Raw genomic sequence first — 70,226 nt, 5'->3', positions numbered from 1 at the left:
TATCTTTGTCAAAGATACTTCGATTGCAAAGTTTGACCGACATTTGTTCTTCATATAAAGTGTTTCTCAGTTTTTCTGACTTTGAATTATTTCTTCAATACCTTTAGCGAAAGGCTATATTTATTTATAGTCTTTTCGGCGTTTTGTATTGCTTTTTTTGCCATTTTTGTTGCTGTTTGTAACGTTTTTGGCGTCTTTTGACCGCATTTTTGTCATCTTTCGACTTTTCGCTTACTGGTCTTCACTGCTTCGCGATATCTTTTCGCAGGCATTCTACTGTCTATTCGTCGATTATTTGCTGTCGTTTCATCGTTCTTTCATCGTCTTTTCGTCACCTTGCATTGTCTGTTCGTCATATTATCGTTGCTTTTTCGGAACCATTTCGTCGTCTGTTTGTAATCTCTTTACTGCTTTTTCTCCGTATTCGTTATCTCATTGTCACTTCTCTGTTATATTTTTATAGTCTTTTCAAGGTCTTTTTGCCATCTTTCCATCGTATTTTCGTTTTATGACATTTTGCCGCCTTTTCTTTGTTTTCATTGTCATCTTTTTATCACCTTTCGTCCTGTTTGTTACCAATACAATAAAATTGTTGTCTTTTTCTTGTCTTTTCGTTGTTCTTTCGTCATCTTTTTGACGACGTATTTTCGTCATCCTTTCGTAATCTTTTTTGCATGTTTTATCGCCTGTTTTCAAATCAACAGTTTAAATGTCTCTTTCCTATTTTTTGTCTTATTTTTTTGTTTATAATTTTTTCGTCGTCTTTTTATCGTATTTTTGCCATCTTTCTATCACAGTTCCATTGACTTCTAGTCACATATTCGTCAACATTCCTCTGTCTTTCGCCGTCTCTTCGTTGTCTTTTCTATTTATTTTAGTCATCTTTTCATCGCTTTCTGAAGGATTAAATGTCCAAGAGTTTTTATTTGTCGCGTAAAAAGAGAATGTTGAACATTATTGCATACTATAAATATCTGCCGTCAAAGTGAAAAATGCTAGTTCTTATTGACAGCGTAACAGGAATAAAGCAAATTTTCTATTTTTAACATACTTCTCTTTAAAGAAAAGTATTCTATTCGCTTCTTTCTTTTAGAATAAAGTTATGCTTTTCGGGATATTATTAATTGCATGTAGCGTACTCGACCTTTGGTCGCTAAATGAAACTTTCAATCTTTTCCGCAAAGTTTATGAAAATCCGTAGATTTGAGCACTTGATCCGTAGGTCCGTAGAAAATTCCCAAATCCGAAAACCACGGATAAATCCGTAGATCTGGCATCTGCACAGTGACACAGGCCGTCAAGCACTCAAAAGCATCAAGCTTTCCCCTCTCGCTTTTTCTAGAAAGCCAGTGCAGCAAAAAAAATCGGACCCGCTCCGAAAGCCACCCACTTAAGTTCTTACTCCTTCTCCTTCTGTGAAAAGGCAACGGAGTAGAAAACGAAAGATGGGCAGAGCTCAAAAACCACGGAGCTAAATCCATCAACGCGGGTCCTACCGAAAATCTTAACCTAAAGTTTGCTGAGATATACGCATATCTCAACGAGAACCTACCAATTACTCAAGGTGGATTTGCCGATACAAGGTACGGTAATGTCATCGTTTAGTGGTCATTCCACGCCGTGTAGAAGTCTCCCGTTAACTAGCTCAAAGCTTGCTGTTGTTGGAGTTGCTATGCTGTACGAGCATAGCAGACTAGCGATTCATATAGCTGGTTCCAGTTCCATGCATGTAAAATTGTAGCGAAAGCTTTTCGCTTCTATATTCGACAAATAGAGGCGCTGCACAAAACTACCGCTGCCCTCATCATTCAGTGATAAAGATGGCAAATGAACGGTTTTTATCGCAAGTTTCATGTTTACGGTCCATTTAGATGTTTGGATGTTTCCAACTAACAATGGCAATTAGATTAGATTGGATTGCATCGGGTGGTTTTGTAAACTTTGACGCATAAATAAAATTTCTAGATCAATTTTAATCCAATTTTTAACTTCGCTTTTAACCCCTTTGAAGTCTGCAACATTTTTAGTTGTACCGAAAAATTCACTAAAATTGCCGAAACTTCTTTATCTTTCAATATTATTTCACCAAATTTGAGAATTTTCCCAAAAATCTTTTATATTTTCATTATTCCTATAGATCGCGGCAATTTTTTTTTTGTTATGGGGGACTTGAACTACTTTGTCCATTGAATTGAACTTAGTATATCCGTATTTGCTGTACGCGTTAGGCAAACCAAACACCATTATACAAGTGATTGGCCATTTGCCGGTACACGTTCCCAGTCAGGTATGATATGGTTTATGAAACCAATAAACTTCCCGGGATTAGCATACCAAATCTCACCGGGAGATAAACAACCGTTGTCGAGAAATTTTAATCTACTCGTATATAACGTACCACAACTGCATAGCAGATGTTCCGAAGTTTCAGTTTTAAAATTGCAAAAGCGACCGATATCATTACCAACCCGACGAATGTTTATAAAATGATATCTACTCGGACAGTGCCCAGTTCTTAGGACAGTGTATGTACAATTGTACAAAGAGCTCTCTTATTGAGATCTTATTGAGCATTTGGAGTTATAAATCTTCTGGACTGGTTACATCCTCTGACTGCCATCCACTTGGCTGTCACTTTTTGTTCTTCCCAGCGCCTAAGTTCCATTTTTATTGTGCAATTTGATATTCCGCAAAAAGGCTCCGGACCAATAAATTGTGAGTGAGAGCCTTCCTTTGCTAAGTCGTCTGCTATTGCATTGCCTTCAATGCCGCAGTGTCCTGGACCCCAATACAGATTGACTGAGTTCATTTGACATGGACGTCGCAAAGAAAGAATGCAATCCCAAACTATTTTGGAAGTACATTTACAAGCACTTAGTGCCTTCAGCGCAGCTTGACTATCAGAGAAGATGCAAATACTTGCATGTTTATATCTCCTCTTCGAGCAAACATTTACACATTCAACTATTGCAAAAGTCTCCGCCTGAAACACAGTTGACCATAGTCCCGTTGCCACTGATATTTTTCTTCCAGGGCCATAGATTCCAGCACCAGTTTTTGAACCAATTTTTGAGCCATCAGTGAAAAATATCGTTGAGCCTTGACGAAACATATAGGAACTCCCATCTCCCAGTCGTGGTGCGATGTTTCGCACACTTTGTAGAGAGTATCATAGCTATCCTCAGGTTTCTACCTCAGGGCTACCCGGGCCTTAGAGCCTTTTGCATTCTTTCCGAAACTATGTTATCGAATTTTCCTTTCACTATGATGATAAGGTCATCTGCAACAACTTCGAAACCTTCAGCTTCTAGACTCCTAAGTAGATCATCTACAATAAAAGACCACAAAAGTGGTGAAAGAACCCCTCCTTGTGGACATCCCTTCATTGCTTTTATTGTCATCGAGGACCCTCCAAGTTCAGAAGTGATTTCTCTTTTTGCCAGCATAGCCTGAATCCAGTCGATTATGTGCGTGAACCTAATCCTTCATCAGAACTTTTTCTATTGTCTTCAGTATAACCGAAGATAGACTGGTAGGTCTGATGGATTTGGGATTCGCCCGGTCTCTCTTTCCAGCTTTCGGTATGAAGATGATCTCGACTGATCTCCATTTCGATGGAATGTATTTCAATCTTAATGTTGCCTCAAAAATCTGCATGACCGCGTGGCCATAGTCACATGGAGTTATTCCGGTGTTACTTAGTGGACCGCAACATGGCTTTTTCAAATAATAGTGGCTTCTTTCTACCAGAGCTGTGGCACCACCAACGAGCTGGGAACCGGCTTTAGAGTACTGGGAGAGATGCACCAGCGTGTGATTGGTTGGCAACCGATCAACACAAGGATGTGCAAGTTGAGGATTAAGGGCCGTTTCTTCAATCAATGTGCCCTTCCCCCACGAAGGGAGACCCGATGACAAGAAGGAGGAGTTCGGGACGTGAAAATCGTCATCGGTGACATGAACGCGCAGGTGGGACGGGAAGCTATATACAGACCGGTAATCGGGCCAAACAGCCTGCATGCCGCAATGATGCGTAAATTTTGGGCGGTGTGGTAGTCCGAAGTACCTTCTTCCCCCGCAAAGAAATCCACCTGGAGGCCCCCAGACCAATGAATAGAACACCAAATTGACCATATTCTAATCGACGGCAAATTCTTCTCTGATGCTATAAACGTTTGCTCCTACCGCAGTGCGAATATAGATTCGGACCATTTCCTAGTTGCAATCTGCATGCGCTCAAAACTCTCGACGGTGTATAACACGCGTCGAAGCCGTACGCCGCGACCCAACATCGAGCAGCTACCTACGAGACACCGGAGTTGCCCAGGAATACGTGCGGCCGATGAATCCGAACCGAAAAAAACGATTGGTTTGACGGCGAATGCGAGCAATTAGTGCAGGAGAAGAATGCAGCACGTGCGAGAATGCTGCAACCAGGGATGGTTCGATCACTTGGACTCAATTTTGATTCATTTGACACTACCGTCTCAGCCGAGCAAAATTTGACAAAGTTAAGTATGAAACATTTGTAGAACTCGTTATTATTTACCATTTTGCTGAATAAAGTGTTGCTGTAACTTTTGTAGTTACGGCGCTACAATGCTAGTACCTCTTTAGTAACTAAATGAACGTTCATTTAGTTACTTATGAGGTACTAGCATTGTAGCACCGTAACTACAAGAGATACAGCAACACTTTATTCAGCAAAATTGCATATCTAGTTCTTATCTACAAATGTCCCATACAACAATTTGTCAAATTTTGCTCGGTTAGGACGCTACTGTCAAATGAATCAAAATTGAGTCAAAGTGATCGAACCATCCCTGGCTGCAACACCGTACGAGGGCAAATGTGGAGCGATATAAACAAGCACGGAACAGGCAAAACTCGGTCTTCCGGAGGAAAAAGCGCCAACAGGAAGAACGAGATCGCGAGGCGATGGAAGAACTGTACCGTGCTAACGATAAGCGGAAGTTCTACGAGAAGTTAAACCGTTCGCGCAAAGGCTATATGCCGCAGGCCGATACGTGCCTGGACTTAGACGGTAATCTTCTCACGAACGAACGTGAGATGATCGACAGGTGGAAGCAGTATTATGACGAGCACCTTAACAGTGTATGTAGCTGAACATGAAGGTGACGATATGGCAATAGATCTTGGAGCACGTGCAGAAGACGACAGAATGCCAGCCCCCGATCTCCAGAAGGTAGCAGAAGAGATCGGAACAATAAAGCGGCTGGGGCTGATCAGCTACCCGGCAAGCTGCTGAAATACGGTAGTGACGCACTGGCTAGAGCGCTGCACTGGGTCATTGTCAAGATTTGGGAGGAGGAGCTACTACCGGAGGAGTGGACGGAAGGCATCTTGTGTCCAATCTACAAAACGGGCGACAAGTTGGATTATTGTAATTACCGCGCAATCACACTGTTGATCGCCATTTACAAGGTACTCTCCCAACTTTTCGTGGTCGATTATCACCATTTGCAAACGAGTTCGTGGGGCAATATCAAGCGGGACTCATGGGTGCCCGTGCCACCAACGGATCAGATTTTCGCGCTTCGAAGATCAGCTAAGGCAAATTATGCACTACTACGGATTTCCGGATAAACTAACGCGTTTGGTCAAGGCGACGATGGATCGAGTACTTAATGTGTGTTGTTCGAGTATCAGGGGCAGTCTCGAGTCCCCTTGAATCCCCTTGAAAGAGGGTTACGACAAGGTTTCATGTTTGCTGTTCAACATCGCTTTGGAGGGTTCTTATCAGCGGGGATAGACACGAGTGGCACGATATTCACGAAGTTCGTCCAGCTTCTTGGTTTCGCTGGCGACGTTGACATCATTACACGTACCTTTGAGAGGATGGCGGAAACGTGGAGGACCAACGCGCCCTTGTTTTCGAACGAAAGGTGTTGCGCACCATCTACGGCGGAGTGCAGATGGAAGACGGAACGTGGAGGAGGCGAACGAACCATAAATTGCATCAGCTGCTTAGGGAATAACCCATCGCTCACACCGCGGACGTCGAATGTCGGACGATAGCCCGGTTAAAAAAGTTCTCAATAATGATCCGACTGGAACGAGACTGCGGGGCGCGCAGCGAGCAAGATGGATCGATCAAGTGGAAGGCGACCTGCGGACCCTACGCAGACTACGTGGCTGGCGAATTGCGGCCATGGACCGAGTGGAATGGAGACGACCTTCTTCATACAGCAGATGAAACCACGGCCTGGAGCTGATTAAGTAAGTACCTTCTTAACGTGAAGGAGGTCGACATCGCTGTCATCACGCAAACCCATCTCAAGCCGGAGGTTAGCGCCTACCTTTTCGGCTTTCGGGTTTTAGGAACAAAACGAACTAATGCAGGAAGAGTGGGTGAAGTCGTTGTTGTGAGGCGCAAACCCAGGACCCGGGACCGTACTGCCTATCATTTATAATCCGAGTTGACCAAACTGACTCGGTAGCAAGCGAAGTACATCATTGTCGGTGACCTCAATACACGGCATGAAGCGTGGGGCAAACGAAAGAGAAATCAGAATGGAATCATCTTGGCAGAAAATTTCGAAGCACTGGACAGTCTGACTATTATCACCAAATGGGGAGTCCACTCCATTTAGGACTTTATAACCATCTTTATAACGAACGTGGCCATCTCCGCAGTACTAGAGGTCTTCGAAAAACTATCTTCCGACCACTACCCTGTGGGGCTGAAGCTTGCTGCCTCTACCGATACGGTAGACAGTCGGCCCCGACGAAATTGCCATCGTGCCAACTATGTCGAGTTTCAACGACAACATCAATTCGGAACAGTCTCTAGATACACAGACTTGCCTTCGCCCGGGAAAGTGCAGTCCCAGTTCAATATCAGGTGAACATCTCTCTTCAAATATATTCCGATCCATTAGTCTGTTCTCTGCCCTTTTCAAGCTGTTTGAGAAGTCAACGCCGGATTCTTTTGTTCGTTGATCAGAACGGAGACTTTCAGGAGGAGCAGTTTGGGTCCACCATACATCAGCTCTAACGAGTTATCAGCATAATCCAGCGGGGCAAGTCGGTTTATAAAACGACAACAACGGTGCTCTTGGATATCGAAAAGGCATTCGACAATGCACGCACCACGCACGATGACCTGGCGTTCAAGCTATATCGATACAATTTTCCGAAATTTACCGAGATTATCAGAAAGCCTTCTGTCTGACAGTGTTCTCTGCAGAAGTGCCACAAGGAAGTATCCTGGGGCCTATTCCGTATAATATATATACATCTGAAATACCTCCCCTCCCAGGGGTGACTTATTGTCTCAGTTTGCGGGCCTTGCCCTGACTACTGAGACGTCAGGTGCGCCTCAAGTGTAACTTGAGAATTTCAACTATCGGAAATCACACAGACTCATAGAGCAAGCGATAGATCTAGGCGTATGGCGGCGAACTGACGTTTATTGTTTGGAGCTCTCTGGTTAGCGCAATATTCGGACAAGCGATACATTTCACGCCACAACATAGAACTGAATACAATTGAAATTTATTTTTTATTGTTACATTTTTACGTTACGTTATGCTCGTCTATGGCATTAGGAATCAGTACCTATAATGTCCGACTATTTTTCTCCTCTAACAAAAAGCAACTGTAGATCAATGCAATGCAGCTAAACGAATACAATCAATTGAGCCAGGTAGGACATTCCCTAAGATTTAAACGATCCGTATAGCGTGGATTGTAGTTCATAATCGGATCGTCTTCGTCGAGGCTCTCACTATCGTCATCCTGCTCCATTAGCTGTCGCGTTTTAGCGCTCAACATCGGTTTCGGTATGTCGTCTTCCGAGTCGGACGGAACAAATTGCACAGACGAGTTCGGGTGAATCAAGCAGGTGAATTTTTTAAATTTCGCCAAATGTCGCGGCTTTGTGACTTCGGACAGATCTAAATCTTTCACGGTAATACGGACTTTTTCCTCGCGGCTCAGACTAAGATCAATAGTCTGCGGCTTATATACCCATAAAATAAGAGGCTTCTCGACTGAAGTGCCATGTCCATTCGGTGGTTGTGGTCCTGTCCTAATTCCGTTCGATTGTGTTGTGCAGTTGTTAATTTCTGTGGAGTTAACTAATTTTGGATTTTCAGCAGCAAACTGTGCAGTCAAGTTGGTTGTTTGGTCGTTCTGCGAAGTGAAATCTAACGATCTATGCGACGTTTTTTTCTTCGGACTTAAAGCGATAGCCCCGAACGGTTCTACTAATGCTTTCATTTGTGAAGGACTGGCCTTTTTGCTCGGTATTACGCTACTTTCAGCGGAATCGCTATCGGACTGCGTCGCCGGAAGTGCTCGCTTCGCACTGTTTTGAGTGAAAACCTCATCGTTTTCGCTAGTGCTGCTGTTGCTGTCCTCCATCCAGCGAATTCGACACTTCTTTGTTTTACCAGCCGGAATTTTGCTCACACGAACAGCTTTCTGCACCGCTTGTTCATATTCGCGATTACTTGCTGCTTTCGAAGACGGACTTCGCTTTGAATTTTTTGTTTTAGTCTTCTTGAATATTTTACGCCTAGGCTCCAGCGGTTTCACAAATTGAACGACTTCCTGGCTTTGTTTCTCGTCATTCTACAAAAGATAATTCAGATCAAATTTCTTTGCAACTTCTGATCGAAATTTCTATTTATATCAACCTTACCTTGCGGTGATTGGCATCAATTGCCAAGGAATCGGACTTGGAAATGTTACGTCCTAGCTTTAATGCCGACAATGGGTTCGCCTCAATAGCAGGGAAGGCGCTAATCGAGTGTAACTTCACAGGAACACCGTTACTAGGATTCAGCGTATACTGCTCGATAGTAGTCGTGACAACTTTGCTGTAGGTTTTCTTGCCAGCATTTGATAAAACATACTTCGTCGAATCCAGCGAGTACATCGAATCTGAGTCCATTTTGCTCGCAACAGCAAGCTGCTGCTTCCGATGAAAACGCATCTGATCACCGTCCTCGTTGCGCTCACTCATTATAGTCTCCTGCCCTTTAAATATATTTTGCTCCATCCCAGGAAATCGACCCATCAGCCATTCTTGTACTTTTTGATGGCTTAGCAAATTACCCTGCTGCGTTTGGTCTTCGGTTTTTTCCATGAGTTTAGCAAGACCGGATGTTTTCCACTTTTTCTGTCTTTTTGGTACAATAGCGGACAATTGTTTTGATATTTCTGCGCAATTTTCCTGATCCGAGTCAGCACCGGAGATGCTCTCTACGTCACTAACTAAACTTTTGTCACTGGCATTTTCGTCACAAGCTTCGATAATTTTGTCTATGTCAAATGCTTTCTCCTCGCTGTTATTGGAATATTTCTAAAAAAAGAGTAACAATAACAATGAAACTTGGTTGCAAAATCACTAGATAAAACTCATTATCGGATGATATGTGATTTGTCGGTACCATTAAGTAAATAGAAAGGAATTAACTTACATCCATAATATTGCGCCAAACTATGTTGCGCTGTTTAAGACCCGAATCCGTCGGTAGCACCTTGTTCACACTGCATTATTGAAACAATAAAAAAAAATATTCCTAAAAGGTATTACAGAAAGTATTTATAACAAAACTTACTCGACCGGTTTCTTTGGCGACATTTCCAGTGCTCTTGTCAAAGCTTGCAGTACGATGGGTCACAGTTTTCGATTTTAATACAGATTTCACAAAAATCTTATACCTAGGTGAAAAGTTAAAAATATATGCAAAAATTAACTTTTAAAGTTACAATGCGATATGCGAGACGCGAAGGTTTAACTGTCGAGTTCACTGGCGTCGATCGTCGTCGTGTGTCAAAAGCAGTTATGAGATGAGTTCTAAAGATATAGAAAATTCTTTTTAAGTGATTCTTCTGTAGAGTGCAGTGATAGCAAACGTTGCGGGAGAATTGAAATTCATAGCAGAAAAATCAACGTTAAAACATGAAAGAGTGAAGAGTTACATTGTGTTGCATAAAGAAGATCCTTATCCTTACCCTTCAGAATCGTCGTCTTCGATAGTGGCGTACTCCAATGAAGTTTAAAAAGGTGTGGCAGATGAAGACATTTGATGGCATTAGTATACAGTCGATATTTCTATAACGCGGGTAATTGGGACCGCGTTATAAGAAGCGCGTTATACAAGTACACGTAGCATATGGAAAATGAGTTAATTGGGGCTATACCTGAATTTTACGAAATTTTGAATCAACCCGACCATAGTTCCTTTGGGAAAGATGTCAAGTATATATTTTTGCATCTTACAGATGCTTGATGAGACAAAAAAATCTCCTCTTGGTCTTCCGGAACATCCGGTAAATTTTCATTTCTGTGAAGTCTTCTCATAGCTTCCAAATTCTTTTTAAAGTCCCTATGGCTTATTATTTGGCGTAAAATAAATAAAGTAAACAATCCGTGCTATTGAGAAGCCAACATACGATTCTCCGACAAATACGGAACATCCGTAAAAGTTCTTTGAGTTCGGAATTATGTTCATTCAACCTCGAATTGAACAATGTGAAATAGGAATATAAATTCAGCGGTTTATGACTCAACCTGGCCATTATGAAATGCATCAAACGATACGATATTAAATGATTAAATTTGATGATCAAGGGCATCGAACTGCTTATCGCGTTGACGAAAGCAACAAAGTTTTCGTAGCCTGTTCGCTCTTACAAGAAGCCCCATTCTGAATTGTCCAGGAAAAGGTGAAAACAAAAGCAATAACACTTCTCTCTCACTTTTTCTCATGCAAAACCCATAAAAATATTAGATACCGTCAACGCGGATTTCGGAATGGCCATGGCTAACTACGATGGTTAGATTTCTGTTAAAATTTTCCCAGAAGAGTACAATACCTGGTGAAGAGCTTATACAAAAGTTGATATATTTGCCATTAGATTTGTAAGTATAGTAAATGTTACCGGTAGTTCAGTTTACTATACCACATCTATCAAATTACACTAGCATTATTGAATTGAATTATTGTTCACTTTGACGGCAAATCCTAATTTTCCAGTAAACGTTTTGGCGGCCATGTCGAGTCGTGAGCGGCCTATTTAGTTGAGGATTGCTGCTATTCCATTTTATTTTGATCTGTTACAAATTAAAAACATTTGCATTTCCAGTGGCTTGATCTTGACAACATAGCCATAGTAAAATGGGGGATATATCACAATAGATCAAACAAATGGTCGCAGTGATAAAAATACCCAACATGGAAAAAAAGCTTTGAATTTTCTAAACCAACCAATACCATCCAATGGCCAAATTGAATCACAAATAGTTGAAATATACTTCTAGTGTAGTCAAATTACACTCAAAATATTCACGATATGTTCTGAATTTTCCGGAGGACCACCTTATGGCTTTCTAAGGTCGTTTATTTATTACTTTTTTTTAATTCGTATTAATTACCCGACTTTAGTTACTTCAAAAATATTTCACCAATTTTAACCAACTTTACCAATACGAAAATTTCAACGGATATTCCGGCCCAGCAGGCCAACCCGTAACTTTGTGGTTTCCGTATATCACTTAGAGAGTCAACTGTTATGTGCCCTACAACTTCTTAAAAGACAACCACGGTCGTATCTGTTCAAAATCGCTCAAAATTCGACTTTAGCCCCAATTAACTCAATATCCATATGCTACGTGTATTTGTTATACGCGGAAAACCGCGTTATAGAAATATCATGGTACCCGCGCTATAGAAATCCGCGTTCTACAAATCCGCGTTATACAAATCTCTACTGTATAGCGAAAAATCAGAATGTTGGTTGGTTGGTGTTAGTGCAATGAAGAAATTTCATCATGGTGTGGGTGGAATCGTAAATCGACCAATCACGATGAAGCGTGACGTCAAACTCCAAAAACAAACCCCATTGTCCGACGCGGTTTGTTTTTGTAGTTTGACGTCGTTTTCTGATTTTTCGCTACTAATACCATCAAATGTCTTCATCTGCCACACCTTTTTAAACCTCATTGCCTTGAACAGACTTCATTCGCGTTGACGAACGTAAGCTGCTGCTACCTCCAAAAGTTGGGTGCAGGGGTGAAGCGGAATAAGGATTTCTTAGCTGAATTGCAAGAGCAATGGCTGTTTACGGGTTGGTTTAAGGCGATCAAAGCTGCATAAAGTAAGCACTTAAATGCTGTTTAAATAAGCGATGTTTAAGCTACTTTAAGTTTTTTAAACCAGTTATCTTCCAAAAGCTGATAAACAAGCTTAATAGCGGATTTTTCCACTAAAAAATCTGCTTCTAAACAGCCATAAACATCAAACCGTTTTACGGTTGCTTAAAGATGTTAAAGTGTAGAGTGGAAGCTTTCATTTTGCCGGACGACAGTGCGACGAAAACGGTCCTCTTTAACAACCCCACCGGCACCAGGAACAGGGGGGCCCAACGTGCACGATGGCTCGACCAGGTCGAAAGCGATTTGCGACTTCTGAGACGACTAGGAAATTGGCGACGAGTGGCCCAAGACCGAGTTGAATGGAGACGAGTGCTTGAAACAGCACGAGCCACCCCGGCTCTATGCTGCTGAAGAAGAAGAAGGAAGCTTTCATTAGGCTTACAGCTTTCAAAATACTTTAAGGCTGCTTAAAGGTGTTAAAGTGGCTTTACAAACTTCCACCAAGTTTTCTTTCGGCTCACAGCACACTTACTGTCATAGCATAGAATTTCGCAATTCGGCTGACAGCAAAAGTTTGTCAGTTATCGACATTACCGACTGCTTCACGCTAGGCGGGCTAGGCTAGGTGTAAAGATATTCTCACTATCTGTTCTGCAGATGCAAATGGGGCGGATCACACGATGAGTGCTTATGGATCAAAAGATGGCGGGTTCAATTCCCGGAAAAAAAGATTAGCATTTTTTTTTAAGTAGAGCTTAATTATAGTTGAATCAATATATATAGAATGCCAGTGTCGCTGCAGTGCTCGTGGTAAACATCACACATTTGAAAATTACGTATTTACACTGTATGCGCATATGTGTGAGTGATCGATTCGAAACTGGAATCTGATTGTCAAACTAAAAAGGCAACCCAATAAAAAATCCTTCTGCTTTACCGTAAATCACGTAGGATAAATCACCCGATTTGGCCGTTTTGGGGTATTTCGTCGGCAGGAAAATTTTCTATTGGGCAATTTGACAATGTAGTTCCCGTATCCAAGACACGAACCAGCAACATGTTTGCCACCAAAATATCCATGAAACACCAGCGACACTGGCATTCTATATATATTGATTATACTTTAATTATACGAATTAAAGTTATTCGAAATTAAAAATATCGCATTCGAAACATGCTCACAGCAAAATAATTTCTCGTTCTAAAAATAGAATTGACGAGGAGTTCCTGTCAAAATTAACAGTTTGGTACCTATGCGTGGAACATCGAAAATGTATGAATTTGACAGCCACTTCACCTCGTAGGTCTGCAGCTGCACTATGCAGTTTAAATGGGCGGAAAATTCTGGAAACCAGGAAGAAGACAAATGAAGTCATTTTTTCCAAGGGCATGGTGTGTTGTGGTGTGTTGCTATCTCTTTCCCATGTAGGAGTGAAGAGAGCAACTTTCAAATGGTCCTCGGTAAAGGGGAATTCCCAGCAAATTTTTTGGTTCTTGTCAAAATTAACATTTTGGTACCTATGCGTGGGACATCGAAAATGTATGAATTTGACAGCCACTTCACCCCGTAGATTTTTTCTTGATTCGTGAAGACTTTTCAAAAATTCACCTGGTAACCCTGGTTGTAAAACTATATCAAGCGTACGTGAGTGGAGTTGCCAAAAGCCAATAAACATGTTTGAAAAGTGTACCCCTGTACCCACTAGCTGCCATTAAGCGCGCGAAAAGATGAATAAATACAATTATTGAAAATCACTGTTAGGTTTTTGTACGCGAATTCTGGAATTTACAAAGTTTTTTACGTAAATTTGGAATTTGCGCTGAAAACATGACGTCATATATATGTTTATATCGTTCAAATACTTTTAAAGAAATTGGATTCAGTCTTCCGTATATCTGGCATCACTACTGTAGCAAACTTTTCTGTGGCGAAATCAGTCAGTCAGTGTTTTACAAGACGTGGTTTGGATTGTTGAGTTAAATCCGGCGGCATTTGAATCAGCATTTTTTTAACTAACTCGTTACGTACTACAGATTAATCTTTTCATATATTTTGTTGCTTTGTGTGTTGTTTGAAAGTGCATTTAAATATGGTGAGTTTAATTTTTTGTGCACCAAAATTGATTAGTAAATTTACGGAGTCAAGTTGCGTGAGTTTCTCGACATTGAGTGATTTTCAGGCCGCAGCATTAAAAGATAATAGATAATAGTGCAGGCTAGCACCAGCCACGGGCTTTGACGTGGAAGAGTTGCTCAAGGTCAAAACAAAACAATGGCATTTTTTTTCATTTTAGCCGTAAGGAAAGTGCAACAACGTTGTCGATTTGGATAGATTGCTGTTATTTTCCATTCGTCATTTTTTAAATATAAAATTTGATTACTTTCATGGTAATGTAACCGAAATTACATTTGGGTTTAATAGCGATAAGTGATAAGAGTTTTAATTACTCTTTCGACAGCAATGTTTGCCTGTCAGCGCAAGAGATTAGAAACCACCGAAAAATGAAAAATAATCATTTATGTAACATCACTTTGCGTTGACCTTTGCTGTCCTCTCTTCGCTCTCCTTCATTCGCTATTAGTACTTACGGCTCAGCTCGCATAGCTATATGTATATTAATAAATAGTATATTGGTAGACTCACTTCAATCATTCGCGAGAATGTTAATTCCCGCTTGCCGGCAAAAACCGCATTAATTGTGTACAAGCAAATCTCGCGAATAAAATACCGGCACCTAAGTATGTGTCCTTAGGAAACGATGGCAACAATATCTTGGTTTATTTTCGTCCGTTAGATCGTTTTTATATATTTTATTTTGTTTCTATATTTGCAAATTTTACGCCACCCTCACCTACACGGTGACGCTTGCAGTCGGAACCGATTCGTGTTGTGGTGACTGGTGCTGCTGGTCAGATCGCCTACTCCCTGCTGTACATGATCGCCAAAGGTGATGTGTTTGGACCGAACCAGCAATTAATCTTGCATTTACTGGACATTCCACCGATGATGGGTGTGCTGGAGGGTGTTGTTATGGAGTTAGCCGACTGTGCGCTGCCACTGCTGGCCGGTGTTGTTCCAACTGCTGACCCAGCCGTTGGCTTCAAGGACGTCAGTGCTGCTTTCCTAGTAGGCGCCATGCCCCGCAAACAGGGTATGGAACGCAAAGACCTGCTATCGGCTAACGTAAAAATTTTCAAAGTCCAAGGAGAAGCGCTCAACAATCATGCGAAGAAGGTAAGAATGTTTGCAACTTTGTGATTATCGAATAGATTTACAAACCTATTTCAACTTTTTTTTAGAATGTCAAAGTACTAGTAGTCGGTAATCCGGCTAACACTAATGCCTTGGTGTGCTCCCACTATGCTCCCTCAATTCCGAAGGAGAATTTTACCGCTATGACTAGGTTGGATCAAAACCGTGCTCAAGCGCAAATCGCTGCCCGGCTGGCTGTGGGCATTTCCAAGGTAAAGAACGTTATCATTTGGGGAAACCATTCTTCAACACAGTACCCAGATGCGAAAAATGCCACTGTTGAGGTAGATGGAACCAAGAAAAGCGTAGTGGAAGCTATCGCCAATAACGATTACCTTAATGGGGAATTTGTTGAAACTGTTCAGAAGCGTGGAGCCGCCGTCATTAATGCTCGAAAAATGTCCTCCGCTATGTCGGCGGCTAAGGCCGCCAGTGACCATATGCGTGATTGGTTCGCCGGTACCAAAGACGGTGAGTTCGTTTCAATGGGTGTCGTTTCCGATGGCAGCTACGGGACAGCCAAGGATGTTGTGTTCTCTTTCCCAGTGCAAATCCAAAATGGGCAATGGAAGATCGTGCAGGGCTTGTCTGTTGACGAGTTTGCGCGCGGAAAGCTGGACCTGACGGGCAAGGAATTGCTCGAAGAGAAAGAGGAAGCCATGGCCGTATGCGCTGCAGATTGACTAACAAAACTGTAAAATGAAATGTTTGTAGAAACTACACAAATTTCGACCAAGTTTGGCGTGAAAGATAAAAATTTGTTGCTTGTATATCGACCCAATGTTCATCTTTAATGGAGAGTGGTAGAGGTTAATCTTCACATTTATGTTTTATAAAACATTATTTCAACACTATCAAACGCATTTCTCACATTTGCAGCACCATAAATGATTTTTTTTTTCGAGTTCAGTATAGTTTACATTTGCCTGGTACGCCGTTAAGTCAATTTGTATTTGTTTGTTTCTTCAAAAATTTTATTTTACATATTATCATACCGCACCAAAAAATTGCGCTATCGGAAAACGAAAAAAAGAACAAAACACTGTGCACTTGAGATTAACAAACCCCAAACATCGCATAGCGAAAAAACGGTTGAAAATTTAACGATAGTTACACTTGCTTCCTTACTGCATATTAAAGCTTAATAAAACTTCCCAACAAAAGTAAATTTTGTATGAACTTTTATTTTGCAAATTCTTCAACATTATAGGTAGTTTGGAGCTCCTCTGTGATTCTAGTTAGTACACTACTTGAGAACACTAAAACAAGTACTTAAAACAGACATGTTACTGGATCAAATTTTCAAAAAATGATTTTTGTTGGTAGGCGATCCGTCCAAAAAAAGTTGGATTGGATATTTATTGGTCTTTAAGTAGTAGTAATTTTAGTAGCTTTGATTCCACATTCAGGTTTAACCCATTCTAAACAGAGCTTGTATTTCGGAATCTGATTAACCTGAACAATCACATCGATAAAGTTTAAATTCACGTTTCAAGTTCCTGTGAACTGATGGATCAAAGCAAACCTTGTGCGTGGGCAGACGTGAATTTTTTTCCGCTGTCAATTTAGTTTAGTTTTTGCATGGTTCCTTTTTGGAAAACTAGGCAAATGGTATTCGCGTTATGTTTTCTGGTGTAATAACTGTGTACTTCTGGAAATTTACCTGTCAAATGTGAATTTCTTTATATTCTACGAATACGCTGTGGGACTAGGTAATGATAATAAGTGCTGTGCAGTACTAAACTTGCAATACACTCAAGTCGCTTTTTATGCCAAGGGTACGCCGCCGTAAGTCAAAACCGCGTAAATTCCGAAATTCGTGTAAAAAACCCGAATTAATCCACCTAGCGGCGTGACCTAGCCTTTCTACTGCCTCAATAATCATTATTTAATTTCTCAGAAACATCTATAATTAACTTGACTATTTTCTTCAATATCCGTTCCGTATTCCTGAAATTCCTCAAAAATTTGCCAATAAAATTCACAACGTATTGCGTAGAATAATTATATTTTCTTTCCTTCGGTGCGTAAATACTTGTAAGCGTCATTTATGTTACTTAATGAACACCTTATTTAGTTTTATAATATTTACGTGATTGATAGAAAAATAATGTTAACTCAAAAGATAATTTATTCAGACTTGAATGAATATATATAGAAAATTAGAAATTAACCCTCTAACGGGTCTACAGACGGCCTTAACTTTCGGGTTTCAGAGCCACATACGAAACTTTTTTTGAATTGATAAAAAAGAAGTAAAACAAAAAGTTATTTATATCCTTTAATTCTACTACTGTGCTCTATTGATAAATACGTATTTCGGTCTCGACGTGTGACCTTCATCAGTATCTAACTAACTTAGACTGTTTTGTTTTGAATTGACAATATGAAATATGTGTTCATAGCAGATGTTTTGATATTTTGATGTTAATACCATGCGTTCAAAAGTTAGCATCTTTGAAAAACAAGAGTTCAGAATTTTTTATTATACTTCGCTTTTGAAGAAAAAGGATATCTACAACAAAATGATTAATCTGAAAATTTTACTATTAGTTTGCTTGGCTTCAATTTTGCAACATATCTGGATTAGAAAAAATAACTGAATAGAGCATTAGATATGAAAAAGAGAAATTTCTTAGCTAGTGCTCCTTCAGATAATTATTTTTGCATACAAATCTAAACTTGAGCTTCTTTTGAATGTACCTTCATGAAAAGATAGTCATTAGCTTGATTGCATCGTTTTTACAATGTTAGAGGGTTAGGAAAACAAGACGAGGTCGAAGAATAGTGCAAAAGTTGCGCCATAAACATGCTTGAGAATGAAAAATATGATCGACATGATTTTCTGCGCTTGTCATTTTGGATTTATTAAAACATGATACATGACATAAGACATCTGTCCTTTAAAATGTCACTAACGAAAACAAACCTTACAAAATTACTACCGCGCAACGTTTACTTCCTATTTTTCATATAACATTTCTAAGCTCTAATATCTAATGATTGAAAAGAGCATCTATTGATGCGCAAAATTTGTTTGAAATTTCTATACATTTATTTGGTAAAATCAACACACTTTAATCCTATACACCACTTTACCTACATGCTTAAACCAACTGCTTTTTTCGCTTTTTGCTTTTCTTGTACAATTGTGAGTAACAGCAAGAGAAGAAAATGACAATTGAAATCTGAAATCAAAGAAAAGAAAAAACTTTTCGATTGAATCCTACTATTTAATATTTATTTGCGACAGATACGTAGTTCGCCTACGACGTGCAGGCTTCATCAGTGTCTGATTTCAAAGCGTATACGTATCTGTCGCGAACGAATATTAAATAGTGGAATTTAGTCGGTAAAAGTTTTTTCTTTTCTTTAATTTCAGAGTTCGTATTCCACTAAGAGGCTTCAAAAACTTCAGACAATTGACATGTTTCTAACTTTTCTTGAATTTCAATGCAAATTTAAAAATTGCAAATTGTCATCACATACACACTTACATACATACATACATACATACATACATACATACATACATACATACATACATACATACATACATACATACATACATACATACATACATACATACATACATACATACATACATCCATACATACATACATACTTACATACATACATACATACATACATACATACATACATACATCACACACATTGAATACAATCAACATTTGATTGATATGTTTTGATTTCACACGTTTTAACGGTTTTATATACGGTGCTCAAGTGTTAAAGTTTGAATAACTTTTGAATGAACCGTCCGATTTTCAATAACTCGGTTTCGTTTGATAGATCTCAGCAGTAATTTTCAAATAATAATAAAATGTGTGATGTTTTTCATTGAATTAATGTTTATATGTTTCAAAAATATGTATTAAATACTATTTTTTCCCATTTCTTTATGTAACTTTCAAACTACAAGTCCAATCGTCATGAAATTTGGAACTTAAGGGTTTGCAAGACTCCTCTTTCATATGCAATCAATTTTGTTCAAATCGGTTAAGGGATCTATGAGATAATGAAGTCCCATATTTTTCATATTTTTATACATAACTTTTGAACTAAAAGTCCGATCAGTATGAAATTCAATAGCGACCAATGGGACACCTAGACCTTTCATTTGACACTAAGAACATTAAAATCGGTCCAGCCATCTCCGAGAAAAGTGAGTGAGATTGAAAGCGTTACATACACACACACACACACACACACACATACATACACACACACAGAAAATGCTCAGTTTTCGAAACTGAGTCGAGTGGTATATGACATTCGGCCCGCAGGACCTTCTTTCCATTTCCGGTTTTCCAAGTGATTTCTATACCTTTATACTATATATTTATATAGTAGAAAGGCAAAACACGTAAACACCAAACTTCGCACAAAAAAACAGCGTAAATTATTCCAAAATAGACGCGTACAGGATATCCGCGTAAAAAATCCGCAATTCGCGTAAAAAACAAACTGCATCAAAAATTACGTATATTGCTATGATTGATGTGGTGGACCTCTTTGAAATGGATCCAGTCGTAGGCAGTAAAAGCATTGTACTGAAGATTATCGTTTAGTAGCATCTGAACGGATCCTGCAGCATCTGTGGAGAAGTACTATACAATTGGTAAGTGAGTTAGAGCGCTACTGTATCTCCTTTAATCAAGTTCACGAGTAGATAATGTTGAGTAGGTGGTGTAATAATACGCCTTTTTTTCTTGTGGGTTCTAGAGCGTTATATGAATCATGCGACACAGAACTTGAACACGAGAAGCGGCGGATTCCGATTTTTTTGGGGTAAGGAATGTTTCGTTCCAATGAACTAAGGTTTAAAACCACTCTCTAATAAAAATCAATACCAATCAACCAATGTTTCGCCCCTCGTAAGGTCGGAGGACAATTGTATGCAATTGGTAACACATGCACTATCATCATTGACATCACAGGCATGGCAAAATTCCTGCTCCACACCATTTTGTAGAAACCCAGTGTTTCACGAGTAGGAAGTAAGGTACTATCAGACCCTCAGAAGACAACTCAGGGTTTGGGGTTAGGTATCCCGACCCCCCTAATGGGGCGTGAGGATCCAGACCCACTAAAACGCTACTCAAGTCTCCAGCCTCAGTACCCCCTGGCACCACCTTATCGGTATTACTTCAGGGAGGGAGGTGATCCTCGTACTCGCGTTTTTAGACGGTGGGTTCCAAATTGGAATCCGCAAAGCCTTGAGGCAGCGTTACCAGATGAGAGAGAGCCAACAGAATGATCTCTCGAAGACTGCTGGGATAGCTTCAGGGCAGTCATCAACAGTGCAGTGGAAGGTACCATTGGGCACGTGACGACTTGTTTTATGAGAAATGCCAGACGATATTAAACGAGAGCAATTATCCTGAACAGCAGGAGGAAAGGGGAACCTCCATGGAGTCATTGAAACAACGGTGAGAGAGGTGATAGACGACACGGGGAACACAACGTAACAGCTGGTTTAATGCCGAATGCCACAAAATGACAGATGAGAAGAGCCAGGCCAAGAGTCGCATGGACACTGCATCAGAGAAGTATAGAGATTAAAGCTGCGAATAATTAGAACTTCCAACTAGAAATCCTTGCATCCTGATTGGTTGGAAAAGGCGTCATCGAAGTTTGCACGTGTTTTTTTGCACAAAAGTGACAGAAACTCCCCGTCCCAACCAGTCGAAGATTCTTTACGACGTTCAAAAACTTATACCAATTTAACATCTGTGCTTGGGAAGTACGCCAAAGTGTAAAACCACCCCTTTTCTTTAACCGATGTTAAGTTTGGATATTTAACCTAGTGCAATTCGATGTCCTGAAAGTAAACCATTTTGTCAAAATATAAGTTTATGCATGTGACGTGATGGAGCAAAATTAGCGACTCTCTTATCCGAGAATAGTTTTGAATGTTTCTCTTGCTGCTTTGCGTCAGTTAATTCCTTGCAATTCTTTACATAGTTCCAATAGTCAAGTATTATATTTAGTTTAATTTCTTTCGAAAATGATGGACAAGACAAAGCAGGAGGGATCCGTAGTGATGCCAATGTTTATTTGACCGTATAAATAAGGCAGTGGGGTACTTGCAAAAATTTGGATTTCTCAAAAATTGCAACACAACCAAGCAATTTTAAATAACAATTTTTTGATATCATCAAAATACATGTACATATATATATATATATATATATACGCTACCGTGAAACGCATAATAGTCCCATTTTCTTTGGAGTTTCCTTTATAAATAGGACTGTTATGCGATTCACGATGGACAGTCAGTTCACAAACTTGGGTCACATACAAATCTGGCTTTAGCTTTCAGAACGTTGCATAATCCATGCAAAAGGGTTGATTATGTGACGTTCTGAAAACTAATGCCAGAATTATGGGTCATTTTAGCTTAATCTGTTTATGCATACATGAATATTATACTAAATGATTGATCAAATTATTATTCATAATTTGCACTAATAAATTGGTCAATCATTCAGTGATATTTAAACGGAAATTAACAGCTGAAGTTAAAATGACTCACGATTGTGGACTAAATGTAAATAGTGTTTGATGTTGAATTGAGATTTGAGCCTTTATTAACATATGCATTTAGAGAACTCAATTTTTTTCTACCTACAGCCACAGCAAACCCTATATATGCTTCATGTAGCATGTATACATGAAGAATCGAATTATTACATGCATGGATACAAGCTAATATCGCTGCAAAGATGTTTACGTATAGTCCTGCGTCACCTATGCGGGCGTGTCTTGTACACAACCCCTCTGATTTTTTGGCAGTTTTAATACGTTACGTTTGATCGTGATTGGTAAATTTTCGATTTTATCATGATTACCATTTTGATATAAATACATCATAGACTATATAATTCATTGCGCCACTAGAACTTTGCCACAATTACCGCACCGGTATGTATTTCATTGCTCTGCACTTAAGGATTGCCTGCTGATATGTGACTGTGTTGGTATTTTGTTGGTCTCGGGAAGCGGAATTTTTTTCCAGATAAATAATACAAATGCCATATAGGTACGTATATATTATATGCAGCGAAGTGTGTGTAAGATAATGTCAGCAATTTTTATATAATATATATTCACTAAAGAACCACTTTATACAAAAAATCGCTTTGAAAGCCGATATCTATAGATATCGGGTAAACAACAAAGCTTTTACAAAAATCTGGTTATCATTGTTGTTCGACGTCCGATGGATTTTAGTTGAAGTGTGATGTGATTTTCATCCGATTTGACTGGCGCGCAATAAAAAAATGTGGCAAAAACTATACTTATTTGGCATAATGGCAACTATGCCGATAACACAGCGTGTCGATATGTGTGCGTGAAAGAAAGCATTCTTTTCTGTATAGACACACAAATTGTTTACCTACAGAGTAAATAAGCTCATGTTTGATGTTTTTGCTGTAAACTGATCAGTGCATTGAACAGAGTGCAAACAGAGGCAATATTTCACTCTACTAAGCATTCCCGTAAATCATTTGTTTTAACGTGTCCACAAAATTCATAAGCATTCTGTCTCTTTGGTAAGTGATTTTCAAATTATATTTGAAGGGAAAAAAGAACATACTTTTGTTATTTCAGAACTCTTGTGTTACAAATCTAGTGCTACAAAATGGCACCCGTCTATAAAGTCATTCTAGATCAACCAGCTCAAAGCGATTCCGAAAGCGAGTATGAAATGATACGTGATGATGAATCGATAGAGGTTCTGGATGAGCCGGGAGCCAGTACGGATGATTCCCGGGATTCCAGTGTGAGTTTTTTGGCTGAAAGTGATGGACAAGACGATACCGATTCAAGCGATAGTGAGAGTGGGCCCGTAATCAGTGACAGTGACGTTAGAGTAGATCCAGAAGAATCTGATCAAACGGACACAGGTAGCATTGACACAAAAACTGGTCAAGCAACCGGCGATAGTGGTGCTGGAACAGACCCAGAAGAATCAGAGCAAACGGACACAGGCAACACGGAGACGAAAACTGGACAAGCAACCGGTGATAGTGGCGTTGGGACAGACCCTGAAGAATCTGAGCAAACGGACGCAGTTAGCATTCAAACGAAGACTGGAGAAGCAACCGGCAATAGTGGGGTTCTTACAGACCCTGAAGAATCTGAGGAAACGGACGCTTCAACCGGTGAAGAAAGTGAAGATATTACTGGAGAAGTAGTCGAGTTGATTGATGATCAAGAAAAAAATGTTCACGAGAATCAAAAGGAAGCTAACAATGGTATAGAAAACCAAGAACAAGACAACCTAGAGGAAGATAGTGGAACAAACAATGGTGCAGAAGGGTCGTCTCCTAAACCAGCAAATTCTGTCGATTCAGAAGGATATCCTACTAATGAGAACGTTGGTGACATCCCTGCTGAAGTCCAAGGTGCTGTTGAAGAAATTATTTCAGAAGTGATTGACAAACTTGCTGTTGTGAAATTAGCCCAGCAATTGGAAACTGATGATGCTGCTACCCCACGGTTCACAGACACAAAGAGCCAGCACAAGAAAGAGGATGAATTCGAATCGGAAAACGCCATCGTGGAGGCTATTGAACTGGACACGGGGAATAAAATGGAACTAAAATGTCTGGACGAGATTGGAATCATCCGGTCTGATCGGCAGTACATCAAGAAAAAAGCTCCAATGCGCAAGAGAATTGACCAACTGGGGTTTTCAGCAAGACTTATTCACAGCAATTTAGATATTAAACTACACAACGAAGGGTGCCTGATGACGGCGGATGATAATTTTCTAGCTAAAGTGCGAATCCTTGACTCGGACCTCTTGGGTCAAACCAACGATTTCGACAAAGCGAAAAAGGTTCTACTTCAGAAACTTCAGGTTGTTCATGTTATGCAGGATGATCTAATGACTGAAAAAATGACTCAGGAAAAAATAATGCTTAAGGCGATTGAAACTGCCTTGAAGGATTCTATAAGACATGGAAAGTCAGCAGTGGATTTTATTCCGTTGGCCTATATGATGAACACTCACGGCAAATTAGATTTCTGCAAATTGTGTGAAAAGATAAAATATAACCACTGTGTAAGTCAAGAACTACGTCAGACGGCTACATTATTTTTGCAGGCTGAAACACGATGTAATACAAGAGGTACTGCATTAGCACGTTTTGGTTATCGCCAACCAGTAACAAATAAAGCCGATTTGTTGGATCAATTGAAAACAATGTTATCTGAATACGGTACAGCCTACAGGAAACAACTATTGGAAAAAGCCCCGATCTGTTTATATCAAACTCTCAGCAATATCAGTAACGATCGAATCATGTTCGTTCAAAGCAGTGATGTTAAACTATTCTCTGATTTGGCAGGAGTTTTGGATGAAAAAATGTTCCAGAAACCTTTGGCAGATCTTGCCACTCGTTGGACCACCCACGTAGCCAAAATTAAATTTACCAAACTTCTTTTAGTTGAACCCCAAACCAATCCGATCTTTTACTTTTTGGCTAAAAGCTTGGAAGATTTGATAATTGAAATCACCAGCAGAACAGATCATACCATAGAGGATCTACTAATTAGTAATCATACTGGATGGCATCCGATTAAAAAGATCACTTGGAAATCGGAAAACGTTTTAACAAAGTGTCTAGAACGAGAATATTTCTTCATTTTCAAACTCTTGAAACATTTCGATTTGGGTTTCAGTAATGAAAAGAAGCCGTTCGAATATGACGTAAAATTGTTTGAAGGACCGAAGCAACGGTCCACCTGGAGACAACTCGTGAATGACACGAAGAAATTTTTCGGTTACGCGACGGCAAATGGCAATTCACTTAAAATTGCTGATGAGAAGTACGTCTGGTATTGTCTACTCGACGATGTTTTGTATCATATTCTTCCAGCTGACTATAAGTTCGATAGCTTCGAGCAAATCATTCAGAATTATATCAACTTTTTAAATAAGGCTGGTCGCGGTCAATTGGAGACACTTCGTGTTATGACTCACAATACGGCTCGTTTCATTGTACAAACTATGTCCTACGTGATTCAAAAAGACAACGCTTCTATTGACGGGCAAATTCTACAAAAACAACTGGATCTAATCAATGAAAAAACCATTAAACATTCTCTCACATCGAATAGCTTCCGAGATTTAGTGGACGTATTCAACATTTATTGGAAAAACAGAGACGATATTATAGGCAGCATTTCTTTCAAAATTCGTCTTCCACAGATGGAGTCATTGAAGATGACTTTGCTGGAAATTGTTTCAGTTGCATTGGAGAAAAATGTTACCCCGGACGCGACGGTATCGTTCTTCAGAACATACAGCGATCTCTTGGCGGATTTAAACGATGTCCAATTTGATTGGTACGTTAAAGCTTTTCCCGATGTTAGCATGGGCCCAATGGTTGATCTAAAATTGATTAAACTAATGGACAACAAATGGGCTAACACAGATAATCGAACCTACTCTGTCGAAGCAGTGGAAAAGTTTGCTAAAACAGTGCCGGTGCTTTTTGACAATCATCCGTGTCCAAAGCATTATGTCCTTGAAATATTGCTAACCATGCTGTCGCTCATAAAAAATCAGCTGCAGAAAACAAAATGGAGCTCCGAACTGGAGTTGTCCGAAATGGTACAAATTAACACAACCAATGAATTGATCTTTGCCGTACGAAACTCGTTTTTATATCTCAAGGAACAGTCCGAGTATGTGTCATTTGAGATGTTTTTCGACGAACGGGTTAAACCCTTTGTCAGCGCTGTAGACAATAGTAGCTGCCATCGCGACTTTACAAATCGAATCTATCTGATCAAAGAGTCGTTTTGGTACATTCGGAAGCAAAACGAAATGGACATCGATAAAGCTTTGGAGCTGTTCGCTGGCTTGAACGAAGGATTTGAAACGGAAGTGCTGCGTTCGGCTTATCAGAAATATTCCGATGCTTTTCAGAAGTTCATGGAAATGTCTAGTGATGGTGAGGAAGTTTTGGAATTTTTATTGTTGTATTTTAAGTAACTTTGTTTTGTTTTATTAGTTTCAGAAATTACTGCAAAGGCAAATCACATTGTAAACCAAGTAAAAGAAATCACGTTCGTCAAGCCACATCAGACCTGGAATAGTAACGACAAATTAGAAAAAATACCGGAAATTCTGGCAGGATTGGCCGCTGTGTGGTCAATTCTAGTATCCAAAGATGTGTCTAGTACTGGAAAGTATTTGACTCCTCATTGTATTCAGGCCCTATGCATTTTAAGAATGTTGAGCATTGATCGGGCGGCCGATGGCGTAGTTAACCATCTATCTCAGGTACTGACTGGCCAGGGTAAATCGCTGGTGCTGGGTTTAACTGCTGCTTTATTGGCCTTGACCGGTCACAAACCTCGTATAGTATGCTACAACAGATACCTAGTGAAGAGAGATCGACATGACTTCGAACATTTTATTTCCTTGTTTGATCTGAGCGATTCAATCATTTACAGCACATTTGAGGACATGGCGAACGATCTGATCGCTCCTGTCATTAATGGTGAACGCATGGGACTACGGAGTTTAATAGAACAGATGCTATTGGGAAACGATCAACCAAACAAAAATGAATTAGTCGCTGAGGATATGCGTCAATCGGTTCTTCTGATTGATGAAGTGGATGTTTTCTTTACCTCTCAATTCTATGGAAGCCAATATTATCCTGCTGTTCGGCTCATGTTACCAGGATTGGATTTGATACAGCAGAAAATATGGAACATAGTATCTCAACGCAAATGCATGAGTATCGAAGGGATCGTAAAAGATATCTATTCTTATATCAATTCGGAGGAAATGAAAAAACAAAAACAGTTCTACAACTTTATTAACGATGGAAAATACTACCAAACTTTGGCGTGGCGTCAAAAACATGTAAACACCAACAAGCTAACCAACAAACAACTTTTCGACGAACATCTGAAGGAAATGATTGAGTGCGCCTTGGCGGTGTCCACTTTGTCGACTGACACATGGCATGACTACAAACTCAGTGCACGCAGTACCATCCTTTGCAAACAGGACGGCAGATTCGAAAACTATCACTTAAACAGTTATTATCCAGTATTCAATTATTTCCGTCTGCGTGGTTCTAATTTTAATATCAAGGTAGGACAGGAAACCAACTACGGTTACTTTAACTTGAGCTCTGGGTCAATCTCTTACGCGATCCTGCCGAAGAATTATCCTCTGATCCTGGGTGTCTCTGGTACACTTGCTGACCTCAACCAGTATGAAAAACACTCCATTAAAAATCTGTATAATGTCAAGGATATGTCGCTGATGCCGACTTATTTCGGTGGTTCCAATCTTGATTTCCATCAATCAATTGATTTTCGTGTTTTAGGTAGCATTGCGGAGTGGAAGACAGCAATTTTTGCTCGAGTGAATGCCATCCTCGGAGCTCAAAGATCTGTGCTTGTATTTTTCCAATCCGATTTGCTGTTAAATAGTTTCCGCGACGAATATTGCAGCCAGTTCGATAGATTGAATGTGCTGACGGAGAATACAGAACAGCCACTAATGAATCAATATATTGATGAAGCAGGCGTGGCTAAAACCATTACCTTGGCGACATCCGCCATGGGACGTGGCGTCGATTATAAGTCTAGCGTTGCAATCGAAAAGCACGGTGGGCTGCATGTAATTCAGACGTTTTTCTCGCTCGATGTCAAGGAAGAAACACAAATTAAAGGTCGAACTGCCAGGAAGGACAACCACGGCAGCTACGAATTGATAACCTGTAAAGCGCATCTGGATAGCGCCGGTTTCTGGGGGCACAATTTAAATTACCGTAGCCTCCACGAGGCCCGACTGGCACGAGCATCTAAGGACAATGAACGAATTTTGAATACTATCAACGAGTGTCAACAAAATCACGATGCAACTATGAACTATATGAAATCATTCTTCAAACACTAGAGATAAATAATTTCAAAGATATCGAGTACCATTTATCATTATTTTATCAAATAAATTCTTTTGTAACAAAACGTTATATTATTTCACAAAACATTTTTTCACTTAATTTGCCTTTGTTACTGTTTGAGAATTTTTGCATTTTGGCGAATTGCCGTATTGAGTTAGAAAGTCCTGATTTATATTTATAAGAACAAATCTGTCGCTATTCGCGACTCTGACAAGTTATGTAGGACGAACATAGAAATGAACCAGCGGATTAAGTACAGATATGATTTGAAATCATAAAAAAAAACAGAAAGCGCAAAAACAGACTCAGATCATCGTGCAACATCGTGATACATAGACGGGTCGAAAACTGTAGGACAGCTGCATTTTGATGGACGCCAAAAATACACCAATTTGTCACCAAATCCAATTACGGCCAACTAGACGTTTCGAAAAATTTGTGTTTGAATAAGGGCCTTATGCTCGTTAAAACAATCTTGAATCTAATTACAAAAGTATAGAATAGAAACATATATGTATAAAAAAAATCATACAGTTACATAACGTAATAAGATACTATATAATATATATACAATAAACAAAATCACTAATGTAGTTGCTTAATAAGGTATCACCTAAGCCTAAGATCATCCAATTATATCGGACTTTAAGTTAATGGTTATCATTTATTGAACGGCGTTGAAGGCGTTTATGCAGCGTGAAACTAGTTCGTTCTGTGGGTAATTTCTACCCAGGTAACCAATAAGCATTAAAATAAGCAGTAAATCAGTCGTTTATTAGCATCCCTGGCGTTTTATACTGCAGGTTGTTGTTTATCAGCTTTTTGACTGCATAACTGTTGCAAATTGGCATCCAAAATTCTATTTAAATTCTTCTTGTTGGTAACTAGCTGCAAATAAGCATTGGCAGTAAAGTAGCCGCATATTTTGCCAAAATAGCATTTAAGTAGTATTTAAGGCAACTTAAATGCTTATTGGCTTGCTTTTAAATTGCATTGGAAATGCTTATTGGTTACCTGGGTAGTCCGCAGCTGCGGCTCTAAGGTTCGCTTCATCGTCGAAGCATTACTAGCGGTTGGCTGACTGTTCATCTCGAAAGTATGTACTGCGAACATCAAATAACGCTAGTTTAGTTTAGTTTACTATACTAGGGCATGGAATGGAGACTTGGTACCTGGAACTGCAGATCGCTAAATTTCGTTGGTAGCGACAGGGTTCTGCTCGATCAGTTGGAACCCCGAAAGTTTGGCATCGTGGCACTGCAGGAGATCTGGCGCAAAAGCGAGAAGGTTTGGACGATCCGCGGCGGCAAAGCCCAATTTTTTCAGAGTGGTGGAGCGACTAACGAGCTGGGAACGGGCTTCCCAGTGTTGGGCAAAATGTGCGTGTTGAGGGTTAAAGGCCGTTTCTTCAACTATACCATCATAAACGTGCATTGTCCACACGAAAGTAGACCCGACGACGAGAAGGAAGCAGCAGGAGGCAACGTACGACAGCTGCTCACCACGGGACATCAAGGTCGTCATCGGGGATATGAACGCCCAAATCGGCAGGAAGCGGTATAGACCGGTGATCGGGCCCATAGCCTGCACACCGACACGAACGATAACGGCCAGCGATGCATCAACTTTGCGACTTCCCGAGGCTTGGTGATCAAAAGCACCTTCTTTCCCCACAAAGAACGCTCCCTACGGAGTGCGGATATTGACTCGGACCACTACCTAGTAGCAGTACATGTGCGCTCAAAACTATCGACGGTTAGGATGGATAGGCCCGGCCATCAACGAGGCCGCAACCGCGGTGCTAGGTGTGGAAACCTCGAGTGCACGAAATGATTGATTTGACGGGGAAAGCCAAGAAGAGAGGAAAAAAAGAGCTTGGGAAAACTATCTGAGCATATCCACGAGAAAGAATTTGTCCAAGTATCGACGAGCGAGGAATGAGTTGACCACGATCCTGAGGAGGAAAAAGCGCCAGAAGGAGGACAGAGATCGTGAGGAGCTAGAACAACTATTCCGAGCTAATGACACCCGCAAGTTTTACGAGAAGGTGAACCAAACTCGCAAGGCCTACACACCAAAACCTGACATGTGTAGGGACGAGGGAGGGGATCTAATAACAAACGAGCGCGAGGTGGTCGACAGGTGGAAGCAGTTCTTCGATGAGCACCTCAACGGCGGTATAGCAGCAGGAGACGCAATGGAAGTTAGCCTCGGAGTACCTACAAACGACAACAGCGTACTGGTTCCCGATCTCGAAGAGATCCAGCGAGATACCGGTCTGCTGAAGAATAATAGAGCCGCCGGAAAGGACCGACTTCCGACTGAATTTTATAAAAATGGCCAAGAACCGCTAGCAACGGCACTTCACTGGCTGATTTCAAGGATTTGGGAAGAAGAGAAACTACCGGAGATGTGGATGGAAGGCGTAGTCAGGGTGGCAACTCAATCTGTGATTTCAAATTCCTGGTTTTTTCCCGGTTTTCCTGGTCGATTTTTAAAAAATTCCTGGCTTTCGAATATAACACAAAATTAGCATCAAGAATGGAAAAATACAAGTTTTTTTGTATTGAATATTATGCTGGAAAGTTTGCCGGGTTATCTATTCCCTTTTCCTTTTTTTTCTAGAGTAAAAATAAAAATTTATATTTGCAACACTGACTAGGATTGAAACCGGCGGTTAGTCTTCTCTAGCAGAATTTCTTCATGAAAATGCGTCGGCTACTTCAGCTAATGTGTACCTATTATGAGAAAAATCTGTGAACGAAGCAAAATCGGACAAGATACTTTTTGTCGGCCGGGACTGTCTTTTACAGACCTGCGGTTCCAAGTTAGGATGGAAAGCGGTCATTTTGCGGCATCTTGGAAAGATGCGCTTCTCAGAGGCCTGCACAGGGTTCTGTATACCATTCCCCCAAACTCATTCATTGATTGGATTGAGATTTTGGGCGGTATGGTTGAACTCTTTTGCAATTCCGCATGACGGATTAAACGCTTTGCTTGGTCATCCCCTCGGGAGTGCTAAGTTTCCTAACTTAATTAAAAGCTTTATGCTCTTTTCGCAGACGACCAGTATCCTTTCGGGAGTAGAGATGCTTTATCGATTTTACCGGATTATGAGGCTCTTCCAATACCGAATTACCGATTTTTCCCCGATCAAAAACCGGTATTTTCTTGCATGATTAAATAACAACTCAAGAAGCTTAAATCGCTGGTAAAACTTTTAAAGTATTACGCAAACTTAATTTCATGATTGATAGTTCTCCCAGCTGGCCTAATAAGCCGGTCGTCGTATGTTCGAATCCCGACTGGGAGATGCTGTTAGAGTCAATAGGATCGTAGCAACTGGCCTTGCAATTGTCCTGCGCTCCAAAAGCTGGCTGCGAAGTCTGTCGTATAAAAACAGAAGGTCAAGTTTCGATAACGGAATGTAGCATCTAGGCTTTGCTTTACTTTTTTTAGTTCTACAAATAATAACTCAATTGTATTTTTTTTTACAGGGAAACCCCTGAAATACCTCATCGTTGTCAGCATAGAACCGGAGTGCCTCATGCTTTTTAAGCAGTTGTCTCCATTCAACTCAGTCCACTCCATGAGTCACTCACTCATCGCTAATTTCCCAGTAGTCACAAGTCGCTTTTGATCTGGTCGAGCAATCTAGCACGTCGATCCCACCGAGTGCTGGTGGGGTTGTTGAAAAGAACCGCTTTTGTTGCACTGTCATGCGGCATCCTTATGACATGCCAAACCCACCGTAGCCTACTGACTTTAGCCAGATATACGATTGCAATCTTTCTAACAAGTGTATGTAGCTCGTGATTCATAAAACGTTCCCACCACTCTCCGCTTTCAGTTTGTACTCCGCCAAATATCATTCGCAGCATCTTCCGGTCAAACACGACAAGAGCGCGTATTTCCACTGTGAGCGACGTCACAGCTTCAAGTCTGTAAAGAACAACCGGTTAAATAAGGGTTTTGTACATTTTCAGCTTCGTACAGCGGCGTATGCTTCTTGATCGTTGCGTTTTGCGGTCCAATTTCCTACTTGAATGCGCCAATTATACTTAATTAATTGCGCAACAGAAGAAATGTGCGATATACAGTGAAGCTGTTCAGAAAATCTTGTGAAGTGAAAGTTGACGGAGTACTCTAGAGAAATGTCGGAACAAACCACGGAAGAAGGATTCGTTCGGTTGCAAATACAAACTGGAATAGAAATAACTTTCTGATTACTTGGAATAGGTTGTTGACAAGGGCACCAATCATCGCTTCGAACGTCTCTACCTGATCTAAAAAGTAAATATACGCTGTAGTTATGCGATGAGTAATTCATGAAGAATGAAGAAATCGTTGCAGTGCCAGAACCCCAGGCTGCTGTCGAATTGCTGTACCGGAAAAATTTCAACCTCTAGAACTGTTCTCGGAACACCTCTCAGGTATCGCACAACTGCTGTTCGATTTACTGTATTGGTAGAATTTGGTAGTTCGTATATTTAAATTTATTCATTTTATAATTACCCGCACTATTCGTGACTTAAAAACAAATGACTTTGTAATATTCTTCAAGGCATCAAAAAAATTTTGCTAGTAAAATTCTGTAAGGTACTTCCTTTTTCCGAGGACACTGAATGAAGATTCTCTGCCTCCGCAAGTTTTTTCATTAGAATTTATTAAGAGATGACATGATAAATTCTCTTCGCGTACTAAAACTTTTTTTTCAATGGACTAGTCAATTAGTTATTAGTTATGCCGAATGAAATTGAGTGCCACCCGCTTGTTTCTCCTACGTACGACTTTTTACATAAACGAATGGAACAACATAAATATAGCATCAAAGCAAAAACAGTTGGCGGCACAGGTTTAACCCAACACAGCATTGAAACAGGTCATGTTTTTAAATTTGACGAAACCAAAATCGTAGAGAAAATAACTAAGCATAACACTAGACTAATATCAGAACACATTACATTAAAATTAAAGGTGAGGACAATGTTGTGAATAGACAGGTAGATTCCGCAACGTTCAAAGATGCATATGACCCTGTAATTAAAAAACTTGCGAGAAAGAGAAATAGAAAATAAGACATAGTAAAGAGAAAGATAAACCAAGTTGGACCTATTGGACGAAAAAGTTGTCCGCAGATGATGAGCGAAGACCAGCAATAGCTCGAAACGTCCGGACTAACTACTATTTGAAAATCTTCTTACTTATTGCGGTGGCGGCGATTATCTGAAATCAACAAAATTAAGAGTTGCGGAATGTGGCCACAGATTACTTCACAGACCCTTGCCCAACAACTTGTCTTGCCAGTTGGCTCAATGGGCAAGAAAAGCTGGCAGCTTGTAGCTCCAAATACTGGAACTAATCGAGATCTAAGGGGCTTACGAGGCTCGGAGGGAAACAATACAATAAAAACGATCGTACCCTGATCCCAAACACAACGAAAACCAAGATTGAGTGTGCACGAACCAGGGCGACTAAGACAGCAACCCATCAACGATACACCAAGCTAGAAAGGGCTGTTAAGAAGTTCTGTAAACGGGACAAAAGAGCCAGGGTCAACTAACTAGTTGAAGAGGGTCACTACCAGCAGACATATTACCTTATTGCAGAAATTTTTTGCTACCTTAGTGGAGTTAGTACCAATGCGAGGATGCCGTCACGGGCAGAGCTGGCTAATTACTGATCGACCGTCCGACCGACCAAGACGAGCTTAACCGTTGAACTCTTTCGAGTCTCAAATTCTGCAGACTAGAAAAATCAGCAGTGTATGATGCTCACAGTACGTCGCATCGACCATGTCAACCCGGAGGTGCCATCGTTAATTGCAATTGAATATATGAAGTCTTGTAAAGCACCAGGAATAGTCTGCATTTCAGCCGAGATGCTGAAAACTTGCCCAGTATTGTCATCGCAAATGTTGCATCAGCTCTTCAGCAATCTGCCGGAAACCTGGACTTAACTGTAATCCACAGGTGAGCAGAAGAGAAGAGGTGGGCTACGCCGTCAACATCAGTCAACTGATTCAGACTATTGATGCAAATCTCTCCTGGCGACAGGTGAAAGCCAGGGCATATGACCATCGACAGTTGAGAAACTGTTTGGTTTAGTCGAACCAGCGGACATGGCCACACAAGTAATTAAGCAACCAGAAGCATCGGATTTTTTCCCTGGTTTTGGGTGAAAATTCCTGGTTTTTTCCCGGTTTTTCCGGGTGAAAAAAAATTCTTGGTCTTTTCCTGGTTGAGTTGCCACCCTGTCTGACCCTTCTACAAAAAGGGCGGCCGGCTAGACTGCTGTAACTACCGCGGCATTACGCTGGACAACGCCGCCTACAAGGTGCTCTGCCAGATTTTGTTGCGTCATCTATCCCCAATAGCAAGAGATTTCGTAGGGCAGTATCAGGCGGGCTTTATGGGGGCCCGTACTACTACGGATCAAATTTTTACTCTCCGACTTCAGAAATGTCGAGATGGTACCGTCTTTGGTATGGTCAATGGTAACTTGCAACAGTTCTCAACTATGAGTGCAAGTGAAAACTTATCTGTAGTACATTTGAGGACATTTAATTAATACAAAGTTATTAGGTCTAGGATAGAACAATTTCAAATATTGAGAAAAAATATGCGATCAATATTGGCTGTTGTAGAATTTTTAACTAAATTTGTTACTGGTAACCCCTTAAGCGGGGTAACTTGCAACAAGTAATGTTTTTTGCAAATTGAACGAATTTATAGATTTGTATGAGTTTCTTTTGACTTGAATATGCAAATGATAATCCGACTTGCGATTTTTAATGCTTTTGCTATGAATATACGCATAAATGTCCTATGTCAGGTTGGTGAAAAATAATTTATGAGCCCCATAACAGAAATTACAGCAATAACTTTTTATATTATTCATGCAGCATATTCCTTGTCTGGATCCTCTAGAGCTGCCTTCTTGAAGGACCATTCATATATTACGTAACGCACATAGGGAGGCGAAAGTTGTATAATAACGCATTACACGTCGTATATCCACTATGCAAAATCGCGTCACGAAGTGGAACGGGAGAGTTAAAAATCATCGAGCTCTTGGTTATGTAATATATGAATGTTCATTACGTTACGAGTGATCGTAATTAGAGACAGTCATATTGCTGGTCGATTCTCTCAGCGAGGTTATTTTCTTTTCGGCCTCTTCTATGGCCATTTTCAGTATATCCAGAGAAAAACTGGCATATTTCCGACTTACCGAAAGTATCTTTCACTCTTCAGGTGTGCTTTAGTATTGTTTGATGCAAATTTAAATGATAACTTGCCTCTTAAAGCTAACGGAACACAGCTTTTTACATCTTCCAGCTGTTGCAAGTTACCCCGTTTATGTACTTGTTTTACGAATAATGTGGTAACAAGTAAGATAAACAAAACTAGCCATCATAAATCGATTATTTTGTTTCCTTCCTGTTTCCTTGTTAGGCTTCTTTTATTTGAAATGTGAATGATTTTTCAACATATTTTACAAAGAACAAGGTGAATGCGATTGATGTTCAGTAAATTCAACAAATTCTAATTATAAGCATCAATTGTGATAATTAATTCAGTATGTCTCTATGTATGTATTCGTTAAGCTTTCTGCGCAAGATTTCCAACTTCTTCAACATTTAGTGTTGTACTTTGAAGCGCAGCTCAAAATTTCAAGTTACCTAGTTGCTTTGAGTGATGATCAGATTTCGTTCGTCACATTCAAAACATGTAGGGAAATCAATGGTCTATTACCTACAATGCAGAGAAAATTAATAGTAATGCTTAATCCGTATTAAAGTTGGTTCTAATGCTGTTTTTTAGTTTCTATGACAGAAATGTAGAGGAAACCATTCAACACACTACATTCAATTGCAATTTTTCATAAAAAGTAGTTACTTCAATCGCCTGTAGCAAAACGAGAAGCGTACTAAATTTGTTTTCGGATATGAGTGATACGTCCTACAGTGATTCGCATCCGTTGCGTTAGTTACGAACGCCCCGCTAAATTGAAACGTTTCTTTCTCTGATTTGTCATCATTCGTTTATTTTACCATTTGTGAATTATCAAGTTTGGATATTACATGTAATGTTTTGTGATATATAGATAAGTTTGTAAGCTACGTTTCTTTCTTAAAGATAGCATAATTAACCGCCACCAAAAAACTCGAATGCGCGCGCACAGGGAACTTTCTTTAGGATCGAATAAGAAGCTGTAAGTTATATAAAAAATTACTTCGTCATCTTTTTTCATTGTTGTCAAACTATTAACTATTCCTAAATTAACAGTAGGTCAAATAAAAAATAGGAAAAATAAATTCCTTTCATTGGGTATTTCTTCTTCGCTGTCTTCACAGTGCAGTGTCTCTTGTCAAAGTCAAGAACGTTAAAAATAGTAACAGGAATACTTACTAAGAAAAAGCGTAACAGTTATACCTTAAGGATAACGTTTTAGTTTTTCCTTTCACGATCAACATTTCCCCGGCAGTGGAAACGATTGGAAGTAATGCTCTGGGTCTTCTGGTTTTGAAGGTTTTCTCTGATAAACGAAAACAACGCGCACTCACCTTTTGTCCCACCATCTGCGTCCCCCTGTTTAGAGGAAATACAGCTTCTTTTCCAGCAAATTGCTTGGTGCCTGGTGTAGGAACTGAGCCACCAAGAAAGAAAGCTTGTGTGCATACTGACACACGGCTGGAACTCGCGTCGTACCGGACCAATTGTAGTACAAGTGGCACTGCTTGTACGAGAGCATTTGCAGGTGATCGATTTTCAAACCGGACGTGTCAAAGATGACGTTGTATGCCGTCGGCGAGACGGTACCCTGTCGGACCGACTGGGACACCAGATAGAAATCGGTTCTGAAATGGAAAATAAAATGAAGTTTACACGTTTACGCTCGCTGATTTAAAGTTCAAATCTTAATTTACCTCTCCGGGAGAGTAACAATATCATCAACCACGGTACCGGGCCGCGGGTTTTGTCGGCGGTCGAAGAAACGCGTATTGATACGCTTGTTTACGATGAAGAACGTCAGCAGAACTTCCTGATCGATGCCGGCCGATTTGTAAATCTGGTTAAGCTTATCTACAATGGACTTGACTTCGTGTTCGTAGACGTAGTGTAGCTGTCCCTCGCCTACACCGTCCCGATAGAAGATGATACGTTTCGGCAGTTCGCCGAATTCCTTACGGTACTCGTTCAGAGCCTTCACGGTGTTGATGGGTAGATAATTGGAAATTTCCTCTCCATGCGTGTGTTGACTGACCGTGGAGAAGAATTTGGGAGTTCCCTTGTTATCGTGATCCAGAGTGGCAACCATCGCTCCGAATGATTTGGTCTTATCCTTAGCATCATGGCATACGTCGAAACCGATAGTCATCAGGCCGTTGAGGGGGATCTTTACCTTCCACGGGACACCGCCAAGTTTACAGTTCATCTGAATAACGACCTTCGTTGCCACTGACATCAGCGTTCGTACGTTGCCACCTTTCGGGGTGATAGTTTTCTGAACCATAACCTGCGTTGGAATGGCACGGTCGACGCAACATTTCTTCTTGATGGCGGTGTAACGGTCCGCCTTATTATTGGACACGACGCACATAATCATCTGAGGGTCCTTGTTAAGAATGTTGTCTAAGGTTCGCACATATGTGCCGGGATTATCGTCCGGAATGGGGACCAACTCACAATTACTGATTTCGAACCGCATACCTCGGGCAGCTTGGATCATACAGCCGAGGAAATCGTTTGCCTCACGAGTGGCACGGTTCGGCACCACCAGGTACCAGCGCGTTAATCGTACAGTCGCGAACATAGGGTTGTTCCGGAAGTGTGCCGTCCAATCAGCCTGCTCACCGGCCTGTACTCCGCTGTAACGTAAAATCATTCAATTAACAAAGCAAGAAATTTAAATAGGCATATTACAAACGTACTTAGCGGTAGTCGAGAAGAAAATCATTTCCTGTGGCAGCAATCGACCTGGCAGCTCAACCAAACGCCTATCCAATTCCATCTGCCAGGTTTTGAATACTTCCACGCTCTCTGGTGACGTTTGCAGACGACGGTTAAACGTTTCCAATCGCTCGATACGACGATCTGGATTCAGACGGGTGTGGTCGGCCATAGCACGCATCATTCTATCGAAATAAATTGAAACAGAGGTGTGATGTTGTTCGAAAAAGTAAGTGGGATGATTGATTGTTGCCTACCTGAAATCTGTACGCATTTGGTCTGTGAGACCGGTCATCTGGCAAAGTTCGGGTACCAACGCCATAAGCTCGCAACCACCGGCACGGAGATCCCTCTTCTTGGCTCGGGACAGCAACATAGGCTGATGCGGATCGCGAATGCGAATGTTATATTTGGATTTGTAATATTCCAGGAAAGATGTCTTGCCGTTCTTCGTGTCGAAGGTACTTTCCGGTGTCGTTTCGAATGTGACATCGTTAATGGTATACGTTTTGTTATTATATCCGGTCAGGACTACAACGCCCAAAACGGCACGTTTGAAGGAATCTTTGTAATTTCGGTCGTGTTTTTGACAATCACGCAAAATGTCATAGCAAGTTTGCATTCGCATAGTTTTGTGGGCGATTTCGCAACAAACCAGAATGTCCTGCTCGTGTTGGCGAATACTGGTAATATAACCGGGCCACAGTTCGATTTGATATTCACGAATGGAAATTTTGGCGGCTGCATCGAACAAATTACGTCCTACAAGCTGAAGGTTTAAGCCAGCCATCGCTCGTCTGAGAATCAGATTCAGTACTTGGATTCCGGTTTCGTTGGTCATATCGACCGTACCTGTGTGGACAATCCGCAGCTGATAGATGTCCCCGGTTCGTTCATGGCGAGATTGTAGAGTAAGCTGGTCGCTTCGTAATTTGTTGACCATGAACAGCTGAGTGCCATCGAACAGAAATCCTCCGAAAATCTTCTTATGTTCATTGACCAATCCCTGCATCAGACGAGAACTGGCGCACTGTGGCGAAAAGTCAATTCGATACTGGTATAGGGTCCATTCAATGTGTTTAAGCAGTTTAAAGTAGTTGCTATGTAGCTGCAGGGGTTGTCCAGTAGTACCGTGCTTGGAAGGAGCATCCATAGCACGAGTTCGCAATGTGTCACCAATGGTACGCCGACCGCGCATAGCACCTCGACTGGTGCCCGCTCCTCCGCTAGCGCTTGTGCCAGCACCGTTTCCGTTTCCATTTCCTCCACTAGAGCTTCCATGTCGTCCGGCACTTGAATCGCGGTGAACAGAGGCACGGCCTTCTCCTCCGCCAGGTTGGCCCCAAGCTGGACGTGGCTATATACAAGACGAGTCGTTATGAGAATTTTTCTTCGAATATTAAAACCCAAATACTTACACCCTGTCCAGGTATGCCAACACCACTTCCGCGAACTGGAACTTGACCGCGTCCTTCGCGGGATTCATGAGAGGAGCTGCCTACTGCATATCCACGCGCCCGAGCGCGTCCCTGAGAATGACGATCAGCCATCTTTCTGCAATGTGTATAAAAACTGAATTTGAATTTGGTTCTAAACATGCACCGACCGGTTTGAAATGGGAAGCCATTATTCAAAGATTGCTGCCAAACCAAGCTTGTTTCAACACCAATATAATACATCAGTAGTAAGAAAATACGTCTAAAATATTGATTTTCAAAACCCTTCAACATTAAAACGACGAAAAATATGTACCGATATTCTCAACAAAACGGCAAAGCCCAATCTATTTACAATCAGCCGGGAAAATAAACACTTTTTGCACGCCAAATCGTATACCCATCTCATGCTTCGATCGGTAGTGAAAGAGTTTCTCTCTTTCTCGCCGAACCGCGAGGAAAGAAAAAAAAAGCTCAAACTAGTAATGGAGGAAACACGGGGCTCAAGCCGGTTCCGTCGGCGTCTTTTGGAAATGGAAAAAATCGCACCGGAAACATATTTCCGTACCCGCAAGTATCGTCAAAATGGTGTCACTTACCTGCACTGTCACGTTCAACACTTTTTCCGATGTTTACAATGGAGTCGGCGGCAGAAATAGAATCGGAAAATTTTTTCACTGTAAGCAAAAATGTGCTTGCGTCGTGCGCACACGGAACGAAACACAAACTACGTGCGAACAGTTCGAAGTTTAAAACGGTAATGAGCCGAAATGAGATAGTCGAAAGCGAGATAAACCGACCGAACGTGAAGATGAGACGCGGTTGCCCGGTCGGTAGACGCCGGCGATCGTCGATTACAGTGTTGCCAAGTTTTTTGCCTCAACAGGTAGAAATTAAAGCTTTTACCTAAAAAAACAGCGGGGTGTTATCCAGGGGGGATCTATCGGTAAGGAATTGTGAAACTCACATGTGAAGGGTCAGGCAGGTAACCATAATTTTCAATGCCGCTCTTGCTATTTCTTTTCTTACCGATTTGCTGCTCTTGCCTGTATATGTAGCTTCCGAAAAGTTCCTTAGTTTGTTTTATTTACGCAAAAAAGCAGATAAATGCATTATCGGGATCAAAACAATACAAACGACAATTGTGCTGCGTGTTTGGGTTTGAGTTTCTGTCAACTGCAGCAGACAACAATAGAGTTGCGAGTCCCCTGGCTCGAAATCAATCATAAGCCGTTTGGTCCATGACAGTACAAACGTCATGGACCAAACACCATCTGCGGTAACGCACACATGTAAGAAATTTGACAGCAATAGATCCCCCCTGGTGTTATCCCTATCTTAACGAACAGTGTTTGACAGTCGACTTAACGAAGGGCGCTATTGCAGGAAAAGCGCCCGTCTGACAGGTAAATTTGCTGCCAACCTTGTCGAGATGTTGGCAACAAAAACATGGCACCCATCGCAAGCCAAATAAATATAAAAGATGTCTTTTTTAATAAGACTTAATTGTGGAGATTCCATCTTTTTAAATCAAAAATGACAAAATGTAACAAGGGAAAGTTATGTCTCCACCGGCAGTAAAATTGCTGCAACGCACAATGACATTCTAATTATTGTTAAATATTGTCAATTGCAAGGAAAATTGTACCATCCAAAGTGCGATATCGCCCATAAAAGTGCTATTCTGCATTAAATCGTTTCGGTTTCTTCGGCGCACTTATTGCTTGGAATATAACAAAAAAGTGCGCCGAAGATACCGAAACGATTTAATGCAAAATAGCACTTTTAGGAGCGATATCGCACTTTGGATGGTACAATTTTCATTGCAATCAGCAATATTAACATAAAATATAGTTATCAAAAAAATGTTGCTTGTACAAGAAAAAACATGGTAGATCAAAAATTATTGTTCGTCATGTATTGCTGATTTCAAGAAAAGTTTTCTTTACCATCAAAAGTGCACATCACTCATATAAAAGCATCCCATCGGCAGGCAACCATGTTTTCGCCGCCAACATCTCGTGTGTGCGAAAATGAGATAGCATTTCATCACTTCGTTTCACTCGACTCGACTGCCAGCAGCTTGATTTGGGCCCGCTGTCAAATTTTGAGCCCAGGACATGCTGTCGCTGACGTTCACTGCAGCTCGGTATAGAGATGTCGATGGGGTGTATAAAAGTGCTATTTAAAATTGAAATGTTTTGGTGTTTTTGGCGCATTTATTGCTAGGATGATATTAATATAATATTAATATAGATGTATTAATATATATTAATATTAATATAATAATAATGAAAAAGTGCACCGAATATACCGAAACGATTATATTGTCATAATATATTACTGAGTGCTAATCGACCTGAGCCCGGTTAATTTATGAATTCGCTAAATGTATACCGCATTTTGCACCTTATTGGACACCGCAGTCTAAAAGTACGACTGGCACAAAAAGTGCGACATTGCAAATGCTGTGAGGGACAAAGAGAAAGAGTGACAACTGCAATGCTGCTGTATTGTTTTGTCATATACATTGGCATTATAGAAAATAATCTGGATTAATCCAGGTACAGCTGCAAAGTACAATAAAATAGCAATTTTTAATTGCAGATTTTTTATGGAATCAGCATAAAATTTAAAAAATAAAAAGGGACTGAATATTGTATGCACCTTTTCACGCGCATAATGGCGGCTAATGGGTACAGTTTTCGACAATGTTTGTTTGCTTTTGGGAACTCCGCTCACGTATGCTTGAAAGTTCTACAACAATTCTAGATAGAATTAACAAAAGGGCGAATGTCGCAAATGTAAACAAAACGGGTGAGAGTTATTTTTTGCTGGACCAGCATAGGAAAATCAACCCTCACTCGGTTTGTTTACGCTTGCGACATTCGCCCTTTTGTTAATTCTATCTTCAATTAAAGTTGGAAATATCAACTTGACGTGAATAAAGTTGCCAAAGGCATGTTAACGTTCTCCGAAAGTTGTACCCACAAGCTGCCATGCGAAAAGGTCGATATAATTTTCGTTTTAGTGCATGCATTCCTGGGATTCCTGGCAGCTCTGATGGCGACGGTCTACGAACCAGGGTTGCCAACATTGGTGTTTCATTTCAAGCCTTTCAAGCGGGCGTAAAGGCGTCGCTCAGGTCGCTCACAAAGGACGTCCGCGACGTTTAAGGCCAATGTGGTTTAAAAAGGTTAGGAAGAAAAAGACATTTGATACGTTAGCATTAGCAACCATCGACGTTGTTTATACTAAATATACATTCAAGCATTCAACAGTTTTCGCTTTGAAAATTTCGTGGACCGCCAAGGGTAACCCAGCGGGGGTGAAAAACTAACAAATTTGAACATCAGAAAACCTCTCTTGACTAACCTTGCCCGAAACCATGTTTCTTTAGCTGGCGGTACGTGTATCTCAGAATCTATAGCGGACCGATTTGGCTGAAATTTTTTTTCAGCATGTAAAACTGAATTATCTAAATTGCTCCGTAGCTGTTTTTTGATATCTCAATTTTTCAATCTTTTATTAGCTTTTATTTGGCGATTTTTGATAAAGAAAGCCTTTCTTTTGGAAAAATTGCCGCCATTTTGGTAATTTTTCGAATTTTCAAAAATCGCTACGTCACAATTTAGGTATTAACCTAAAGCTTCAAAATCATGCTTGAAATCCGTTCTACGATGCTCCGATGTTGGTTTACGACACGTACCGCCAGCAAGGAACTATTTTCTAGAGGGCATTCACGCGCCCACCTGCCACCAGCATAATAATCACTATTCTGGTTTCCAAAAAACACAAAATATATCTTCAAATATCCCTTAACCAATAACCAAAATACCCCAACACTTAACTATAATTCTAGCATCTGAAAAAAATTTACGAAAATCTATTATTTTTCGGTCTTCCAGAGTAGGGTCAAGGGGGGGAGTAGGGATTTCCAAATTTTTTAGTCGCTTGCATTGCTATCGTGACATGTCCTCAAATTTTAGTCACAAACAGGTACATTTTACCTAGCAATGAATGATACTGTTGCAAAGTTTAACTTTTTTTAAATTTTGCCGTACGGAAAATTTTATTCGCGTATGCTGAGATTACGTATCTTTGTGTGGAAAAGGTAAAAAAGGTTCTTGGTAACTAAGGTTTCAAATATCGTATGATCAGTTTCTCAAAAAAAAAAAAAACAACTAAACAGATTCGCCAATCTGTTTAGTTGGTAAATAATGTCATTTATCGTCAAGGGCATGTGGCGTGGCTGATTCACGAATCAGACAACTATCCATACTCACCTCAGATATTACTGCTAGCAAACTTATTTGGTAATCTTGCTAATATTACTCTTTTGTGTCTCGATACGTAGATATTTGTTATAACGTACATATAAAACGGCAAACAAAACCTGTTCATTTTATACTTCCGTGTTAAATAACGAGTAACGATAGTCCTTCCTATCATACTCCGAGTAAAAACAAACAAAATATTCCATTTTCGCAACGCTTCTTTCATTTCTCCTTTTGCATTTTACAAGGTAAAAAATCATACACCAGCTTATTCCTCTTCCTGCACCACGGTCGTCTTTTCCGACACGTACAGACCGTCCAAGAACTTACGAATATCCTTGTTTCGGACGGTGGTCGACTGCTGGATCAGAGCGGCGGACAAGGAAACGGCTTCAATGTCGTTACCTTCCAAGATCAACTCGTCCTTTTGTTTCTGCGAGTTTACAACAGTAACTCCGGCCTGCATCTTGACGCGGCGGATGTGTTTTTCGCCCAGGAAATTACGGATTTCTACCAGGGAATTATTTTCGCTAATCACACAGTTGATGGGGAAATGGGCATGTACAGCACGCATCTTATACTGGAATCCTTTTGTCACTCCTAGAAAATACAAGGCGTTAGCGACGATTACACGCAATTATTAGGAGATAGCTACCGCTTACCCTTGATCATATTTTCAATGTGCGAGCATACGGTACGCACGGCGGCGATTTCCTTTTTGGATCCAAACCACTTCTCAACCATCAGCTTCTTCTTGGACACCTTATAGACGTCCATGGACAAATGGCGAAAGCTTTTGCTGAGCTTTCCGCGTGGTCCAAATACCGTCACGACGCGGGCATGGACCTTGGCCGAAACACCCTTCGGGATAGTGACCGTTTGGTTGGAGTTGATAGTCCTCATTGTGGGCCAACCTGGAAAACAATTTTAATAAGTTATTGCGCTTCAACACTACGAATTCTAGAATCGCGTTTATTTGTACTGTGAAACCAGTTAAGCTTAGCACTATTATGGAGCAGAAAAAAAATTATTTCGATCTCTGGTTTAAGGTAAATGTTTTGACAGCTAGCGGCAGCTTGAGTGTATCAACCAGGACGAACGAGCATCGCATCTTCATGGATTTTCACTGTTTTCTTCCATGTTTCATACAAAACCAAACACCCTAGGTCACAATACTGCTTAGCTTAAGGTTTCTAACAAATTATCGCTGACCCTTATTAGTTTTTAACGTAAATAAATCCCTCCAAACACAAAACTCGCGACTTACACGTTTGAGAATCAAACCGGAAAAGAACCCGTCAAAAGCGAATCGATTGAAATGTCACCGTGTGTCGAATGTGACGCGGCGCTTCGATTTCCGTTTAAAAAAATGTGAGGGGTATGAATGCGAATTTGCTCAATTTTTCGAATGAGCAGTTAGTTCGGAGAAACCAAATTTTGTAAATATTGTATTGTCAATTTCACGGAAAACTGTACCATTCAAAGTGCGATATTGCTCATAAAAGTGCTATTTTGCATTAAATCGTTTCGGTATCTTTGGCACACTTTTTCGTTATCTTCCAAGCAACAAGTGCGCCGAAGATACCGAAACGATTCAATGCAAAATAGCACTTTTATGAGCGATATCGCACTTTGGATGGTACAATTTTCCTTGCAATTGGCAATACTTTGCAGCAATTTTACGAGACCTATACGCAAATTCATTTTGACGTAGGACTACGTCTTTGTTTACTATACTGGGACTGGGTAGCACTTTGTGAAAACGAAAATAGAAGTGTAACGTTTGAATGAAAGATTTCAAATGCTGATAACTACTAAACTACTGAACGAAACTGAACAATTTATATGTCGTTGTATAGATAAAATGACCAGCAATTTTATATAAGAGAGGAACTTTAAGGGGGGCGTAAGAGGGGGGGCTGCTATACAAATGAAGCACAAATTTCTTCTAAACTTCTTCTAAACTAACCAAGCAAATGGAACCAAATTTGGCATGTGGAGGTTTCAGAAAGCAGGATTTTTTTTTCTACGGTGTACTGAGACCATTTCTCCTTTTAAGAGGGGGGGCTCCCATACAAATAAAATACAAATTTCCTCCAAACTCCAGGGCTAATCAAGCAAATGGAACCAAATTTGGAATGTAGGGGTGTCAGAAGGCATGAATTTTTTCTATGGTAAATTGAGACTCCTCCCCTCTTTAGGAGGGGGGAGGCTTCCATACAAGTAATATACAAATTTTCTCATAACTCGAGAACTAATCAAGCCAAAGGAACCAAATTTGGCAAGTGGGGGTTATATAAGGCAGGAATTTTTTCTATGATATAATGAGACCCATCCGTCTTTTAACACGGGGGGGGGGGGATTTTTCTATGGTGGATTAGAACTTTTGCTTTCTTTAAGAAAGGGAGAGCATGTGACATGTGGGGGTTTTTGGAGGCTTGAATTTATTTTGAATTTATTTATTTTATGATGGTTTGAGACCTCACAACCCTGTGGTAGGAGGATAAGGACTCTCATACAAATAAAACAGAAATTGGTCATTCATTACCATTTCAACCTTTATGATGCACACAAGCGATTTTTAAAGGAAATTTCTATGTCTCAAAGGTTGCAGGCGTTGTACTTACGAACCCCCATCCACGTATTTTCAAAACCACTATTGCATTAAATGAAGAATTGAATCTGAATATTTTGCTCTTCTCCTTTAAACATTCACTTAAACAACGGCACTCACAGATTCCTATAAACATACATATGCCAGAAATGCAGTTTACATTAGTCTTTGATCTGATGATCTGAAATAGTCCTACGTCACCCTTTCGTACAACCCTTAGGGCTGTATACCTTGTAGTTTTTTAATAATAATTATCCTGTACTTACTAAATACATTGAAAATATGCTTGTCAAGCAAGGAGGGGTGCAGTGGAAAGGCAATAACGAAACACTGATGGTTAAAATTGCTAAATTGAAAACATGTGTGGAAGACGCAGAAAATAACCGCGCTAATAATTTTCGCGTTGGACTCTAAATTGGTGCAAACTCCGCAATATTGTGCGTGCATTCTCTTATTGAAATCGATGGTTCAATCGGCTCAACAGAATATTTACCATACAGCAATTTTACGAGTGCTACGCAAATTCGTTTTTTAATAAACATTGAAAATATGCTTGTCAAGCAAGAAGGAGTGCAGTGGGGAGGCAATAACGAAAAACTGATTGTTCAAATTTCTAAATTGCAAACATTTACCACACATTACCACGTAGAAAATAACCACGCTAATAATTTTCGCGTGGGACTCTAAATAGGTGGAAACTCCACAATATATGTCGAACAACAGCTCGGTCTGTTTGGCGTTGGCTTATTCGCTATGACTGCACCGCACGACCTTTTTTCCACCTACAGAACTGCCCGTAGCTGAATGCGCGAAAATTATTTCCGACATATTTATTTCTATTTTTTGCACTGGCTAACAAATCGCTATTCTGCTTCACGCAAATTCGAGACTACTGTGTGTCTCCACTGTGGCGCCGTCATAGCGAACCTTTTTCTAATGTTGGTCGATATTATCAATTTCCCACCCTTTCGTACGAGATGAATTATAACCGTCGCGGGCGAAACCGTCGTTAGAATCGTCGCGGGAGCAAATATCGTTTATTTTGTCAAGTAAATCAATAGCTTACGTGCTAGACAAGCATAATATGTACTTATAATTTACATACAGCCAAGCAGATTCTTTCTGCGATGATTTCAAGCTATCAAAAAAGTGAGCAGCGCGTTTTGTTACCAAAGAAACGGGCAATATATTGGACCCAATCGAACAAAAAAAAACGGCCATAACCGTTGCCAGTTTGATCGGAAGAAAGGACGTGAAATTTAGGCATACAAGTGATTTTGCATGTATGTCATATTTAAAATTCCATTGTAAATAACATTTCGTTAATAATACCACAATAATGTTTCGGCAATATTGTGACAATTGCCCCTATTTAGACTACCCCGATTTACACGATTATGATAGTCGAATCTCGCACACGATTTCGCTCAAAGAAAATAAAGTGAAAAAGAAGGAAAAAGAAGTCAAACTCATTAGTAGATCAAACTAAAAGTCACTCTAGTGTCAGATTAACAGTGCAAAATGCGGTACGTTGCATTAAATGATTATCACAGTAGTCTAAATAGTCATAAAAGGGGCAATAAGTTAATTGTAAATATATGGCTTAGTACATACCCAAGTAACCAGTAAGTACTAAACACTAGTCCTTTGACTACATTGAACGATGATTAAAAGCTTATTTTTCTTTATATACTTCTGCATAACTCACATAATGCTAAAAAGGCAAAATAGCGGGTTATTAAAATGCTACGCCACAAGCATTCAACAAACATTCTTAGTGTTTGTTTGAGGCTTAATTGAAACGTCATTTTGTCTACATTATCGACATATCGAAAAAGTACCGACGGCATATCGTTTGCTTGTTATGGAAAATAAAAATAGATTCGGTCGGGATTGAAAAAAAAACTAAAAAAGCAAGCGATTTTTTTTGCTGCATCTCAAGGGGAGCAGGATAAACAGAACCATTTTTTGAAATACTGAATAATTACCACCTAGGCAGGGCTCGAACCTGGAGTTAGTCATGCAACTTCGTTCGCTTCCTTGCACCTTTGCTATCTAAACCATAGCGGACGTGATTGAGTGTGTTGAAATTAGTCGTATTTAAATCTTAAGTGATATTCCCTCTCATATCATAGCTACTTGTTGCCTACTATGTAGTTGGTTCCGAGGTATGACCACTGACGAACTGACGTGACACAAGCAACACATTTTTGACCGACACATAACCGTCGCTTCAAATAGCAAGCGATCGCTTATGTCAAAAATTCAAACTGACAACTCGCTAGATGACTTTTTTTCTGTCAATAGTGTCAGCTGATTCGGCCGCTGTCTCGCAAGATGGTGATTCGGGTAATTTATGTTATTACTAGCCTTACAAGCAGAAAGTATGTCCATCACCGACGAGCAATTCACTAAATTAGCAGTAGCAACAGCAAAAGTGTAACGAGCACCCTCAGCCCCAGCAACATAATCATTGTCATCAACAACAAATGCACGCGAGTCTACATCACCTGCAGTAGCAGCAGCAGCTGCTATGCTGCTTCGTTATCAAATCAATGGCACTGATGGACATTAGCTGCTAATAATTGGGGATCTGGGCGAAATCGAAAGAGTGCAATATCTGAAACCAGCATCCGAAGTGCAAAAAATCAACTGGAGCTTGGGAACGTTTCTCCGATTTACTTTTCTCCACTCTGATGAAAGTTTTGCTTTGTTTACATGCAGGCCGCTTTTGTTGATTTACGTAACCAATAAAGTAAAAAAAAGGTGCGGTAAGCAAATATATTGCTAGACATTGCGTATGTATAAATATGACCATTAATATCTCATTGTAACCAGGGAAAACGAAATTTTCTGATAAACACATTTATTATCCCAGTTATATTACGCCTGTGATGATGTGTGAGGTGCTATTGATATTTTTTATCATTCGGGTTCATTTCAAACAATTAAGTTTTTTCACCTTTTTTCAGCCCTATTGATAATAAGGCGCGATCCGTTGTACAGATGGCGTTACTGTTTTAACGTATTTTAATTTGAAATTTTGGTCAAAAGTTTCTATGGAAAATGTATGGGATGGCATGTCGGTTCGTCGGTGGTATGACGCTCGCCTAATAAGCCAGTCGTCGTATATGTTCGAATTTCGACTGGGAGAGGCTGTTAGAGTCAATAGTTTTGATAACGGAGTGTTGCACCTAGGCTTTGCTTTGCTTTTCATAGCTACTTGTCCTGCATTACCAATAGGATAGAAAAAGATGACATCCGTTAGGTGGAAGAGGGCACGAATAGTGATCGTAGAATAGCAAAATAAGAAGTCAAGTACTAGCCGTTTATCAACACTTACGGCTCATTTTAATGCAATTGACTAAATGCATTATATTGTTACGTTATATGCGCATATATTGCTTTCTTTAATGATGATTTGCTGAATGCTTCTATGCATCAACAATGTTAATATGCGTTTTATAAGCATTAAGATTGCTAATATACAAAAGTTTGGCACCAAGGATGCAGAATTATTTCCAATATACGGTTTTGGATTAATACTTATGGTTATTGGTTACATGGGATAACGTGTGAATTTGAAATCGCGAGCCAAACGTTCCGGCTTCGTGTGATTTGTGTGTAAATCATCAAAAATCGTGTTGCTGCACAAAATCGTGTCGAATCCTGCACTCGATTTCACTCAAGGAAAATGAAGTGAAAAGAAGAGCAAGAAGGAAAAAGAAGTCATACTCATAAGTTGATTAAACTAAAAGCCACTCTTGTGTCAGATTAACCGTGCAAAATGTGGTATGTTGCATTAAATGATTATCACAGTAGGCTAAATACATAGTCATAAAAGGGGCAATAAGAAACGAAATATTTTCTTATGAAGCAAATATTGTGCTTTGCAGCTGTACTTGGATTAATCCAGATTATTTTCTCTAATGCCAATGTATATGAAACAACAAAACAGCAATATTGCAGTTGTCAGTCTTTCTCTTTTGACGTAGGACTACGTTTTACGGCAAGTTTTGAGATAGGGTGTCATTCCAAAAAATCGAAAAATGCGAGCGTCACGAAAAATGAAAGGTTTTGAGCGCTAATAGCTCAGCGGTTTTCCTATCGATTTTCAATATTCTTACACCAATCGATCGGACAATCTTCTAAGAATTGACCCAAATGAAGAAAAGTATGGATTCTTGATGTTGAACTATTGAAAAATTGAAAATAATGAACCTATGTTTTACCAGAATTCTCGCTTCGTGATTGGTTGGAAGATTCTTTGCGATGATCTAAACCTATACCAATTTGATATCTGTGCTTGGGAAGTAAGCCAAAACAAATGACCAAGTTTTCCCATTTCAACAAAATTTCTTAACACCGCGGTTAAACCTAGACCATTTTGATGTCCTTGCTTGGGAAGTACGCCAGAAAGAGTGACAAAACCCCCTCGTGCCAACAGATTTCTTACGAACGCAATTAAACCTAGTCCAATTAGATGTCTGTGTTAGGAAAGTGTGCCAGAAAAAACGACACAAGTTCGTTGTCCCAACAGATCGCAAATTCTTTACTGCGAGACGATTAAACCTCGGCGAATTTGATATCTGTGCTAGAAAAATGTGCTACAGCTGTAGTGTTCGGTTATAACACGACTCTGTATGAAGGTGAAATTAGTCATCATCGATTCTGCCAATTTCAAAAGCAGTTTTTTTGTTTGAAACAAAAATTCGGTTTATGAAAATATATTCGCTGTATTCAGATTGGCAAGAAGAATGCAGTATATACATTTTTATAAACACAATCCCGCTTTTGGGCCGAAAAGCTGCTTCCGAAATTGGGCTTTCCGACGAAAAGTCAATTACTGCTAGTTTCCCGTGAATACGCATGCTTACCGACCGTTTCATTAGAAGTGTATTGAAAAGATGTGCTGTTGATAAAATAGGATTGAATTGGTAAAATCTCTTCAACGTGAGGAATCATGGGTAATAAAAACAATCTTTAATTTCAGCAAGGTAGCAGGAAAGCAATAGTTTGTGTTCTTGATTTTGTTAAATTGTTTTCAAATGCACAATCTTTTGAGAATTGAACGTATGCAATGGTACTACTTTGATAAATGTTACATACAACGCATGTAGCATGTATATAAGTTGCATATAGCATGTATACATGAAGAATCGAATGATTACAAGCATGAATACATGCTACTATCACTACAAAGAGACTTACGTAGTCCTGCGTCACCTATACATGCGGTCGTGTCTTGTACACAACCCCTCTGATTTTTTTACTCACAGCATTCGCATTGTCGCACTTTTTGTGCCAGTCGTGCTTTTAGACTGTGGTGTCCAGTAAGGTGCAAAATATGGAGGATATAAATATTTTGATAAGCAGATAAACTCTAAGGCTGTGAACCATTTCGCGAAATTTTTAACTTTTTGGTTAAAATTTGACAGTTCGATGGTTACCCAGGTAACCAAGAAGCATTTCCAGTGCAATTTAAATGCAAGCCAATAAGCATTTAAGTTGCCTTAAATGCTACTTAAATCAAGGGGTCGGTCACTCGGCACAGCCGTTTTTATGTTAGGCGACTTGAAACAAGCCGAACTGTGCCGGTGCTGTACCGAAAGTGCCGAACTGCAAGATTTGTTAAATTTGTTATAATCTGATAGTTCTGGCAACCGTGCGAGATGATTTTGACAACTGGCCGTGCTCCCATTTCATATGTAAAATTGAACCAGATGTGTGTAAAGCCCAATAAATGTTATTTTTATAAGGCTTTAGAGGTGTGCCGGTTGGTATCTCTGAAGTGCCGCGGCATAATGTGTCCGACCCCTTGACTTAAATGCTATTTTGGCAAAATATGCGGCTACTTTACTGCTAGCCGTCTTATAGTGCTGGCAATGCTTATTTGCAGCTAGTTACCGACAAGAAGATTTTATATAGAATTATGGATGCCAATTTACAACAGTTATGCAGTCAAAAGGCTGATAAACAGCAACCTGCAGTATAAAACGCCAGGGATGCTAATAAACGTTTGATTTACTGCTTATACTAATGCTTATTGGTTACCTGGGTATTTCTCATTGAGTGGTTAAAATCAGTTCAGAATGTGAACCATTTCATATTTGACGGATTGATAGTTTTTATGCTCAATGAGAGTATATGAGGTGAGGATGAAAATATTATTTATTCTGTCCGAGTTAAAATCGGATGAATTTTGACGTAGGACTACGTCTTACGGCAAGTTTTGAGATAGGGTGTCATTCCAAAAAATCGAAAAATGCGAGCGTCACGAAAAATGAAAGGTTTTGAGTGCTAATAGCTCAGCGGTTTTCCAATCGATTTTCAATATTCTTACACCAATCGATTGGAAAATCTTCTAAGAATTGACCCAAATAAAGAAAAGTGTGGATTCTTGATGTTGAACTATTGAAAAATTGAAAATAATGAACCTATGTTTTACCAGAATTCTCGTTTCGTGATTGGTTGTTGGAAATGACGTCATCAAAGTAGAAACGCGTTTTCACGCTTCGGCTTATAATTCAGTCAATTTTCAATAGATTTCCAAGATATTTACACCAATTGATCGGGAAATCGATTGAAAATATTGAAAATATAGAAAACTATTGATTTTGTTTTTGAAAATGAATTTGAAAAATTGTTGTTTTTGAATTGATTTTGAAAATTTGAATTATTTTCATATTTTTGCCTTCCCTCGTCAGTGCTTCCCTAGCACGGATGACAGAAATATATACGATATAAGCTATGGGTTAAGCTTCCTTATGATTGTATTTAATTTACGCCCTATAGAATCCGATCGAAAATTGTTGAGCTTCAGCTGTTGCTGCGTAATTTTTCTTTGGCAGCAAAAGGCGAACGGCTCACTGGTAGCTTTGCTCTTTTGTTCAGACTGAAATTGAAATGCTCGATTTTTTATTTCACGTAGATGATAGAATGAAGAACCAAGAAAAATGGGCGTTGCTTGTCGCTTGCTCTGGTACATAATACGTGGTAAACCGGCGAACAGCATTATTCAAACGCTAGCTAAGCTAGTGCCAACATCGTTTGCCAGGCAAACGGAAGTCACGTACGACTCGTGCACGTGTTCATTGGCGGCTGACCGTGTGTTGGAGCTGAAGCACTCATTTCGCTGCCGTGATGGACTATCTGGGGACAGGAGTTCTGGAATTGGGAGGACATATGCTGTTCGCGACAACGAAACGATCAGAATTATCGTCACTTGCAGCTGGCCATCCGCAACAACGAAGAGTTGAACAAATTGCTGTCCCGTGTCACCGCTGCTATGAGAAGTGTCTTTTCGAACATTCAAACTGTTTTGTTGCTGCCCAAGAAGATGGAAAAGAAGGCTTCAATTTCCAGCATATCACGTTGAAAAACCGTTCTTTTAAGAACGAAACATTTGTTCATGAAGATTTGAGGAATTTTCACTCACAGATTTAAATTCTATTTAACTTAGATTGATCTGATTATTCGCTTCTTTGCATTAATTTTAACCGATCACCTCGCGCTGCTGTTCGCTTGTTGCTGGTGGTTCATTTCGTTGTCGTGATGGCATAGTTGGCTGCTGAAGTCCTGGAATTGGCAGGAAATATGCTGCTCGCGACAACAAAACGACCAGAAGCATCCCACGTCACTTGCAGCTGGCCACTTGGAGTGGTATTTCTCGTGATTCAGGACCATACACGAACGGTTTCGTTGATCTCATAGCTGCTGAGGCTTTCCGGTTGGTCCGTTGCAACAAGCCCTGCCTGGTTAGCGGTTATCGGTACTCCAATTTACCGAACAGAGAATTACATTAAATGCGTTAGTGCAAGTTTATTGCAAGCAGGAGTTATGATAATCAAACAATTGGTTCTTTTAAGGACCACACAACGATTGAAGAGTTTATTATATTTTCTTGCCCAGTTAATACCATAATTAACACAGTCAAAGAGGGAAAAGTTGAATTTTTCGCCATTGCGGACGACCAATCAATGACGGTAATAAGTTTTCTGGTCACAGGTGACATTTTCTGCGACTTCCAATACGTCTGCAGGTTGTAAATGCTTTATCCGTGTCCTTTTGTAAGCCGCAGAAAAGTTGCGCAAAATTTTCAACTTTTTGAAAACTCGCGCGTACCGTCTACCGATTACCAAATGAAAAGCACTATACAACATAGAAACATATCATACAAATTTATTTACTGTTTGGTTTAGTTACTAACTTGGTTTCGTTTTAATAAAATAGATTCAATCAATTCATGGATATAACTCCAAAATCGGTTGAGGATTGAATGTATACAATATTTCTACTTTGATGACCGTTACGGATGTAGCTTGTATACATGAAGAATCGTATATTATTATATACATGGATACATCCTACTATCGCTACAAAGAGACTTACGTGGTCCTACGTCACCTATGCGGTCGTGTCTTGTGCACAACCCCTCTGATTTTTTTTATGTTCAATTGCTTTTATTTGATAGATCAAATTCATCTCATTTCAACCCGGGTTGTTTGAACAAATTTATTGCGATTATTATCTAAAATTTTTCTTTCGTAGGTTTAGTTGTGCGCCTAACAGTTGCGCGCAGCTCTGTTCTGGTTGCTCGCAGTCAAAGTATCTCTTTTACACTCACACGAAATCTCGTAAGAAACTGTCAACGCAAGAGTGATGAGAAAAGCAACAATATTTCTCTCTCGCTCATCAACTGAATGCTAGGGTAGCTTGCTTCGTGTTTGCCCGTTCAAACATGAACAAATTTTTACAAACGCAATCAGCATTTAAATTTTATCATTTTCGGTTAACGTAAGACATTGTAACTGTGTTGTTTGTAAGTCTGTATGTAATAGAACAAAACAAAAGTTATCTAAGCAAACAATAAGAGCATAAAACATAGAAAACTTACACTGTCAATAATACATGATTTACCTTTGCGCACAACTATATAAAGCTGTAAAACGAAATATTTTCTCGGGAAGCACAATATTATGCGATAAGCATCCATACCAATGTAAAAAAAATGCAACAAAAAATCAGTGAAACACATCGAAGCTCTCTTCCTCACCTGTGCATATCTCATTGGCTCTCAGAACTTGGTTAAAACCATAAGGTTAAAACTAACCATGCTCCTGAGCAGGGTTATTTTCGAAAAACCATCGAACTGTCAAATTTTAACCAAAAAGTTAAAAATTTCGCGAAATGGTTCACAGCCTAAAAAGTTTCCTATCCCTTATAACAAGCAGTTGCTCAATTTGTTCATGTCAACTTGACAGTTCTTTTATCCCGGTTTTCAAGTGAGTTCGCATGTTTTGCATAGAATTTCGGAGTGAGCGGTGAGAAGTGATGAGAAAAATGTCGGCTTGGTGGAAAGTTTAGATCATTTCAGTGGAAAAAAGCAATTAACGCGACAACTTATCCTACTTTGGAGCTGTGCTTCTCTTCCGTGCGATAAGCCAGGTTGATACCTTTGCAGGGATCGTGAAGGTTTGCACCAGCGGTGCTAATTCCGTAGAAGCGATGAGCCATTCCGATAGTACAGACACAACCAGCAGCAGCAGCACTGGTAACGCCAAGCCGGAGGAAAACCAGGACGAGCTCATCATCAAACAACAAAGAGAAATCGAACAGGAGGTAAGTTTTTGTCTATTTTAATTGGTTAATGATTTTGCTGCATGATTAGTGTATTTTAGATTGCCTATTCGAATCCGCTAGTTGGGGATTCGCAGGCCATCATTAGCTTGAGCTCCGAGTATCTGGACGATGCAGTTTACATTTCAAAGGTCAAGGATCTGTCCTCGAAGTATCGTGCAATTCGTCGTACACGTCCAGATGGGAATTGCTTCTTTCGTGCGTTTGCCTACGCGTATCTGGAGTATTTAGTGCGAAACAAAGATGAATTTAGTAAGTTCTACGAATATGCTGCGAAGTCAAGAGAACGTCTGACAGAGGCGGGTTTCCCACGATTTACGATCGAAGATTTCTACGAAACCTTCATGGAAGTGATCAACAAGGTAAAGCCGGTTGGTGATGACACGGCAGGAGCACTGGCTGAGCTGCATAAGCTGTTTAATGAGCAGGGTTATTCGGATTACGTTGTTGTTTATATGCGCTTAATAACTTCTAGCCACCTGCAGGAACGGGCAGATTTCTACCAGAATTTTATTGACGGCAACTACACGATTGTAGAGTTTTGCCACCAAGAGGTGGAACCGATGTACAAGGAATCGGATCACATTCATATTATTGCGATCTGCTCTGCTCTGGATGCTGGAGTGCGTGTCGAGTACATGGACCGTGGCGATGGTGATCAAGTTATTGCTCATGATTTTCCGGACGGCTGTAAGCCCAACGTGTTTTTGCTCTACCGTCCCGGACACTATGATATTCTCTACCCCAACAAAGAGCTGCAACAGTGAAGCGACTTTTTCCGACTCTTTAATACACTCTATTCAACCTTGAAGATCTTAACCGCTAGTAGATCCTCACATTAAATTACAAGTTCAAATCAAATAAAAGATGTAGACGAAGCAGTGGGCATTTTTTCTGTTATGAAAAGAAATAATTAACCGTCCAATTCTCCCAGATACAGCGTTTTGTCGCTTGAGGCCGATACGACGACAGGTTCTGTCGGATGAAAGTCGACGTCGTTGACACTTCCGTTGTGGCCAGGAAGTTTGTAGAGAATTCGTCTAGATGTCGTGTCCCAAACATAGACAAAGCGATCAGCAGAACCAGAGCTGATTCGAGATCCATCCGGCGACCAGGCGCATCGAAGTAAATTTTTCTCGAAGTTATGCTGATGGCCACTAAACACTTTGACGCATCGTTCGGCCGGAGCATAGGGCCTAACATCCCAGATTCGTAAAGTATTGTCCATAGAATTGCTCAACAAATACGAACCGTCCGGAGACAGTGATAGTCCTGTGATCGTATCCGTGTGCCCTCGTAGACGATAGATAACTTCTTTCTTGCGGATGTCCCAAATTTTGATTTCATTATCAATTCCACCAGAAATCACCTGCTCAGCAGTGTCGTTGAAGCAAACGGCAGTCACCTGGAACCGATTGTCGAAGCTGTGGATCCCATGTTTTTTGCGTGCATCCCAAATTCGTATGGTTGAATCATCCGAGCCGGACACAATCAGGGTGGGACCTCGTCGGGCACCACTGCAACTGTTGACGAAATGTGAGTGGCCCTTCAGCTTTCGTATTCGGGTGCAGGTTGGAACGTCCCACACGGCAACAAACTTATCCGTACTGCAGCTGTAAATGTTTCCACCGTCCGGCGAAAAATGTACCTCCATAACAGCCCCCGAATGGCCGGTCATCATGCCGACATTCTCGCACTCGCCATGAAAGTTCCACAGCAGAATTTGTCGGTCGAAGCCCGCCGAAACCAGATGGTCACCTTCCGGGTGGAATTCCGCTGAGAAAATTTCCCCTCCGTGGCCTTCGAGCAGCATGATCGGAGCCAGCAGACTGGATGTTCGCTCGACATTCTGAGAAAGAAGATAGAGTTGCAACGAAAGAGGGATTGTTTTGACTACGACAAATTTGTACCTGTTGTTCCATAAGCTGCTTATCCTTGGCCGTGTAGGATACCAAATCCGTACGGGATTTCTTGTTTTGCGGAACGGCAACCAAGGCGTCCGAAGGACGCTTTTGTGTGCTGGACATCATTTCTTAGCTCTTGCTTCCAAACAAGCCACTAGGTTTGCACAGCACAGACCGTTTCGTTTGAAGCCGTTTTTAACCGGAGGCGCTTAACTAAAAGTTTGTTGTCTCCCGGTTCACAGTCGCGGACGCGGTCGCATACTGACAAGAGTTTTTTCTTTCTTTTTTTTTAACACACGGAAAAACATCGATTTTTCGATGTCATTCCCCTTTTGACAGTTGCGAACTGTCATGTTTTTTTTCTTTCTTTTTTTTTTTCGTCCCACGTTCTGTCAAGCAACCATCCTAAAACTTTTCTCGAAAATTGCGATTGCGTGCACGCGTTTTCGAAGTTCTTTTTGTGTTAAACCAATTTGTCCACGGTCCGTTTTTGTTTGACCGATTCCAGTGAGTGTTCTACAGCAGACAGACAGAGTATTTGCACAGTAACAATGGTGGCAAAGACGGTAACAAGTGGCCCACGGCCCCAGGGACAGGCTTACAAAGACAAAAGCAAACCGGCTGACATCCGCCAGAGCAACATCAATGCCGCAAAGGGTAAGTACAAGTAGGCGGAGCAGTAAAGGCTGTAAATTTGCAGAATGTTCTGATTAATTCCATACGAACTTTTCAATTTAATGAATTCTTTGAATGCAATAGTGTTAAATCGAAGCAGGAAGAGTAAAACTTAGAATGTGTAACTTGCTAATTTATTCGGATATTCGGATCATTGATTCAGACATATAAAACTAACCTAAAGAAAGATGAGTCATATGACGCTCTATTGCATTCGGATCATCCGGTAAAGGAAATAATATTACGGTCAAAATTTTAAATTCTGGTGGTATTATTTTAAATCGTTACTTAAATGTTGTGCAAATTATAATATTCCCTTGTTGCAGTTCAATTTAAAGATGAATCTCATATGAATTTGTGTTTAATTTTCTATCGCAGCAATCGCAGATGCGATCCGCACCAGCCTTGGACCACGCGGAATGGACAAAATGGTAACTATGGTAACAAAACATTGTTACAACCTAATTATTTCGGTGTTTTTTCTTCTTTCAGATCCAATCAGGCAACGGCGAAGTGACGATCACCAACGATGGAGCCACCATACTGAAGCAGATGAATGTGATCCATCCGGCGGCCAAGATGCTGGTTGAGCTGTCCCGCGCGCAGGACGTGCAAGCCGGTGACGGTACCACCTCGGTCGTCGTTGTGGCAGGAGCCTTGCTGGAAGCAGTGGAGAAACTGCTGGGAATGGGCATTCATCCGACAGCGATTTCCGATGCGTTCCAGCGGTGCTCAGCTAAAGCGGTTGATATACTGACCGAAATGTCACGACCGATTGAACTGAGCGACCGTGAGTCGCTGGTTAAGAGTGCGTCCACTTCGTTAAACTCGAAAGTTGTTTCGCAGCACAGCAGTCAGCTGGCTCCCATTGCGGTGGATGCCGTATTGAAGGTTACTGAACCTGGCCGTGAAATCGGAGTTGATCTGAAGAATATTAAGATCATCCGTAGTCTTGGCGGTACCATCGAGGATACGGAATTGATCGATGGTTTGGTGTTCACTCAACGGTCATGTGGTGTAAATGGACCCAAGCGAGTTGAAAAGGCAAAGATCGGATTGATTCAGTTCTGTATTTCGGCCCCGAAGACCGATATGGATCACAGCGTTGTGGTATCGGACTATGCTGCAATGGATCGCGTACTTAAGGAGGAACGTGCCTACATTCTGAACATCGTAAAACAGATCAAGAAGTCCGGCTGCAACGTTCTGCTGGTTCAGAAATCTATTCTTCGTGATGCTGTCTCGGATCTTGCACTGCACTTTTTGGACAAAATCAAGGTGATGGTTGTAAAGGACATCGAACGCGAGGATATTGAGTTTGTTTGCAAGACGTTGAACTGCCGTCCAATCGCTTCCCTGGATCATTTCCTTCCGGAGCATTTGGTAAATGCTGACCTGGTGGAAGAGGTTTCCAGTGGATCCAGCAAGTTTGTAAAATTCACCGGTATCCAGAACATGGGCAAGACAGTTTCCATTGTTATTCGTGGTTCGAACAAACTGGTTTTGGAGGAGGCAGACCGCTCTTTGCATGATGCTCTATGTGTTGTACGTTGTTTGGTTAAAAATCGAGCTCTAATTGCTGGCGGCGGCGCTCCGGAGATCGAAATGGCTTTGCAGTTGGCAGCTCACGCACAGACGCTTGGTGGTGTCGATGCATATTGCTTCCGCGCGTTTGCCAATGCTCTGGAAGTGATCCCATCGACACTGGCCGAAAACGCTGGACTCAATCCGATCGCAACGGTCACTGAACTGCGCAATCGTCACGCTCAGGGAGAGAAGAACGCGGGCATTAATGTGCGCAAGGGTGCGATCACCGACATCCTCACGGAGAACGTGGTTCAGCCGTTGTTGGTATCTACCTCGTCGATTACGCTAGCTTCGGAAACGGTTAGGTCGATTCTCAAGATCGACGATATCGTTAACACTATGCAATAAGCTAGGTTGCTTCATAATTCCTCTCACTCATCAATTTAACCATTAGCGCAGAAGCCTTTTTTCTACATCGCACCAAACTAATATGCTTTCACGTAGCACTTGAACGTTCATAGCTGTACGACCCTAATTAACTAAATAACAATAAACATTTACATTACGTAATTTGCTGTTTTATTCTAATTCTGACCAAATTTCCCATGGGCCATGGATTCCCGTAAAATTCAAGCAATAAACCAGAACTCCCTTCGTGCCGCTGGGATTTCTTTCTATTTGCGATACAGAAACAACAGGATGTTTTTTTCTAACAAAAAATACTTTATTTCTTTGCCATCGGTTCGAACGCGTCCGGCATACGCTCGATAACATACCGATTGAGTGCAACGTTCATTATCGGAACACCTGGAATCTTTCGGATTCTTCGCTTCAGGTCCTTATCGTTGGTGGCGACAATGTAGCACTTGTGCTGTGTTACCCGCTGCACCAGGCAGTCGTCAGCGTACGTCCCGCGATGCATACAGTTGATACGTTCGAAGCGCGGATCTTTGATAATCCTCAACGCTAGCTTGTACTTGGGCCCCAGCTTTTCCAGCTCACCGACCACGCAATCCGTAACGTACGGAATACACTTGGCGTACAGGCAATCCATCATGGTTTTTATGATGTCCAGTTTGTTTTTGATGCTAAAGTTTATGAAATTCGTATCGACTAGTATGTGGTAAGGCGGTCCCAGTTGTGTGTTATATTGGAAAAACATTGCCGAACTGACTTGCGGTTTCTCCATGACTTTTAGTTCCGTATCAGAGGCTTTTTTCTTTTTCTTCGGAGCCAAACGATCTTCCGCTTTTAATCGGTTATCCGTGGGTTTAATCATACGTTTTAACTGTGCGGACCGTTGCGATTGCAGGCGTTTCAGTTGATTTCTCTTAGCCTGGAATGTTTCAAATGAATCAGATGGACGAATAATTTATTTCTTAAAAACTTACCATTCTTATTATTAGAAATACCAGCCACTAAGTCACTAAAAGTTTTAGATTATGTGATCAATTTACAAGCACATGCGTTAATGTGTTTAGTGATAGTGAGTGTTATGTTTAGCAGGTAATCGTAATCTCGATCTATGGTTTTAGATTTGCGGCCGTCTATTGCCGATTTGCGATGTTATGCTGCCTGCTTAATGACAATCAGGGTTGGCAATATTAAAAACATCGCAAAATTATCCCTTTTAAAAATTCACCGCATGCCTATCCCTCGCACTGGCAAAAAACAGAAAGGGGTCTTCAAAATTTATGGCGTCGGAGAGGCATGACCCGCTTACGAAAAAGTCGGATGCCTGGCAGAAATCGAACAGAACCAGTCTTTATTTTTCGCCTGATTCTCTTTATGTCAAATGTGACACTTTGAGGCAGGAGAAAAGCGGTTCATCAGTTTTGCAGTTTCGGGCAAAATGTAAGAGAGTAATATGGAACATGACAAAGCAGGTATAATTTAATTGTTAATCTGTTTATTGCACGCTTCGTGCTGCTACAGTCCGCTGCTGCTACCCTCCAAAAAAGGAGGGAAAGCTGAATTGGTACAAAACCGGTTTTTGTTCGAAACCTCTGGCAGAAATCGAACAGAAATCCGGCAGAAAAACCGAGGCGAAATTTCTGCCCGAAATGGATGTGTCATTTCTGCTAGTTTTCACGGGTGACGGCGGCCAGAAATCCGGCAGAATGTCTGTCAGAAAAAGTTTTTCGCTGCCAGATTTTTATTCGATTTCTGCCGGACGCGCTTAAGCGAATCGGAGAGATTCCGGTTGAAATCGAACAAAAATCTGGCAGCGACAAACTTTTTCTGCCAGACATTCTGCCGGATTTCTGGCCGCCGTCACCCGTGAAAAGTAGCAAAAATGCAACAACATAGGCAACATAACTGCAACATTAGGCAGCATCGTGTGAAGCACGTATCTCCGGTTTTACAATGTCATTTTTGACATAAGGAAAATCGAGCGAAAAACGAAGAAGACGAATCGGTTCTGAATGTCAAATTCTGCCGGCGCATTATTGATTCTGTTCGATTTCTGCCAGGCATCCGACTTTTTCCTAAGCGGGTAGCAGCAGTGGACAGCAAGAAGCGCACAATAAACAGGTTAACAATTAAATTATACCTGCTTTGTCATGTTGCATATTATTCTCTTACCTGCTTAGGAAAAAGTCGGATGCCTGGCAGAAATCGAACAGAATCGATATGGCGCCGGCAGAATTTGACATTCAGAACCGATTCGTCTTCTTCGTTTTTCGCTCGATTTTCCTTATGTCAAAAATGACATTGTAAAACGGGAGATACGTGCCTCACACGATGCTGCCTAATGTTGCAGTTCAGCATTACAGGTAAGAAAATACCCAGGTAACCAATAAGCATTAAAATAAGCGGTAAATCAGTCGTTTATTAGCATCGCTGGCGTTTTATACTGCAGGTTGTTGTTTATCAGCTTTTTGACTGCATAACTGCTGTAAATTGGCATCCACTACAATTCTTTCTAAATTCTTCTTGTTGGTAACTAGCTGCAAATAAGCATTGTCAGCACTATAAGAGGGCTAGCAGTAAAGTAGCCGCCTATTTTGCCAAAATAGCATTTAAGTAGCATTTAAGGCAACTTAAATGCTTATTGGCTTGCTTTTAAATTGCATTGGAAATGCTTATTGGTTAGCTGGGTAATATTCAACCTGTTTCTGGGGATTTAGTTTCTGTTTTTCAAGCCTTACGAAACATCACTGACGAACTGACATGTCACTTAGAAGAAAATCCTTTAAAAACCATCGTCCTGCACATTTTGCTTGCACACTAGCACCCTCTGTTATGCATGTCGCGGAGTAGCTTGCATTTGCAGGGTTTTATGCTGTAGGGTTTTGTACATTTGAGTGATTTTATTTCGAAAACTCAAAGCAACACTCGCGCGCCGCGGTGTAACCATGTTGCGAAACATGCTTTTTTGAAAAATGAGTGGTTTTTTATTGGACGATGGAATTATCGCGAGTGTCTCGTCTGTTTGTCTGTGGAAACATTTTAAATGGTCGATTTCAATAACGTGCGTGCTTTGTGCATTCTTTTTGTTTTCAGACCAAAGGCCCCGCTCATCTGGTTTCAGCTTCTGAAATGCACCGAAAACTAACAAAAATTAGCTGAACGTAAAAATGAACAATTTTTTTTGATGACACACGGAGCGAAAAAGTTCCAGTTTGTTTCAAACAAAATGATTGTTGTTTTAAGCCTCAATAAAATATTTTTATAACAACCTGAAAATATTGTTGTTTCCAAACGAGATTCTGTTTGAATCAAGTAAATAACAGTTTTGAATTAAAAGTAAAGTATTTTCAAATTTGAAGTTGACATTGATGTAACAATAAATATTTTAATTTCAATCATACATTTCAGTTTGAAACAAAACGAAATTTTTGTTTGTGCGTAAAACAACCATAAATATGGTTGAAACTACATTTTTATTCTCCGTGCAGCTTTGTTTTAATCAAAAAGTTACGCAAAAAACACAAACCGGTTGAATCGGTTTCGGTATCGGTCTGGCAGACAAAACCGTTAGGCGAAATTTCTGCCAAAATCGGTTGTTGCATTTCTGCTAGTTTTCACGGGGGACCGCGGCCAGAAATCCGTCAGAATGTCTGGCAGAAAAAGTTTGTCGCTGCCAGATTTTAGTTAGATTTCTACAAGACGCGCCTAAGCGGGTACCTTTTGCCCGAAACTGCACAACTGATGAACCACTTTTCTCCAGCCTCAAAGTGTCACATTTGACATAAAGAGAATCGAACGAAAAATGAAGACTGGTTCTGTTCGATTTCTGGCAGGAATCCGACTTTTTCGTAAGCGGGATAATGACGGACGAGTTCGTAATATTTGAACAGCATTTTAGGCATTTAGTATTGCTGATTGCAAGGAAAATTGTACCATCCAAAGTGCGATATCGCTCATAAAAGTGCTATTTTGCATTAAATCGTTTCGGTATCTTCGGCGCGCTTTTTCGTTATATTCCAAGCAATAAGTGCGCCGCAGAGACCGAAACGATTTAATGCAAAATAGCACTTTTATGAGCGATATCGCACTTTGGATGGTACAATTTTCCTTGCAATTGACAATAATATACATCGCATGCTTTTTCGCGCAAGTTATCTTTTGTTTTTACCTACACTCAAAATATTCTGCACATAACTAATAGTAAATTTCCATATGAAATCTTATATGATTATCATGAGCTGCATATAAACACAATCCTCCCATAAATACACATAAAAATTATACGCGTATGAATAGTATGTGCAATTATACACATAAAAATTATATGCATATGAATAGTATGTGCTAATTTTTCGCTTGCACATAAATGATAACTGTTTGGCACATAAAGATCATTTACTGGGCACATTGCAAAAATCTATATGTGGGACACATAGAAACTATACGAAAAGTTTTCTCAGTGTAGGTTTTTACGGTTTTACCTTTGTTATATTGTCAATTGCAAGGAAAATTGTACCAACCAAAGTGCGATATCGCTCATAAAAGTGCTATTTTAGCTTAAATCGTTTCGGTATCTTCGGCGCACTTTTTCGTTATCTTCCAAGCAATAAGTGCACCGAAGAGACCGAAACGATTTAAGCTAAAATAGCACTTTTATGAGCGATATCGCACTTTGGATGGTACAATTTTCCTTGCAATTGACAATACTATAACAAAGGTTTAAAAATTGGTCGAAAAACACGAAATTGATCCGAGGCCCGGGGGGCCAAGTCACATATACCAATCGATAGGGTTCGACGATTTGAGCAATGTCTGTGTGTGTGTGTGTGTGTGTGTGTGTGTGTGTGTGTGTGTGTGTGTGTGTGTGTGTGTGTGTGTGTGTGTGTGTGTGTGTGTGTGTGTATGTATGTATGTAATGATTTTTTCTATCGCCTGTTTCTCAGAGATGGCTGAACCGAATCGTTCGCTATTACTTTTGTTTGAAAGGTATTATTGTCTAGTAGATCACTATTGAGTTGTTTCGTGATACGACGTTTCGTTTAAAAGTTATAAGCAAAAATGTGAAAAATACGTGACACGGGTTTCTCCGGAACTACCTGACCGATTTCAACGATCTTAGTATCAAATGAAAGCCCTTATTAAAGCTAAATTATTCAGAAATTTTTAATTGAAAACAAACAAGTAGTTTAAAAGTTATGCTTAAAAACCTGTTTTGACAAGGTAATAATTATCGCCTGTTTCTTAGAGATGGCCAAACCGATTTATGCGCTATTAGTCTCATTTGAAAGATAATATATGCTAATAGATCACTATTGAATGGTTTTTTGATTGGACGTTTAATTTGAAAGTTATGAGCAACCGTATACACCACACCAAAATTAACAATAATTTATAATGATTTAAACCAAGATAATTTACCTAATTTCAATTATTTTAATATCAAACGAGAGGTTTTGGCACTATGAATATATATATGCAAAATTTCATAAGAATTGGTTGTACCGGTCAAAAGATATTAACCCTCGAACACTCGCGCCAACTTTTGCAACACAGTTACTTGCGCGCACTATAACCCCAAACCAAAGAAAACGTGCGCACTAGAGGTTTGACTGGGAAAACTTGGTTTTAGGTTTATCGAACCTTTAGAATAGTTTCTTGAAATTAAAAGCTCTATCGTCTGGTGGAATCTAAATTTTGATTAATCCCCCTAAAAGTGAAATAAAAAAAATTATTTTTCTTCAGTGTCAATATAACACATTGATGTGCTCTGCAAAGTTATAGAGCATATTATTACAAGAAATTTTGCTAGAGACAGTAACCTTCCATCTCTACAGCTAAGATAGAAAAATCTTATTTATTGTATATGAATTTGTAAACTCAGTTTTTATATTTTTTCTCTTTTTGTAATTGTTGTATGACTTTTTCTTGTATTACAAAATTGTACAAATGATAAAAATACACAACTTTGCTGAATATAGTATACCTCTATGTTTGCTTGTTTAGGAACTGTAGAACTTTGATTATAAAAAATACCTTAATTTTGACTACGAATTACTCGACTACCAGCAGACGGATACATTTTAAACATTTTACATTGGCTAGTTTTGCTGCATACAGACACCATTTTTCCATATGAAGAAACGAGAGGAAATTCCACTTGGGGTCAATTGCGGTACACCTCGCATGCTGATTGTTTCGTTTCTGTGATGACGGTTTATGCTGATCTATTTTTCAAACAATTTAAATTATTAATGCATTGAATAATTATGACATTTTGCTCAGAATAAGTTTATTGAAGAATTGTAACTTTATAACAATATGGCGTTGAAAAACCTACACGTGTTGTACAAAATACAACAGCGTGAGTAACTGAAGGTTAATAAAAATTGATTAAAATTATTCAAGAAAACTCTATTGATGTGAATCAAATAGAATGGCATTACAGGAAATTATGCATAGTTCAAAAACCTATAAACTAGACCTTTACTAGGCAATGTATATGTTAAAGAATAAGATTTCCTCTTACAACTTACTTTTATTTGCACTTACTCAAATTAATAACAACTTACTTATCCTTACTCAGCAATTACATGAAAAAAGGATCTATCAAAATTTAAAAGTGTTCCTATTTTGTTTAAAATTTGTAAACTTATTCAATTTTCAAAAATTTTATGTAAACCAACGCATTACGCAATGTTAACCAATAGAATTATGTTCCGAAAACGTGTCGATTTCTATCTCAAATACCAAGTAAGACCGTATAACAAAGGTTCCTTTCACCACTAGGTGGATTAAATCGGGTTTTTACCTTGAACGCAGAGCTACTATAAATACAGATATTTGTGCATGCATAAATTTGGGACCCTACCGTTTTCTCCGGAGTTTTTTATTTTCTCGATCTAATCTTTCAAATAACATAAATCTCGCGTAACTTTTCAAAAGGACCCAAGTAACATTGAGAGACTCTCTTTAGTCTCCCTCTCTTCCTATTGTTACGGCGGCATAAATGCATTTCAACAAAAGTATTCTTGACGATTATAGCTAGCTAGTGACACCAGCAACTGATTTATGCAAGGCTGATGTTTTAAAGTGCATTTGCATCGCCGTGGGAGCCGAAAGAGAAGGGGCACAAAGAGAGTCTCTCAATGTTACTTAGGTCCTTTTGAAAAGTTACGCGAGAAGTTTATGGAGTATTTTAAAATTCAGGAACATTAGTAGACCCAGAAATCACAGAAACTGAAATAATTGATGGGTCCCAAATTTATGCATGCATGCATGCATAAATATCTGTATTTAAGGCAGCTCTGCGTGAACGTGGGAAAACAAAATGTGTGATGTAGGGTAACCAACCTATTTTGGACCCCTTCAGCAGCTGTACATAATTTGGACACTTCCATTTGATTTTGCTGTAAGTGTCCAAATTATGTACAGCTGTTGAGGGGGTCCAAAATACGTTGGTTACCCTATTATTGAAATGTCAAAAATGTTGTTCAAATATTATACGAACACGTCCGGCGTACGCCCCTTATACCGTTTTTGTTTTTTACGTTTTGACGTAGGACTACGTCTTACGGCAAGTTTTGAGATAGGGTGTCATTCCAAAAAATCGAAAAATGCGAGCGTCACGAAAAATGATAGGTTTTGAGCGCTAATAGCTCAGCGGTTTTCCGATCGATTTTCAATATTCTTACACCAATCGATCGGAAAATCTTCTAAGAATTGACCCAAGTGAAGAAAATTATGGATTCTTGATGTCGAACTATTGAAAAATTGAAAACAATGAACCTATGTTTTACCAGAATTCTCACTTCGTGATTGGTTGGAAGATTCTTTACGATGATCTAAACCTATACCGTGGACCCCCGTTCGTTTGACCGTTTTTAATCTGAACACTTTTTAATTTGAACCCCGTTGGTTTGCACGACGTGCAAATTAAAAATGGTTCAAACGTCATTCTCAATATGACAACATTTGCTTATGCAGACAATGCACATAAACACGATTTGTTTGTGCTGATCTACCGTGTTTAAACTGTTTCACATTGCGTTTTCCCAACGATTATGGTAGAAATCCGATCGAAGAATGAAATATTCGCTGCTTGCAACTGCCAACTGAATCAAACCACCAAAACAATAACAAAGAGCAGGGCAGCCAGTTCACACAAGTTCCAGCATATTTAGGGTTACCAGTTGTTCGAATTAAAAACTAACCCCGTTAGTTTGCATGAGGAATCGTTCAAACGAACGGGGGTCCACTGTACCAATTTGATATCTGTGCTTGGGAAGTAAGCCAAAACAAGTGACAAAGTTTCCTCATTTCAACAAGATTTCTTTACACCGCGGTTCAACCTAGACCATTTTGATGTCCTTGCTTGTCCTTGGAAGCACGCCAGAGAGAATGATAAAGCCCTCTCATGACAACAGATTTCTTACGAACGCGATTAAACCTAGTCCAATTTGATGTCTGTGTTAGGGAAGTGTGCCAGAAAAAATGACACAAGTTCATTGTCCCAAAAGAGCGCAAATTCTTTACTGCGGGACGAATAAACCTCGGCGAATTTGATATCTGTGTTGGAAAAATGTGCTACAGCTGTAGTGTTCGGTTATAATACGACTTTGTATGAATACGCATGCTTGCCGTTTCATTAGAAGTGTAGTGAAAAGACGTGCTGCTGATAAAATAGGATTGAATTGGTAAAATCCCTCCAACGTGGGGAACCATTAATAATAAAAACAATCTTTAATTTCAGTAAGGTAGCAGGAAAGCAATAGTTTGCGTTCTTGATTTTGTTAAATTGTTTTCAAATGCACAATCTTTCGAGAATTGAACGTACGCAATGTTACTACTTTGATAAATGTTACATACAACGCATGTAGCATGTGTATATGTTGCATGTAGCATGTATACATGAAGAATCGAATGATTACAAGCATGAATATATGCTACTATCACTACAAAGAGACTCACGTAGTCCTGCGTCACCTATATATGCGGTCGTGTCTTGTACACAACCCCTCTGATTTTTTTCATAGAACTAGTCATTTTCAACACCCGCTAGCGATTATTTTCCGTAAAAACCTGCACATTTCTCCATAATTTCCAATTTAATTCCAAAAATCAGGGATGCCAATTCGCCTGGTTTTTTATCCGCCGAACTATATATATAGTAACTATACTCTACACTTTAATACCTTGAAGCAGCCGTAAAACGGTTTGATGTTTATGGCTGTTTATAAGCAGATTTTTTAGTAGAAAACTCCGCTATTAAGTTTGTTTATCAGCTTTCGAGAGAACTGGTTTGAAAAACTTAAAGTAGCTTAAACATCCCCAGGTAACCAATAAGCATTTCCAATGCAATTTAAAAGCAAGCCAATAAGCATTTAAGTTGCCTTAAATGCTACTTAAATGCTATTTTGGCAAAATATGC

The 70,226-nt window shown here is 40.1% G+C and overlaps 9 protein-coding genes across 10 annotated transcripts; 4 read left to right on the top strand and 5 right to left on the bottom strand.

The window, feature by feature from the left end:
• Positions 1–7,536: 7,536 nt before the first annotated feature.
• Positions 7,537–9,705, bottom strand: LOC128743165 (uncharacterized). Its single transcript, XM_053839690.1, has 4 exons — positions 9,591–9,705; positions 9,450–9,519; positions 8,669–9,331; positions 7,537–8,598 (listed from the first exon to the last, which is right to left on the bottom strand). The coding sequence occupies exons 1-4, from the start codon at positions 9,611–9,613 to the stop codon at positions 7,657–7,659; spliced, it is 1,698 nt and encodes a 565-aa protein (XP_053695665.1). The 5' UTR covers positions 9,614–9,705; the 3' UTR covers positions 7,537–7,656.
• A 4,381-nt stretch (positions 9,706–14,086) lies between these two features.
• LOC128741198 (malate dehydrogenase, cytoplasmic) lies at positions 14,087–16,541 on the top strand. Its single transcript, XM_053836826.1, has 3 exons — positions 14,087–14,223; positions 15,003–15,365; positions 15,431–16,541. The coding sequence occupies exons 1-3, from the start codon at positions 14,221–14,223 to the stop codon at positions 16,064–16,066; spliced, it is 1,002 nt and encodes a 333-aa protein (XP_053692801.1). The 5' UTR covers positions 14,087–14,220; the 3' UTR covers positions 16,067–16,541.
• Positions 16,542–22,866: 6,325 nt separating this feature from the next.
• On the top strand, positions 22,867–28,885 carry LOC128744710 (uncharacterized). Its single transcript, XM_053841894.1, has 3 exons — positions 22,867–22,966; positions 23,025–26,380; positions 26,441–28,885. Exons 2-3 carry the CDS (start codon positions 23,056–23,058, stop codon positions 28,348–28,350), a joined length of 5,235 nt encoding a protein of 1,744 aa, XP_053697869.1. The 5' UTR covers positions 22,867–22,966; positions 23,025–23,055; the 3' UTR covers positions 28,351–28,885.
• A 7,694-nt stretch (positions 28,886–36,579) lies between these two features.
• LOC128744021 (protein aubergine) lies at positions 36,580–40,491 on the bottom strand. Its single transcript, XM_053840761.1, has 6 exons — positions 40,349–40,491; positions 39,732–39,867; positions 38,571–39,670; positions 38,295–38,498; positions 37,290–38,231; positions 36,580–37,220 (listed from the first exon to the last, which is right to left on the bottom strand). The coding sequence occupies exons 2-6, from the start codon at positions 39,861–39,863 to the stop codon at positions 36,956–36,958; spliced, it is 2,643 nt and encodes an 880-aa protein (XP_053696736.1). The 5' UTR covers positions 39,864–39,867; positions 40,349–40,491; the 3' UTR covers positions 36,580–36,955.
• Positions 40,492–44,226: 3,735 nt separating this feature from the next.
• LOC128741999 (60S ribosomal protein L9) lies at positions 44,227–45,333 on the bottom strand. 2 transcript variants are annotated; one of them, XM_053838162.1, is made up of 3 exons: positions 45,294–45,333; positions 44,689–44,940; positions 44,227–44,626 (listed from the first exon to the last, which is right to left on the bottom strand). In XM_053838162.1, exons 2-3 carry the CDS (start codon positions 44,927–44,929, stop codon positions 44,295–44,297), a joined length of 573 nt encoding a protein of 190 aa, XP_053694137.1. In that variant the 5' UTR covers positions 44,930–44,940; positions 45,294–45,333; the 3' UTR covers positions 44,227–44,294. The 2 variants fall into 2 exon arrangements, with proteins under 2 accessions (XP_053694137.1, XP_053694136.1); XM_053838161.1 differs by having other exon boundaries at positions 45,239–45,320.
• A 10,641-nt stretch (positions 45,334–55,974) lies between these two features.
• On the top strand, positions 55,975–57,153 carry LOC128741579 (ubiquitin thioesterase otubain-like). The gene is made up of 2 exons (XM_053837507.1): positions 55,975–56,261; positions 56,321–57,153. The coding sequence occupies exons 1-2, from the start codon at positions 56,148–56,150 to the stop codon at positions 57,044–57,046; spliced, it is 840 nt and encodes a 279-aa protein (XP_053693482.1). The 5' UTR covers positions 55,975–56,147; the 3' UTR covers positions 57,047–57,153.
• LOC128741578 (U5 small nuclear ribonucleoprotein 40 kDa protein) lies at positions 56,785–58,409 on the bottom strand. Its single transcript, XM_053837506.1, has 2 exons — positions 58,190–58,409; positions 56,785–58,128 (listed from the first exon to the last, which is right to left on the bottom strand). The coding sequence occupies exons 1-2, from the start codon at positions 58,307–58,309 to the stop codon at positions 57,193–57,195; spliced, it is 1,056 nt and encodes a 351-aa protein (XP_053693481.1). The 5' UTR covers positions 58,310–58,409; the 3' UTR covers positions 56,785–57,192.
• Positions 58,410–58,618: 209 nt separating this feature from the next.
• On the top strand, positions 58,619–60,940 carry LOC128742213 (T-complex protein 1 subunit delta). Its single transcript, XM_053838493.1, has 3 exons — positions 58,619–58,840; positions 59,237–59,289; positions 59,351–60,940. Exons 1-3 carry the CDS (start codon positions 58,735–58,737, stop codon positions 60,791–60,793), a joined length of 1,602 nt encoding a protein of 533 aa, XP_053694468.1. The 5' UTR covers positions 58,619–58,734; the 3' UTR covers positions 60,794–60,940.
• A 169-nt stretch (positions 60,941–61,109) lies between these two features.
• On the bottom strand, positions 61,110–61,855 carry LOC128743433 (rRNA-processing protein FCF1 homolog). The gene is made up of 2 exons (XM_053840006.1): positions 61,777–61,855; positions 61,110–61,721 (listed from the first exon to the last, which is right to left on the bottom strand). The coding sequence occupies exons 1-2, from the start codon at positions 61,777–61,779 to the stop codon at positions 61,110–61,112; spliced, it is 615 nt and encodes a 204-aa protein (XP_053695981.1). The 5' UTR covers positions 61,780–61,855.
• Between the last annotated feature and the right edge of the window lie 8,371 nt (positions 61,856–70,226).

The sequence above is a fragment of the Sabethes cyaneus genome, chromosome 3 (genome assembly GCF_943734655.1).
Source record: "Sabethes cyaneus chromosome 3, idSabCyanKW18_F2, whole genome shotgun sequence".
In the NCBI taxonomy this organism is placed as follows: Eukaryota; Metazoa; Arthropoda; class Insecta; order Diptera; family Culicidae; genus Sabethes; species Sabethes cyaneus.
This window is presented reverse-complemented; position numbering and strand designations above follow the sequence as displayed.

Coding starts and splice junctions, on each gene's coding strand:
- LOC128744021 (XM_053840761.1), bottom strand. CDS start 39,863: ATGGCTGATCGTCATTCTCAGGGACGCGCTCGGGCGCGTGGATATGCA. Junction 38,499..38,570: donor CAAATGCGTACAGATTTCAG/GTAGGCAACAAT, acceptor TTATTTCGATAG/AATGATGCGTGCTATGGCCG. Junction 38,232..38,294: donor TTCTTCTCGACTACCGCTAA/GTACGTTTGTAA, acceptor TTTACGTTACAG/CGGAGTACAGGCCGGTGAGC.
- LOC128741579 (XM_053837507.1), top strand. CDS start 56,148: ATGAGCCATTCCGATAGTACAGACACAACCAGCAGCAGCAGCACTGGT. Junction 56,262..56,320: donor AAAGAGAAATCGAACAGGAG/GTAAGTTTTTGT, acceptor AGTGTATTTTAG/ATTGCCTATTCGAATCCGCT.
- LOC128744710 (XM_053841894.1), top strand. CDS start 23,056: ATGGCACCCGTCTATAAAGTCATTCTAGATCAACCAGCTCAAAGCGAT. Junction 26,381..26,440: donor CATGGAAATGTCTAGTGATG/GTGAGGAAGTTT, acceptor TTGTTTTATTAG/TTTCAGAAATTACTGCAAAG.
- LOC128741999 (XM_053838162.1), bottom strand. CDS start 44,929: ATGAGGACTATCAACTCCAACCAAACGGTCACTATCCCGAAGGGTGTT. Junction 44,627..44,688: donor CATTGAAAATATGATCAAGG/GTAAGCGGTAGC, acceptor TGTATTTTCTAG/GAGTGACAAAAGGATTCCAG.
- LOC128742213 (XM_053838493.1), top strand. CDS start 58,735: ATGGTGGCAAAGACGGTAACAAGTGGCCCACGGCCCCAGGGACAGGCT. Junction 58,841..59,236: donor CAACATCAATGCCGCAAAGG/GTAAGTACAAGT, acceptor TTTCTATCGCAG/CAATCGCAGATGCGATCCGC. Junction 59,290..59,350: donor CACGCGGAATGGACAAAATG/GTAACTATGGTA, acceptor TTCTTCTTTCAG/ATCCAATCAGGCAACGGCGA.
- LOC128741198 (XM_053836826.1), top strand. Junction 15,366..15,430: donor TCAACAATCATGCGAAGAAG/GTAAGAATGTTT, acceptor ACTTTTTTTTAG/AATGTCAAAGTACTAGTAGT.
- LOC128741578 (XM_053837506.1), bottom strand. CDS start 58,309: ATGATGTCCAGCACACAAAAGCGTCCTTCGGACGCCTTGGTTGCCGTT. Junction 58,129..58,189: donor AGCAGCTTATGGAACAACAG/GTACAAATTTGT, acceptor CTTCTTTCTCAG/AATGTCGAGCGAACATCCAG.
- LOC128743165 (XM_053839690.1), bottom strand. CDS start 9,613: ATGTCGCCAAAGAAACCGGTCGA. Junction 9,332..9,449: donor TTTGGCGCAATATTATGGAT/GTAAGTTAATTC, acceptor CTCTTTTTTTAG/AAATATTCCAATAACAGCGA. Junction 8,599..8,668: donor TTGATGCCAATCACCGCAAG/GTAAGGTTGATA, acceptor TATCTTTTGTAG/AATGACGAGAAACAAAGCCA.